The sequence below is a fragment of the Macaca nemestrina genome, chromosome 1 (genome assembly GCF_043159975.1).
Source record: "Macaca nemestrina isolate mMacNem1 chromosome 1, mMacNem.hap1, whole genome shotgun sequence".
In the NCBI taxonomy this organism is placed as follows: Eukaryota; Metazoa; Chordata; class Mammalia; order Primates; family Cercopithecidae; genus Macaca; species Macaca nemestrina.
In genome coordinates, this window is record NC_092125.1 from 202,140,029 (window position 1) to 202,210,339 (window position 70,311).

At 48.1% G+C, this 70,311-nt stretch overlaps 1 protein-coding gene across 4 annotated transcripts; it reads left to right on the forward strand.

Moving 5' to 3' along the window:
• The first annotated feature begins 31,653 nt into the window (after positions 1-31,653).
• On the forward strand, positions 31,654-60,230 carry LOC105494620 (SPOC domain containing 1). 4 transcript variants are annotated; one of them, XM_011763199.3, is made up of 15 exons: positions 32,034-34,395; positions 48,893-48,934; positions 49,977-50,153; positions 50,454-50,576; positions 50,730-50,784; positions 51,107-51,191; positions 51,996-52,155; positions 52,273-52,389; positions 53,875-54,000; positions 56,379-56,490; positions 56,717-56,867; positions 57,176-57,326; positions 57,904-57,993; positions 58,279-58,465; positions 59,403-60,230. In XM_011763199.3, the coding sequence occupies exons 1-15, from the start codon at positions 33,022-33,024 to the stop codon at positions 60,050-60,052; spliced, it is 3,600 nt and encodes a 1,199-aa protein (XP_011761501.2). In that variant the 5' UTR covers positions 32,034-33,021; the 3' UTR covers positions 60,053-60,230. The 4 variants fall into 4 exon arrangements, with proteins under 4 accessions (XP_070953074.1, XP_011761501.2, XP_011761502.2 ...); XM_011763201.3 differs by lacking the exon at positions 32,034-34,395 and adding an exon at positions 35,054-35,100; XM_011763200.3 differs by lacking the exon at positions 48,893-48,934 and having other exon boundaries at positions 32,035-34,395.
• Positions 60,231-70,311: the final 10,081 nt, after the last annotated feature.

The following is a 70,311-nucleotide window of genomic DNA, read 5'->3' on the forward strand; positions in this document are numbered from 1 at the left end:
CTTAAGTTGCATATTTATAATTAATTTATTTTCAGTTTTTGTTTTTGTTTTTTGTTTTGTTTTGTTTTGTTTACTTTTGTTTTTGAGATGGAGTTTCACTCTTGTCACCCAGGCTGGAGTGCAGTGGTGCAATCTCGGCTCACTGCAACCTCTGCCTCCCAGGTTCAAGTGATTCTCCTGCCTCAGCCTCCTGAGTAGCTGGGATTATAGGCATCTGCCACCACGCCCAGTTAATTTTTTTATTTTTAGTAGAGACAGGGTTTTGCCATGTTGGCCAGGCTGGTCTTGAACTCCTGACCTCAGGTGATCCACCCGCCTCGGCCTCCCAAAGTGCTGGGATTACAGTCATGAGCCACTGCGCCCGGTCATATTTTCAGTTTTTTTAAGCAACAAAATTATTTAAAGTTATAAATTATCTTTGGACTACTGGTCACTACCCTATAGGTTTTGTTTTAAAGGGTTTCTCTTTTAACTAATTTGATTATTGTAATTTCTGGTTGGATTTCCTCTTTGACCTCAGGTATTTCCCCTCACTCACTTTTCCTGGCTAATTCTTATTTGTTCATCAGATTTCAGCTTAGTCTTTATTCCTCAGGAAGGTCTTCTTGATCCCCAAATTGAGTTAAGGCTCCTTATTGTAAACTCTTATAAAATCGGCCCTTCTTTCCTTCTTTCCTTCCTTCCTTCCTTCCTTCTTTCCTTCCTTCCTTCCTTCCTTCTTTCCTTCCTTCCTCCCTTCCCCTTTTCCTTCCTTCCTTCCTTCCTTCCTTCCTTCCTTCCTTCCTTCCTTCCTCTCCCTCCTTCCTTCCTCCCTCCCTCCTTCCCTGCTTCCTTCCTCTCCCTCCCTCCCTCTCTCTCTCTCTCTTTCTTTTCTTTCTCCTCCCCCTTCCCTCCCTTCCCTTCTCTTCCCTTCTTCTTTTCTTTTCTTTTTTTCTTTTCTTTCTTCTTATGTTTGAGACAGACTTTCACTGTTGCCCAGGGTGAAAGGCACTGGTGTGATTATAGCGCACTGTAGCCTCCAACTCAAGGGCTCAGGCAATCCCCCTGGCTCAGCCTCTGGAATAGCTAGGACCACAGGAGTGCACCACCACTCCCAGCTAATTTTTTGTTGTTTGTAGATATGAGGTCTAGTTATGTTGCTGATCTCAAATTCCTGACCTCAAGTGATCCTCCTGCTTCGGCCCCTCAAGTAGCTGAGATTACAGGCGTCAGCCATCGCCAATAGCCTCTTCTTCTTAATACATATCATAAGTGATTATTTGTGGGGTTATCTGTTTACCCTCTGCTTCCTCACCAGACTAGAAGCTCCTGAGTGCAGGGGGCCGTGTGTCTCTTTCTCTGCTGTATGCATCCTCGGCAAACCAGCCAGTGCCTGACACATAGTGCTATACAACATGTGTTTATTGAATGAAAAATGGTTGGTAATGGGAATGCAAAACAGAACAACTCTTTTGGAGGGAAACTTGGCTACACCTTAAAAAATACATGATTACGGCCAGGCACAGTGGCTCCCGCCTGTAATCCCGGGACTTTTGGAGGCCGAGGCAGGTGGATCACGAAGTCAGGAGATTGAGATCATCCTGGCTAACACAGAGAAACCCTGTCTCTATTAAAAATACCAAAAAAAAAAAAAAAAATTATCCAGGCGTGGTGGCACGCACCTGTAGTCCCAGCTACTCAGGAGGCTGAGGCAGGAGATTCGCTTGAACCCAGGAGATGGAGGCTGCAGTGAGCGGAGATTGCACCACTTCTCTCCAGCCTGGGCGACAGAGTGAGACTCTGTCTCAAAAATAAATAAATAAATAAATAATTACTTGTATATTAATATATTAATATTTACCTTTTGGCACAGTAATCCCGCTTCTCGAGTTCTAACCTAAAGGTACACAGATAAAAATACCAAAATGACTTATGCACATTGTGGCATTATTTGAAATTTTGGAAACAATCCAAATGTTCATCAGTAAGAGACGAACTGGGCTGGGCATGGTGGCACATGCCTGTAATCCCAGCACTTTGGGAGGCCGAGGCGGGCGGATCACATGAGGCCCGGAGTTTGAGACCAGCCTGGCCAACATGGTGAAACCCCATCTCTACAAAAAATACAAAAATTAGCCAGGTGTGGCAGCAAGCACCTGTATTCCCAGCTACTAGGGAGGCTGAGGTGGGAGGATGGCTGAAGCCCAGGAGGTTGAGGCTGAGAGCCCTCATGTCTTAATTACCTCCTGGAGGTCTTAATAGTTCATCTTCATCTGGAAATCTTGTTGTTAATAAAAATACTGGCATTATTTTTGAAACTATTTTATAAAAATTATAGGATAATGCAAATAAGCAATTGTTAGTGCTAGAATCTAAAATCTTCAGTGTATGAGAAAAAAGATATGAAGGTAAGACCAAAGAGATTAAATAAATACCCTGAAACGTTAGATTGGAATTGCAACTATCAGGAGAAACTCTTAATCCTTTCATTTTTCCTGTTCAAAAGTATGTATTTCCTAGCTCTGTCCACTGAAAAGGTTTAGAAACAATAATAACCAGGCAGCAATGTGTGCACTTGTGCCCAGATTGTGTTCACCATCTACCAAGAACCAGGGCTCCTTGGAGGCATGGTAGATTCCAGGTCTGGTAATCTGCCAGACAGCCTGCTTCTTTTGAAGCAGACACATGGCCGGGCACGGTGGCTCACACCTGTAATCCCAGCACTTTGGGAGGCCAAGGCGGGTGGATCATGAGGTCAGGAGTTCAAGACCAGCCTGGCCAATATGGTGAAACCCCGTCTTTGCTAAAAATGCAAAAATTAGCTGGGCGTGGTGGCATGCGCCTGTAGTCCCAGATACTCAGGAGGCCGAGGCAGAAGAATCACTTGAACTTGGAAGGCAGAGGTTGCAGTGAGCTGAGATTGTGCCATTATACTCCAGCCTGAGCATCAGTGGGAGACTGTTTCAAAAAAAAAAAACAAAAAAACAAAAAAACAGCATACAGCCTGGGACATCCTGTTGGGCCAGAAAGCAAGGACATCGTAAAAGAGTAATGGGATCACATCCAAAAGGCATAGGGGTAAACAAGAAGGGACACTCACTGGCTAAAGATGGGACAATTTATCATCAGAAAGAATAATGACTGAAATTGATTGAAACATACTATGTAAACACTCATTTGCTCATACTGATAGAGAGAAAGCCCTAAATCAAACACGTATCATTAAACGCCACTGGAGATAACCAGGGTGCAATTCCTTGTCCTGAGAATTAGCAATGGAAAGAAAGAATTAGGCCCTCATCCTGTCATTTTTCTACTATTGCATCTCAATTTAAAAGCCCTAGTTTATGAGGGAAAGTTCTTTATTTAAAAATTCCAGATAATAAATGTGAAAGGATTGGTAGGATTAGAAAACCATCTTTTTTACAACTCCTAATAAAATGATGGATTCAGGCAATAATCCCCTATGGATGAAATTATTAATATGAAAGGTTGACGGAGAATTTCATAATGGAGGGATCAGATTGTCACACCTGAGCCCATGGGCCCACCCTAGCACTGCTCTTGTATCTCCTGACATGAAGCCACGTGCTGTATACAGCCCCATGCAGAGAACAGGCTGCCTTAGTTTGGATTTCCCAAAAAAGCAGACTCTATCTAGGAAAAGGATCGGGGTGCAGGTGATTTATTTGGAAGATGATCCCAGAAAGCATCCATCTTTAAGGGAATAGGGAAGTGAGGCAGGGAAAGGCAGAAAGCCAATAAAAAGTGAATTAATGAGTGGGTCTCTACTCCGGGAACTGGAGCTCCGTTCCTCTGGGGGCCCTCTGAAAGGCTATACAGAATATGTTGGAAACCTTCCCTAGAGAGGTGAGGAGCTGCGCTATTTAGCCACCAATCTCCACCCAACGCTGATCAAAGGCTGCTTGGGGATGTTAACTCCCTGGCTCTTCTCAGGAGCAGAAAATGCCCTCGGGTTGCAAGACCCAGAAGGTCTGCAGGTGGCCTCCAGCACTGACCCACGGAACATGGTGGGACACCAACAGTGCCTGCTCTGGCGCCTTGCCAGAAGAGTTGGATCTGAGGCCGGACTTCTATCTACAGGAAATACAAGGGATAGAGAAGCAAGTAAATGATACCACAAGGAGGCAAGTAGATGCACCCAGGCCGTGGGGCTCCACAGGACCAATGATTCCTTCCACGAGGGTGTTCTCTGAGCTGGTTTCCACTGTAGGCAACTGGGCATATCCTGCTGGGGCCCCTTGGAGAAACCATGAGGAATACCCTCAGAATTGTTCCACAGAAGGTCGGAAAGCTGACGCATTTATCCATGATTCCAGTCCCTCATTGTCCCAGGGTTGCCCCAGGGACATCAACTTCCTGAACTTTTAAGCTGTGTCTGCTGGAGGGTTGAGTGGCCTTCTGCAGCTAAGGAGAAAGCCCAGAGGCAGAAAAGCTGAGGGAAGCTGCAGGGTGCATTTGAAATGAGATTCAAGCAGGGTGCACACAACGGTCCCCCTGAATGCCCTGAGTCAAGTGGGCCAAGCAGGTGTGAGGAGCGCCCCACCAAGGTCTGTACGGTGTCTCAGCAGATGAGTTCCTGCTGCAGATGCACTTACGGCCTTGCTAGGTGCCTCCAGCAGATGTGAGAGCTCTGGCCCTCACCACATACCAGAATTTCTCTGTGTGGGCTGTAACAGATATGTAGGCTCCCCATGGTGTGTGGGCGTGTGTGTGCGCACGCGTGTGTGTGTGTGCGTGTGATATGAAAGTGCTTTGTAGCCCTGCCTTGCTCTTAGAAGTACCCAATATTTCTCAGAGTAGTTTTCCTGGACCCAACCCATTTCTTCCTTGCAGACAGGGGCTCTGTGACACTCGAGCTTGGTCATGCCACTTCCCTGCTTAAGGTCATCCAAGTGGCACTGATGGCTTCTGAGTTCCCAGACCCTGAGATGCTGGAGTAGGGCTGGAGGATGGGCCATTCCTGGGCTGCCTGAGTCAAGCACCTGGGCCCGTGGGTCTTACAGGGGTCTCGAGAGGTTGATGGGGTGTTGAGGTCCTGAAGGGAGTACCATGGAGCTGGCCTCCTTCACGGGCCCCTACCCCTGTCCTTGTCTCTGTCTCTCTCTATCTCTCACCTCTGCTTCTCTTGGTCTCACTTTTCCCATCTCTTTGTCTGCCTCAGTGTCCTCTTCTCTCCCTCCCATCACTCCTCTGTATCAGTTTCCCTACCCCTGGCCCCTCTTCTTTCTTGGTCCTGGCCCTGCCCTCCACCCGCCTCTAACTCCATAGCTCTTTGCACCCCTCCTCCTCCCTCACAATAGGTTTTTTTTTTTGTTTTTTTTGTTTTTTTGTTTTTGATGGAGTCTCCCTCTGTCACCCAGGCTGGAGTGCAGTGGCGGAATCTTGGCTCACTGCAACCTCCGCCTTCCGGGTTCAAGCAGGTCTCCTGTCTTAGCCTCCTGAGTAGATGGGATTACAGGTGTGCACCACCATGCCTGGCTAAATTTTGTATTTTTAGTAGAGATGGGGTTTCACCAAGTTGGCCAGGCTGGTTTCAAACTCCTGACCTCAAGTGATCTGCTTGCCTCGGCCTCCCAAAGTGCTGGGATTACAGGCGTGAGCCACTGTGCCTGACCCCTCATAATAGTTTTCTGCCTTCCTATCGAGAGTCAGTTTTCAAGACAAAACAAAACAAAACAAAACACACCACAACCTAAAAAACTCTTAGAAACATATTTTAATCACAAACATGCAACACAGAAGCATTAAAAGTTGGATAGAGGAAAAAATTCATAATCCCTTTACCCTAACTCGGCAGCTGTGGTCAATTTTGATGATTCCCTTTCAACCTTTTAAAATGACTTTTTCAATATAGCATCCTATACTTTGATTTTACATTCTGCTTTTTTAATCTTAATAATAAATCCCTTCAGTGGCTTCCAGTTTCTGAGCCAAACCAAAGAGCCTTTATGATGACCGGCAAGGCCCTGAGTGATGGCCTACTGGTTCCACCTTCCCTCTGGGGATCTCCCTGGCGTGCCCTCCTCTCAGACCCCCTCCCTCCTCCCTGCCACTCTGCTCCAGCTACAGTGGCATCACTTTCTCAAACATGCTAAGCATGGGCTCCCACCTCCCCCCAGGGCCTTCACACTGGCTATTCCCTGTTCCTGGAGTGTCTTACCCCCAGAATATGCATGGGCCACTTCTCACTTCTTTCATGGGTCACTCAAGGATCGTGCTCTCAGTCCAGCCTATCATGATTCCCACCTCAACGGCAACATTCCCAACTTTACTCCCAATCCAGTTTTTCATAACAATGATGTTGCAAAACCATTCTACACACACATGTCGGACAGGCCCCTTTGCTCATGACTTTCTCAACCATCCCCTGGTTGGACATTTTGGTTGAAGTGGAATTGCTGGGTTTAAAAGTGTACACATTTAAAATTTCAATAGAATTACCAAATTGCCCTTTCCTAAGCCTTCACCCATGGATAATTCCACCAATGGCAAAGGAGGGTGCTGTTTTCCCTTTTCTGCCTTTTAAATTTTTGCCAGTTTGCTAAGCAAAATGTATCTTATTGTTGTTTTAACTTGCATTTTTCTAATTAGAACAGTCACCGAACATCTTTTCATATACTTACTAGACATCTGTATTTCTTCTGTGAATTCTCTTTTCCATATCTTTTGCCAATTTAGTTATTAGGTTGTTGGCCTCTTTTTGTTGATTTATAGGAGCTCTTTATATATTGTGAATCACTTTAGCCTGGGTAGATTATACCATTATCTAGTTCTACCCAAGGACAGCTTGCAGGCGGTCTTCACTCCATATTACTGCCTCCTCTGTGGGTATCAAAGATCCCACCCTTGGTTTGGGAGGCTGGTGAATGTCCTGAGCCATGTGAAAAGGGAAGGCATTACTAGGGATAAGTGTGGGTGGGGGTCCTCAGCAAAGTATCAGGACATGGGTAGGTATCACGCCTGCTGAGCACTCCAGACAGCTGTCAATGAAGGCCCTCATCAGACAGTGCAGAGCTGAATGGCTGATATGGTTTGGATTTGTGTCCCCGCCTAAATCTCATGTTAAATTGTAATCCCCAGTGTTGAAGGAGGGGTCTGGTGGAAGGTGATTGGATCATGGGAGTGGACATCCCCTTTGCTGTTCTCGTGATAGTGAGTTCTCATGAGATCTGGTTGTTTAAAAGTGTGTAGCACCTCCCCTTCACTCTCTTCCTTCTTTTCTGACCATGTAAGATGTGCTTGCTTCCCCTTACCTTCTGCCATGATTTTAAGTTTCCTGAGGCCTCCCCAGCCATGCTTCCTGTACAGCCTTCAGAGCCATGAGTCAATTAAACCTCTTTTCTTTATAAATTACCCAATCTCAGGTAGTTCTTTACAGCAATGAGAGAATGGATTAACACAATGACTAATGTGGCTCTTCAGCCAAGGTGGCCTGTCATATCCAGTTGAGTGGCCACAGAAGGGTTGCTGGTGATGGCCCAGTCCCCAGGAAGCTCTTCAGTAGTGGTGACAGAGTGGGCTTAGCTGTCTCTGGGCACTGACTCCACTCCTCTCCGTAGGTCCCACAGGTCCAGTTCCCCATCCTGGATCCCCCTGACCTCTTCCAAGGTCATCTCACTCCTACTGTCTTTCTCTTTCCCAGCTCAGTGACCCCATTTACTTCCCTCAGGGAAACACAACCTAGGTCTTCTCCATTCCCTCTTAATCCACCGTTAAGGCATAAATTTTATCTTCAGCTTCCTCTAAGACCTTCCCTTTTGATTTTCAAGAGCATTTTCTTCTCTCAGCAAAAGCAGCCTCTAGCAAATCAAAAGACTTTGCTTTTCAAAAGTGTGATTTCTGATGTGGGCTTCAGTAGACTATCCGGAAATTTAAAAAAACAATGACATCTAAACACTGACTGTTTCTCTCTCTTTATATTCCCGCTATAAAAGCACAAATTCTCCTGGAGGTAATTTTAAATTTCTGATTGATGTGAGGAAGTGGGAAAAATAAAAGCAAAATTGTTATTATTTCGAGATATGTTTTTGTTGCATTTCTGCATGTCTATGGTGGGTTTGTTTTCCCCGCCTGTTATTTGTCTTTTAACTTTGCTCATCGAGTCCTTCTGTTATTCAGAAGTTAAATGTTTTTATGTAGTCAAATCTGCCCATCTTTCTTACTTTTCTTCTAATGATTTTATGGGCTTTTTTATATTGAGTTCTTTAAATTCAAGGGACTTTGTGTGTGTGTCTGGTGGAGGTAGAGTTCAAATTTTCTGTTTTTAAAATTGCAGAGCCATTTGTCCTAACACCATTTATTAAATAGTTTATCTTTTCCTCATGGATTTGAAATGCTACATTTATGATTGATAGATAGAATTTATCTTGTTTTGTAAGGTGTCTTTATTTCTGGCTTGACGGTTTTCTCATTTTTATTCATTAAAATTTTTTTCTTGTGGGGAAGGGAGAATGGGGAGTTGGTGTTTATGGGTACAGAGTTTCAGTTGGGAAGATGGAAAGTTCTGGAGATGGATGGCGGTGATGTGGTTACACATCAGTGTAAAGGTACTGAATGCCATTGAACTGTGCACTTAAACATGGTTTAAATGATAAATATTATGTGATACATATTTTACCACAATGAAAACTACTGAAAATTTTTTCTTGGATATTCTATTCTTGTGTATTTTCTTTGTATTTTTTTCCTTCTGGATTAACCTGAAAATCAGCTTGTCAAATTCCATTTAAAATGCCTTTATTTTTTATTTTTTTAGAGACAGGATCTTGCTCTGTCTCTCCCAGGCTGGAATGTATGGTGTGATCAGGGCTCACTGCAGCCTTGAACTCCTGGGCTCAAGGGATCCTCTTGCCTCAGCGTCCTGAGTAGCTGAGAACTACAGGCTCCTGCCACCATGCCCAGTTATTTTTATTTTATTTATTTATTTTTTTTGAGACGGAGTTTCGCTTCACTCTTCTTGCCCAAGCTAGAATGCAATGGTGCAATCTCGGCTCACTGCAACCTCCGCCTCCCGGGTTCAAGCGATTTTGCCTCAGCCTCCCGAGTAGCTGGGATTACAGGTGCATGCCACCACACCCAGCTAATTTTTTGTATTTTTAGTAGAAATGGGGTTTCACCATGTTAGCCAGGCTGGTCTTGAACTTCTGACCTCAGGTGATCCACCTGCCTCAGCCTCCCAAAGTGCTGGGATTACAGGCGTGAGCCACCAGGCCTGGCCCATGCCCAGTTAATTAATTTTTTTTTTTTTTTTTTTTAGAGACAGGGTCTTGCTATGTTGCCCAGGCTGGTCTCAAATTCCTGGCCTCAAGTGGTCCTCCCACCTTGGCCTCTGGAAGCATTGGGATTACAGGTGTGAGCCACCATGCCTGGCCAAAAATTGCCTTTGCTATTTTGATTGGAATCACATTAAATTTGTAGATTACTCTGAAGAGAAATGACATCTTTACAGCACTTTTTCCACCCAGGAGCATGGCATGTCTCTCCGTTGATTCAGATCTCCTTTTATGACCTTCAATAAAGCTTCATAATTTTATTCATGTCAGCTTATTCCTAGATTTGTGATGGCTTGTGTTGCCACTGGGAACGGAATTCTGAGTATGACCCAGGGACTGTTGCTCAGTTCTGTCCCCAGCCCAGCCTCTGGGATGCATGACTGGCTCCAAAAGACACCTGAGACAGGAAGTACCAGCTGCAAGAGTCATTCACTGTTGCAAGCCTCGGCAACAGGAAGCAGGTGGATCCAAGCTAGAGGCTTGGCAGCCAGAGGGAGGAGAGAGGCTGGGATAAGCTGAAAGAGCTGGCAAGGTCAAGAGGAGGGACCTTCAGGATCAGGGGAACCAGAGCTTATAATTAAGCGGGTCAGAAAGAGGGAGAATCTGAAATGCTGGAGATCGGGGCTGGTGCTCAGAATGAATGCTGATGTAGCTCAAATGCCTCCTTCGTGCTGCAGCACAGATTGTGGCTTTGGAGCCAGGAGACCAGAGTTTGAACCCTGACCCTGTCACTCACTGTCTAAGTCACTTAGTTTCTAGGAAACCCAGTCTCCTCACCAGCAAAGTAAGGGTGATTTCTAATCATATGTTTAATTGTTTAATTATGTGTCTGTCTTGCACTGGACTGGAGCTCCACAAGGGCAGGGACCATGTGGGTTTAATTCATTAATGTGCAGGGCTGCAGCCAGCCCATGCAGTGCTTTTGAGGGAATTAGAAAAAGGAATCCTTTGGGGCAGATGCTGCTCTCTGAGCCCACGGCTTGGCAAACGGTCCCTGGGCTGGATCTCAGCCCTACTTGCCCCTGGGCTGTGTGCCCTTGTGCCAGGAACAGCCTGCCCTGGTGTTCAGTGCTTAGCACAGGCTGGCACCGGGGAAGTGCTCATGCAATATATTGAGTAAATAGATGATTAGATGTGGCGGTTTAGAGAGAGAGACAGAGAGAGAGAGAGAGAGGGAAGCCAGGTATTTCTGGGAGCCCTTGAGGGGGTCTCACTTGTGCTCCTCTCCTTCCAGGTGCTGTTTAACATGGAATTTTCCAAGTGCTTCATTTCATGTATTTCTGCAAGGGCCAGAGATGGTGTCCACAAGTCCCAAGGCTGCAACAGGAATGGGCTAGTCTGATGACCTGATGCGATAGACCCCCATTTGCACAAGGCCTGGGGAGCTTCCATGAAGCATTCTGCCTAGGGAAGGTGGGACCCTGACTTGGTAACAAAGCCTTGAGCAACCCAAGGAAGTGCTACCCAAGTGCCAACCAAAGGAAGAGCAGAGAAGAACATTCTAGGCAAGGGGATAAAGATCCAAAAACCCTGGTGCTGCACAGAGGTGGCTCAGCCCTTCAGAGAGCTGAACACTGGGCAGCATGGCTGGGCCTCTGCACATCACTTCATAGGACCTTCTTTCATTTGGTGCCCTCTGGGATTTCCCGCAACTGTCCTCTTCTTTGTGAACTTTATGAAGTTTGGATAACTGAGACATACCCACTGCACCTCTGTATCTGCCAACGCATACTACAGCTCTTTGTATGGGGCCAGCCCAGGGGTTGATAGAGTCATCCCACGAAATAGATAAGAATCCCAGCTCCACTGGGTATTTCCTGTGGACTTTGCCAATTCCTCTGAGCCTCCTCTATCTGTAGAAAGGAAATAGGAATATCCACCTTTCCAATTTGTTGGGAAGTTTCTGCCCTCAGTAATAAAGACAGATAGTGTAAGAACAAAAGAAAGGCAATTTAAAACTCCAGGAAAAACATAAAGATGAAGAAAGAGGGAAATATACAAGCACCTTCCTTGACTCAGCAATAAAACATATGTAGATGGTCACAGGTCTTTTTTTTCTCTCCTGGTCTTTCTTTTTCTGTGCTAGTAGGACTCTTCAATACAATGCTGAACAAAAGCAGCAATAGTAGGCAAGCTTGCCTTGTTCCTGACTGCAGGAAATGATTCTAGTGTGCACCATTAGGTATGACTGCTATAAGCAATTGTGGGAATGGCTGCATTCTCACAAAATCTCTGAACCTTTTCTCATTGCGAAGGTTTCAAGATATCTCCTCGTCTCCTTGAATTTTCCTGCTTCACTCATTCTGTGGCTCCACATTGCCTGCGGGATAAAGTTTGAGCCTTTTTTTTTTTCCCCTAGATTGAGTCTCGCTCTATTGCCCAGGCAGGAGTAAGTTCAGTGGCGCAATCTCAGCTCACTACAACCTCTACCTCCCAGGTTCAAGCAATTCTTGTGTCTCAGCCTCCCGAGTAGCTGGATTACAGGTGTGTGCCATTAAGCTCAGCTAATTTTTGTATTTTTAGTAGAGACAGGGTTTTACCATGTTGGCCAGACTGGTGTCAAACTCCTGGTCTCAAGTGATCTGTCTGCCTCAGCCTTCCAAATTGCTGGGATTACAGGCATGAGCTACCGCATCCAGCCAAGTTGAAGCCTCTTGAAAGCCCAGTGTCCAGGCTCTCTCCCTCTTTCCCAACCATGAGCCTTCAGGGTTTACCCATTTCTCCCATTCCAAACACCTGGACATTCCAGGTCCCATCCATGATGACAGCTTGGCCTCTGCCTTAGAATATCTGCTCCGTGCCTCCATGCCCACTGCATGGAAAGGGCATGAAAAGAGGGCACTGCTCATGCCCCTTTCTTTTCTTTTCTTTTTTTTGTTGAGACAGAGTCTGCTCTGTTGCCAGACTGGAGTGCAGTCGTGCGATCTCAGTTCACTGCAACCTCTGCCTCCCGGGTTCAAGCAATTCCCTTGCCTTAGCCTCCTGAGTAGCTGGAATTACAGGCGTGTGCCACCACGCCTGGCTACTTTTTTGTATTTTAGTAGACACAGGGTTTCGTCATGTTGGCCAGGATGGTCTTGATCTCCTGATGTTGTGAACCGCCCACCTCGGCCTCCCAAAGTGCTAGGATTACAGGTGTGAGCCACCGCGCCCAGCTGCTCATGCCCTTTTCTTTGCCTGGGATCCCCTTCCTGTCAGTTACTCTGACTCACCTTCAAAGGCCAACTGACCTCTGCAAAGACACTTCTCCCTCACCCTTCTTAGCATTTGGTATAAGACAGTTCTGGACACAGGGCCCAACACTTTCTTGAGTCTTTAAGAATCTATTTAAGCCAGGCATGGTGGCCCACACCTGTAATCCCAACACTTTGGGAGGCTGAGGCAGGAAGATCACTTGAGTGGGGAGTTGAAGACCAGCATGGGCAAACTAGGGAGACCCCATCTCTACAAAAAAAATTAAAAAATAAAAAAAAATTAGCCCGGCGTGGTGGCACACACCTGTGGTCCCAGCTACTCGGGGTGGGGGAATGAGGTGGGAGGATCGCTTGAGGCCAGAAGGTCCAGGCTGCTGTGAGCCGTGATCACGTCATTGCACTCCAGCCTGGGCAACAGAACAAGACCCTGTTTCAAAAGAGAGAGAGAGAAAAAAAAAAATCTGTTGGATAAATGTGTAAATGAACCCCTAAGTAAAACTCTGGGTCACCATAAGCAAAAAAATCCTATTCTTCCAACAAATCCAGACTGTGTGGCTGCCTCAGCCTCCAAACTTCCCACACACGTTCAAAAATTTTGTCTTTTGCTTTTCTCCTTCAACAACAGTTTGGCTGAAAATAAAATTCTTGAGTCACAATTTCTCTCCTTGATGACTTTGTAGGTATCTCTCTATTGTATGCTAATGCTGGATATTGCTGTGAAGAAGCCAGAGGCCAGCTGGGATTTTCAAGTGACTTGTTCCTTTATGTTTAGATTCTCAAAGGAATCTTTCTTAACTTTAAAATCTAATAATTTTTAAATAGCATATATATTTATATAGTGTGTGTGTGTATGTGTGTGAGAGACAGAGTCTTGCTCTGTTGCCCAGGCTGGAGTGCAGTGGTGCAATCTCGGCTCACCGCAACCTTTGCTTCCTGGGTTCAAGCGATTCTCATGCCTCAGCCTCCCGAGGAGCTGGGACAACAGGTGCCTGCCACCACGCCCAGCTAATTTTTTGTATTTTTAGTGGATACAGGGTTTCTCCATGTTGGCCAGGCTGCTCTTGAACTTCTGACCTCAGGTGATCCAGCCACTTCAGCCTCCCAAAGTGCTGGGATTACAGGAATGAGCCATTGTGCCTGGCCAATATAACATATTTTGATGTTGATCATTATATAATAGAATATTGTTTTGATACCATTATTTGAGTTTCCTTCTTCAGCGACTCTGATATGTGTATATGGTTTTTTAGGGTCATTGTATTTTTAGTAGAGATGGGGTTTCACCATGCTGGCCAGGCTGGTCTTGAACTCCTGACCTCAAATGATCTGCCCGCCTCGGCCTCCCAAAGTGCTGGGATTACAGGCGTGAGCCTCCACACCCGGTCCATAGTGCGTCTTTCATTTCATTTCCTTGAAAGCTCCACATCTTTCCCGCCTCAGGGCTTTTTTTTTGAGACGGAGTTTTGCTCTTGTTGCCCAGGCTGGAGTGCAGTGGCGCAATCTCAGCTCACCACAACTTCTGCCTTCCAGGTTCAAGCGATTCTCCTGCCTCAGTCTCCTGAGTAGCTGGGATTACAGGCATGTGCCACCACGCCTGGCTAATTTTGTATTTTTAGTAGAGACGAGGTTTCTCCGTGTTGGTCAGGCTGGTCTTGAACTCCCGACCTCAGGTGATCCACCCGCCTCTGCCTCCCAAAGTACTGGGATTACAGGCGTGAGCCACCGTGCTCAGCCCATTTTGTTGTTTTTAGAGACAGGGTCTCACATTTTTTCTCTTATCATGTAAACTTTAAAATTTTTTTCTCATTTAATTTTTCTTTCTTCATTTCTATCTTACGTGTTGCATCAGTGTGTTCTCCTTTGTGTTACTTTTGCTTTGACTTCAAGGTCATGGTGAGCTATGCTTGTGCCACTGAACTTCAACCTGGACAACAGAGTGAGCCTCTTTCTTCTGTTCTTTGCCCTCCAGATCTCAGCTGGAAAAGTCCACTCTCCAGGGAGACCTCCCTGACTCCCTCAAACTCAGCAACCTGGGATTCTGTACCTTTTCTCCCGGTGCACAGGATCAGGACATATTTTCATCCAAGGACGGACACTAAGGGCACTTCATCAGCCCACAAGGCCTTGTTATGATGAAAGCACAATTTCCATTTGGCTTTTTGAAATACTGACAATAGTACTGGGGTCCCCATGACAGGGTAACCAGAGTTCCTAGTCACCTTCAAATGAAAGGAGAGTCTTGGTGAGAGGGGTGGAGGAAATGCCAGATGCCTCCCATGTGCTTTAAATCCAATGAAGAGGGACAGAAAATTCAGCAGGGCTGTGTCCTGGGATTGTTTGGGCAAAACCCAGGGCGTCGGCCAGGAGAGGGTGGGGTTCTGGTCCACGGAGCTCTCTGGAGGAACAGGGACTAAACTGCCTTCCCGAGACAGCTTTGGTTTTTCTTTTAATTGTGTTTTAATTGCGCAAGTGACATTTAAACAGCACTAAAGGCAATGTTTAAAGAGAAATAAAAGCTATTGGATCACATCCATCTTACACATCTGATGAGTTGGAAAGAGCACCGAACTTGGAGTCTAACACACCAGGGTTGGCACGCCTCTCTGCTAATTACTGCCTGCACCTCCTCAGGCAGGTTTTCTTGCCCTTCTCTTTGCCTTAGCTGCCTTACCTGTAAAGGGGAATGACTCTTAGCTCACAGGGCGCTGGGGAGAACTGGAGGATTCAGTGAGACCATATGTGTGGAAGCCCTGGGCATGGAGTCTGGCCTATGGGGGCACTCAGTAAAGTTTCCCTTTTTTATCAAGGCAACTGTGTTCATTTTCTTATATTCTCTGCCAAGCTTTTATCAAGTCCAGATGAACATTTCGCACACGGTGATCATGCTTTAAGTTTAATTTTGCAATCTGCTTGCAAACTTTCTATGTCATAAACACTTGTTTCAACATTTTCATAATTATTTTATGGCGGAACACCATGCCATTGAGCCAATATATCATTATTTATGTAACCATTCTTCTGCCATTGGACATTTCTCAGTTATGGATAGTTCTATATTTAATTCTGCATTCTATAATACTGTTGCTATAATTTGTAGCTCATTTGTGGAAGACCGACTATTCTTCCATATTTTACTTACTACTTCTATTTCCTTACTTAAATTGCCTGCTCATGACCTTTGTACCCATCTGTCTTAGCAACTCAGATATTTTTTATTGATGTGTGTAAAATCTTTACATCATGTAGCTATTAGTCATTTTCCATTTTCCCCACTCCCAGGTGACATTTTAGTTTTAGTTATTTTTCTATTATACAAACTCTAAACGTTTTATCTTTCCATCTTTGCATTTGTGATTTCTTTGATTGAGTTTATACAACAAACATTAAGTGAACATCCGATCTGGAAGCCAGGTGCATGAAGAGGTATGGGAGTAAAGGACACCCCAGTTCCTGACTCCAGAAGGCCTCAGTTAAGTTGGGAATACAAACTGGAAAGCAATTACAATATTGTCCTGCTAAGTTCTAAAGCAGTAAAGAATTGCAACAGCAGCAGAGGTTGATTGCATGCTCCCTCTCTCTCTGTACCAGGCCCCATTCTAAGAACTTGCATATACTGTCTCATTTAAAACTCACAACAATCCTGAGACTTAGCTACTATTTTTATCCCCATTTTACAGATGAGGAGAATGAGCCTCAGAATGGCCACACGACTTACCTAAGCCCCAACAACCAATAAGAGCTGAAGCCAGTATTTGAAATCAAGCAGTTGGACTTCAGAGCTTGCCTTCTTAACTGCTGCACAAAACTAGCTCTTAGGGCAAGGATGTGGTGGTGATGCCAACAGAGGTCATAGGCATGGAGATGTACATCAAGGAAACCCTCCGGGAGGAGGTGAGTCAAAGCTGAGAACAGAAAGACAAAGACAACTTCACCATTCATGGAGGAATGGACATTCCATGAATAAGGAGGAGCTTTTCCAAAGGTTTGGAGACATAGCCCCTTCGGAGACTGTAAGTTGGCCAGAAGCCTCAAAGTTGAGGTGGTTCTATTATTATTCACATTTCCTTTATCTGTTTCATTATCACAGGCTCCATGTTAGGTGCTGGAGATACAGTGATGAACAAGATATTCAAGGTACCTGACTACCTGGAGTTTACAGTCTAATTGAGGGACACAGGAAGGAAGCTGTACTGACCATTTATCTTTCACTGCTGCTCAACAGTTTAAAAAATTCCTCTCTGTGAGACTCTGTCTCAAAAATGAATAAATAAAATTAAAAGAAAGAATACGTGTAAAACGCTTAGCACATAATATACACACAAGTATTGGTGCCCTTTCCTTTCCTCCTGTTTTCTGGAGGATTTTTACTTATTGTAGAAAAGAAAGCAATCCTTTCAGCATTTCCTTTGTGTGTGTGTGTGTGTGTGTGTGTGTGTTGTTTTTGTTTTTAGAGAGGTCTTGCTCTGTTGCCCAGACTGGAGTGCAGTGGCACGATCATAGCTCACTGCAGCCTTGATTGAATTCTTGGACTCAAACGATCCTCCCAGTAGCTGGGAATACAGGCCTTTAAACATTTCTGATGCAGCAGGACAGCTTGCCTGAACTTACAGTTGATTGGTTGTCTATTGGTGAAGAACTACTTCTAATGAAATTCTCCGGATTTTTTCTTCTTTAAAATAACTTGTTTTTAGCTTAAAATTTCCAACTTCTTTTGCATTTGAACTACTTACTAGGGACCCAAGAAAGCAATCAAGTGGAAAAAATTGAAGTAGGATTCCTGATATCTTGAGTTCCTCCTCAGAGCCAAGGGAGCCTCCCTTGCAGCTAGGGTGCAGGCATGTGACCTCAGTTCCTCCAATCACACTTGCCCACCTGAGACGCCACCTGAGAGATGAGTTATGTATGGGAACAGCTGTGTGCAGGGCATCCTTTTTCTGCTAGCCTGGTGGCAGCTAAAGCAGTGTGGCCTGGAGTCAGTGACAGCGGCAGCAGGTCCCCCATGAGTCTGATTCTGCGGTGCGCTTCTTGGAGAGGCTCCTGAAGCTGCATGCAGGTCCTGTTTCTCTAACATCCCTAAATAAATTTCCCTTCTACGGAAACTAGCCAGAGTGGACTCTGTTGTCTACAAGCAAGAATACTAATAGACATGCAAATAAACAAATAAATATGCAGCTGACCCTTGAACAACACAGGTTTGAATGGTGTGGTCCACTCTCATGCAGATTTCCTTCTGCCTCTGTCATCCCCTGAGACAGCAGGACCAAGCCCTCCTCTTCCTCCTCTTCAGCCTACTCAGCATGAAGATGACGAGGTTGTGGAAACCTTTACGATGATCTATGATCCATTTCCACGTAAGGAGTAGTAAATGTATCTTCTCTTCCTTGTGATTTTCTTAATAACATTTGCTTTTCTCTAGCTTACTTTGTGGTATGAATACAGCATATAATATATACAAAACACACAAGATATGTGTTGATCAACTGTTTATGTTATTGGTAAGACTTCCAGTCCACAGTAGGCTGTTAGTGGTTAAGTTTTGGGGGAGTCAAAAGTTATTCACATACGTGGATTTTCAACTATGCAAGGGTCAGTGCCCCCATGTTATTCAACGGGTAACTGCACACACTGAGGAACTAACGGTTTGAGAGGTTAAGAGTGTGGCCTAGAGTCACCGAAGCTATAGCTGAGACTGAAACCCAAGAGAATGAGAATCTAGAGCTTGGACTTTTATAGGATGCTGTCAGATCAACGCCCCCACCTGGTGAGAACAGTCCTATAGGGGTTGCTCATAGCCTCAGGTGATCATCCTTGCTCAGCCTAGACAAAACACGAGTTTCGTCTCTGCTTGTTAGGTGCAGAGGTTGCAGGTGGCAGGGAAGAGAGCTTTTGCATGTAGTGCCTTGGCCCAAGGCTCCTGAGCTCTGGCAGAAATCTCCCTTGAGGACTGCAATGTGATGGGATTGTGTATTTATTTATTTAATTTATTTAGGGAGAGTTTCGCTCTGTTGCCCAGGCTGGAGTGCAGTGGCATGATCTCGGCTCACTGCAACCTCTGCCTCCTGGATTCAAGCAATTCTCATGCCTCAGCCACCAAGTATCTGGAATTACAAGTGTGCACCACCATGCCCGATTAGTTTTTGTATTTTTATTTTTATGTATTTATTTATTTTTTGAGACGGAGTTTCACTCTTGTTACCCAGGCTGGAGTGCAGTGGCACCATCTTGGCTCACTGCAACCTCCACCTCCTGGGTTCAAGCGATTCTCCTGCCTCAGCCTCCTGAGAAGCTGGGATTACAGGCATGTGCCACCACGCCAAGCTAATTTTGTATTTTTAGTAGAGATGGGGTTTCTCCACGCTGGTCAGGCTGGTCTCGAACTCCCGACCTCAGGTGATTCGCCCGCCTCGGCCTCCCAAAGTGCTGAAATTACAGGCATGAGCCACCGCGCCCGGCCAATTTTTGTATTTTTATTAGAGACGGGATTTCTGTGTTGGCCAGACTGGTCTCGAACTCCTGACCTCAAGTGATCTGCCCACCTTGGCCTCCCAAAATCCTGGGATTATAGGCATGAGCCACCATGTTCCTTTGTCCTGCCAAAGGAAGAGTTTTAAAAATGAACTGAGGGTTCAGGTCAAGAAAGATTTAAAATAACAATGGTAGGCCAGATGCAGTGGCTCATAGCTATAATCCCAGAGCTGGGACTGTGTAAGCCCGTGCCTGGCCAGGACTGTGTATTTTTATTAATGTTATTGTCATGAAATTCCGTATCCATCTCAGGGTCAGAAATGAGTGAGGGACAGGGTTTTGGAGCCTGATAGACCCCTCCCAGGAAGGGAAGGGGAGAAACAACCCAGGACTGTGGCCCTGAAGTCATGGAGCATCCAGCCCTTGCGTATCTGCTTGAAGGAGGCTGGCTCAGTGGCCCTGGAAGTCAGATTTATGCCCTTTGACATCACTGCTAAGACTCCCTGCAGAAGGGAAAGTGGGGGCTCCTGCCCACAAATCAGGATCTGGTTTAATTAAACCAGTGTCTTATCCTGGGTGACAAAACAAGTTGCCAAGAGTGCTGAGCTGATGGCAGGGGAAGTCAATCACACAGAAGTGGTTTACCCACTGGGAGGACCAGCCTGTTAGCAACTCAAGATGTGAAGGGTTTTTCTGTTGATGCATTTCTTTGCATTTTCCAAGGCTGGTGGATCAATAGTTACAAACAGCGAAAATAAATGTGTCTCCCCATACCCTCAGACTGGAAGATAGACTATTAGATAACTCAGGTGCCCATCAGGTGTTACCGCTGTCAGCAGCTGCTGTCCATGACCTTGCTGCATCCTCACAATAGCTTTGTAGGTCAGGGCTGCTGTGTCTGTTTCAGAGATATGGAAACTGAGGCTCAGAGAGGGGACACCATTACCCTGAGTCCCAGAGCTGGTTGTTCATCGACCTCAAGGTCTCTGTTTGCTTTTTTATTTATATATATATATATATATATATATATGTGTGTGTGTGTGTGTGTTTTTTATATATATATATCACATGTATGTAATATATACACGTAATATATATGTTATATACATATGTAATATATATAAAAAATCAATGTTGTTAACATTGTCAGTTTCCCTGATGATCCTCTGAGAGGAAACACTGCTTGCCCAAGGTCACACAGCCAACTGAATGGCAGGGCTAGGGTGAGAAGACAGCGCGTTTGATCGCAGAGCTTCTGCTCTGAGCTTGCCAGCCGAGCAGTCTGGCCTCTGCATGCCTGCCCTGGAAATCAATGAGAGAAAGGCCAGAGGCATCAAGATTTGTGTTTCTCTGAGAGGCCCCTGAAGGGAGGGGCAGGCTCCTTCCCTATTCACAGCCCCAAAGGTGTCAATTCCCAGCTCTGAAGGACCTACTCCCCAAGGCTGCCGCTCTATTTTTAACCTTGAATCCATCAATAAACGGAGCCTGGCAGAGCAGCCTGCCTGATATTAAGAAGAGAGGAAGGGACCATTTATTAAGCACTTTCTGTGTGCTGGGTGTTATGTGAAATGCTTGACATGGATTATCTACTTAAATGTCCACAGCATTCCTATAAAATAACTACTGTCATCACAATTTTATAAATAAGGAAAAGGAAGCTCAAAGAGGTTAGGGGACTTGCTGAGGCCAAGCAGCTGAGGTGCAGAGCCACAGTCCCAATGCAGATCACACTCAAGTGTGATGTCCAAGTCCAAGTCCATGCCCCTTCTTCCTAACCCCCGGCTCTAATGCAGCCTGACTCTGACCATTGGGCAGCCTGTTTGGAGGTGGGGTGGGATGGAGCAGAGAGTCAGCAAATCATTGCTCGAATTACTAGGGAGGTGCAGGCAGGCAGGAAGGAACCACTCACTCCAGCCGCTTGGTTGGGAAAGGTTTCATGGAGAGTGAAACCCAGACCTTGGAGTCCCCAGATGGAGGAAGGAAGGGCCTGGCAGATAGAGGATATTAGGTACTTTTCAGAAGTTATTGCCTGATATCGATAATGGTGATCAATCACTGTGAGCTATTTGGAGGCTATTACTGCCCCTTTTTTACAGATGCCTAAAAGTGAGGCTTTGAGGGATCAACTGACTGCCTAGGGTCACTAGATTGGAATCAGAGTCTGGGGGATTCCAGAGAACATGACACTACCCTGGCCAATGAGAGGGTGTGTGATAAAAACAGTTGCAGGCAAATGGACATTTATCTAAAGTGTGGGAGTGGAGAAGATAAGGTAGGTTTGAAAGGCAATAGAGAGGCAGGCCTTTTTGTTTTGTTTTGTCCTTTAAGTACATTTGTTCATATACACTGTAGTTGGCAGCTTTGGCACTAAAGTGATATAAAGCTTTTTGGAGGCTGGAACTGGAGGACAGACAGACTCAACCAGGGGAAAGGGCATTGTTTGTGCGTGGCAGTGGCTGGGCAGGGGGAAGGGCAAGGTTCAAAGTTCAGTGTGTCCAGCAGCTCTGAGATCCCCAGGACCAGAGGCCCAGCCAGGGCTCAGGGTCCAGAGTAGCAAGTGGCAGGGGTGAGTGAAGGAGGGATGAATTGGAGTCTCAACGGCATTTGATGTGTGTCATCAGGGGAGTAGAAAGTCTTCAAGGAGGTAGGAAACATATCCCACCCCGTAATACTGGGGGCACAACAAAATGTTAAAGAGACACAGAGCCCCCAACAGCCAAAACAGGAACAGTTTGAGCAACAAACCAAATAAAGTAGCAATGGATTACAACCCAAAATATAATCAATACCCGTGAGTCCAGAGTGATATAAATAAGTGATTGAACAAATGATATAAATAAATGAATGAGAAGAGACAGATCTCCCATGCAGATTCCAAATAATTTATGTAGATAGTCCACCCTCAAGGAGGTGGCACATGAGCCCCCACTGCTTAAGTGTGGGCTGTGCATAATGACTTCCTTCCTAAGGGTAAGTATGGAAGGGAGCGTGGACGGGAGAAGAGTCACCTCAGTGGAGAAACTTGACAAACCCTACCCGGACCAGGTGACCCAGGTCGCCATCTGTAGTATAAGGCTTGTTGATCCAAGTGTGTCCCTCAGCAGCCTGGGTCAGGCTGCCAGCAGCACCTGGCAGCCTCAGAAAAGGGCCACTTTTCATGAGCACAAACACATGCACCCGCAGCAGCCAGTGCTCCGGTTTCCTCCTGGCTGTGTCTGTTCACGTGCCCTCGGGACAAGGATCAGGAGCCTTGGAGCATCTGACTGTGTCTATAGCAGCTAGCAGCTCAGAGGCACAGGAAATCCAGCCACCTTGGCTGTAGCCCAGGACTTAGAGGTGCAACCAGTTTGAGTGGTGTCTGCATAGAGCACTGTCGGAGGCACAAACAATGCCCATCACACTCGCCAGTGACCCGCAGCTACAGTTAGCAGTGTCCAGGGGCAGCAGGCATGACCTTCGGTGCAAGAAGAGCAAGGGCCTTGGGAGGAGGCCCCAAGGGGCAGGGGCAGCTGGCAGCTTCAGAGGGTCCTGGTGCTGGTGGCCCTAGGGGGCAGTGGTGTCCATCTCTAGGCAGGAACTGAGCCTCAGGACACAGAGTTGCAAGCTCTGTAACACTGAGCCTCTTGCTTGAGGCCCTGAGGATCTGCTCCGGTTTTCCAGTTCATAAGATAGACAACCATGAACATGTCCTTTAGCAAATCAGAGAACCTGGGAGGCGGGGTGACAAAGTGAGCTACGGCATGTTGGGCTGGGTCAGTGGAGCTGTGGACAGCAGTGGTGACTGCTGGCTGAGTGGCCCCACTGCCTTCTGCTGAAGGGCCTGAAAGGGCCTGGCATGCACAGTGCAAAGCAGTGGTGCCTGCTGCTTGCTGGCCGAGACTAGGCAGGCACAGGATGGGCAGGTTAGGGAGTGCCCCGGCTTAACGTGATTTGCAGAGACTGCTCTCTCTCCAGAGTTCACCTCCCGGCTGCTCAGTGTGGTCCAGATCCGCCCCCCCTTCCCTCCTTCCCACAGCTCATGAAGCCAGGTTGAGGGATGTGCACAAAGGCATCCATGGAAAATGAAATTTTGCCCTCCCCATCCTTCCCCAGCAGCTTGAGAAGCCAGTTCCCAAATATCAGTGCATCTCAGGAAGGCGAGACTGAGAGTTTCCCTCAGCTGGATCCATGATGGTGGATCCTTTTGGGAGCCAGAGGGAGCCAGTGAAGCCCCCAGCCTCCTGCGCAACGGTGGAAGGGAGTCCCGCCAGATGAGAGCTGCCTGGAGCTGCCCGAAGGCGCCCCAGGCCCAGGAACCTCCTGGAAAAAGCAGAGTGAGGCTGAGTCCGTACCCTAGATGGCTGCTGAGTTGGGGAGGCAAGGCTGACACCCAGATTTCTGGCTGGGAGAACACAGTGGAAGGACCCTAGGACCTGAGATGGAGCAACTGCAAGTGCTGCTGGAAGAAGACCCCATATCAAAAAATAAAATAAAAGGCCAGCGTGGTGGCTCACACCTGTAATCCCAGCACTTTGGGAGGCCAAGGAGAGTGGATCACCTGAGGTCAGGAGTTTGAGACCAGCCTGGCCAACATGGTGAAACCCTGTCTCTACTAAAAATATAAAAATTAGCCCCATGTGGTGGTGGGCACCTGCAATCCCAGCTACTTGGGAAGCTGAGGCAGGAGAATCGCTTGAACCCGGGAGACAGAGGTTGCAGTGACCTGAGATCACACCACTGCGCTCCAGCCTGGGCGACAGAGCGAGACTACATCTACAAAAAAAAAAAAAAAAAAAAAAAAAAAAGCAGCAGCAGCAGCAGCAGCAGCAGCCTGACAGTACCAGGTGTCAGAGAGGATGTGGGTTCACTGGGTTGCTCAGAGGCTGCAGATGGGAGTGTAAATTGGCACAAGTGCTCGGGAAGACAGTTTGGCATGAGTCTGTAAAGTGGGACATTCTCTTATCCTCTCTGGCAGCTGTCTCTGGTGCCAGCATCACCTCTCCTCCACTCACCTCTAATTTGTCTCTGAAAACAAAACTCCACTGCCAAATTACTACTTTAAGAATTTTAAAGGCTGGACACTGTGGCTCACACCTATAATCCCAACACTTTGGGAGGCTGAGGCGGGCAGATCATTTGAGGTCAGGAGTTCGAGACCAGCCTGGCCAACATGGCAAAACCCCATCTCTACTAAAAATACAAAAATTAGCTGGGCATGTTGCCGGGCACCTGTAGTCCCAGCTTGTCGGGAGGCTGATGCAAGAGAATCGCTTGAACCCAGGAGGTGGAGGTTGCAGTGAGCTGAGATTACACCACTGCCTTCCAGCCTGGCCCAAGAGTTAGAGGCTGCAGTGAGCTGTAATTGTGTCACTGCACTTAAGCTGGGTGACACAGCATGACCTTGTCTCTGAAACAAAAACAAAAACAAACCCACAAAACTGTATCAGCTAAATACTGACTACAAGGAAGCAGTGTACCAATATTAATATCAGAAAACTGAATTAAAGCAGAACAACATTAATAGGAAGAAAAGGTACATTTGGCACTGATGAAAGTTATAATCTCCCAAAAAGATGTAAACATTTATGAATTTGCATGCTCCTAAAAAAGTGTTTTTAAATACATATAAAGCAGGAACTCACAGAGGTAAAGGAAAAAATTGACAAGTCCGTAATAATTATGTGAGATTAAAAATATTTTTTTTTCTTTTTTGAGATGGAGTCTCGCTCTGTTGCCCAGGCTGGAGTGCAGTGGTACAACCTCGGTTCACGGCAGCCTCTGCCTCCCAAGTTTAAGCGATTCTCCTGCCTCAGCCTCCCGAGTAGCTGCGATTACAGGCAACCGCCCCCAAGCCCAGCTAATTTTTGTATTTTTAGTAGAGATGGGGTTTCGCCATGTTAGCCAGGATGGCCTCGAACTCCTGACCTCAAGTGATCTGCCCGCCTTGGCCTACCAAAGTGCTGGGATTATAGGCATGAGCCACTGCGCCCAGCCGATTTTTAAAAAATTTTATTTAAAAGTTTTTTTTTAGAGACAGGGCCTCATTGTTACCCAGGTTGGAGTGCAGTGGTGCTATCATAGCTCATGGAAGCCTTGAACTCCGGGGCTCAAGCCATCCTCCACATCCTAGTATGCCTGCCTGTAGAGGACAGAAAGCCAAAAGCTCTTTCCCAGATTCCCTTACAATGAGTGTGTCAGATGTGAATTATTTTCCACCACTTAGTGCTATTGTGCAAAATCTGAAAAGCAGATGAGAGGCCAAGACCACTGTCCTTTTCCGTGGGCTGTTACTGCTTCCAAGCACAACTGTGGCACTGTCGAGTTTGCCCACATCGATGTCTGGCCCCTAGTGTTGTACATGTGGGCAGTAGAAGCAGCAGTGGCGGTGCCTGTTATTAGATCTTTGTATTGTTACCCTAGCAGTGTATTTATAAATACAGTTCTAACGTGTGTTCTAGGCCCAGCCTCGGGTCCACTCCTACAGCCTCCCAATGACTTTTTTTTTTTTTTTTTAAGATAGGGTCTGGCGCTGTTGCCCAGGCTGGAGTACAGTGGTGCGATCTCGGCTCTCTACAACCTCTGCCTCCTGGGCTCAAGCCATCCTCCTACATCAGCCTCGTAAGTAGCTAGGACTACAGGGACGCGCCACCACATCTGGCTAATTTTTGTACTTTTTGTAGAGACAGGGTTTTGCCATGTTGCCGGGGCTGGTCTTGAACTCCTCTAAGTTCAAGCAGTCCATCTGCCTTGACCTCCCAAAGTGCTGGGATTACAGACGTGAGCCACTGCGCCTGACCTCCCAATGACTTTTGAAGTACCCAGTGTATTAAACCTCATTCTGCTTAAAATACCTACGGTAGTTTTGTTTTCTGCATTGAACACTGATTTCTATAGATTCAAGTTACGATAGATTAGATTACTATGGATTTGAAAAACATGAGTAAAAAGCTTGAGGTAAGAAAAGCTTAAACGGTTGGCTGGGTGTGGTGGCTCACACCTGTAATCCCAGCACTTTGGGAGGCTGAGACTAGTGGATCATGAGGTCAGGGATTCGAGACCATCCTGGCCAAAATGGTGAAACCCTCATCTCTACTAAAAATACAAAAATTAGCTGGGCGCAGTGGCGGGTGCCTGTAATCCCAGCTACTCGGGAGGCTGAGGCAGGAGAATTGCTTGAACCAGGAGGCAGAGGTTGCAGTGAGCTGAGATCGCACCACTGTACTCCAGCCTGGGTAACAGAGCAAGACTCTATCTCAAAAAAAAAAAAAAAAAAAAAAAAATCAACATTATATAGACAATTTTAACTGATCACAATGCAGTAAAAGTATATTTTCATTTTCTTTTCAATAGAGAGAGGGTCTCGCTATGTTGCCTAGGCTAGTCTCAAACTCCTGAGCTCAAGGGATCCTCCCACCTCAGCCACCAGAGTAGCTGGGATTACACACGTTCACCATCATGCCTGGCTGAAACATTTATTTATGTATGATTTATTTATTTTTATTTAGAGATGGGGGTCTCACTATGTTGCAGGCTGGTCTTGGACTCCTGGCCTCAAGTGATCCTCCTATCTTGGCTTCCCAAAGTGCTGGGATTACAAGCATGAGCCACCATGTCTGGCCTGAAACTACATTTATTTTTAATAATAACAGGTAGCCACCAGGTGTGGTGGCTTATGCTTCTAATCCCAGTGCTTTGGGAGGCTGAGGCAGGAGGATTGCTTGGGCCCTGGAATTTAAGACCAGCCCAGGCAGCATGGAGAGACTTCATCTTCACAAAATAGAAATGTTAGGCACTAATACTCTGTTTCCCTAGACACCCTGTCTCTAGCTGGGACTACAGGCATGCACCACCATGCCTGGCTAATTTTGGTATTTTTTATAGAGACAAGGTCTCTATGTTGTCTAGCTTGTCTCAAACTCCTGGATGCAAGTGATCCTTCCACCTTGGCCTCCCAAAGTGTTGGGAGTGGGTTACTTTGGGCCACAAGTTTGAGACCAGCCTGGACAACATAGTGAGACTCTATCTCTCCAAAATAATTTAAAATAATTTAGAAAATTAGCTTGAGGCCAATTAGTAGGCATTTAAGGCTGCAGTGAGCTATGATCACACCATTGCACTCCAGCCTGGACAACAGAGCAAGACCCTGTCTCTTAAAAAAAAAATGAAAGAACAAGAGTAAACCAAAGGAAGTAGAAGAAAGTAAATAAGAAAGGTAAAACCAGAAGATAGTGAAATAGAAAATATAATAACAACATCATAAAAAAACAGAGATAAAAAGGCAAAAATCTGATTTAACAAAAAACCCTAGGATGACTGAGAGAGAGAAAGAGAGACAGCAAGCCCAAATAAATAGTATTAGGAATTAAAAGGGGACTGTAACCGATACAATAGAGATTTTTGAATCATGAGAATACTACAAATATCTTTATGACATTAATTTTTATTTTATTTAATTTATTTTTTTGCAACAGGGTCTCACTCTGTCACTTAGGCGGGAGTGCGGTGGCACAATCTCAGCTCACTGCAGCCTCAATCTCCTGGGCTCAAGCCATCCTCCCACCTTAGCCTCCCGATAACTGGGACTACAGGGAGTATAGGATATGCCGCCACTCCTGGATAATTTTGCAGTTTTTGTAGAGACAGGGCTTCACCATGTTGCCCAGACTGGCTCCAATTCCTGAGCTTAAGTGATCTGTTGCCCGCGCCTCCCAAAGTGTTGGGATTACAGGAGTGAGTCACCGTGCCCAGCATGGTGGCTCATGTCTGCAGTCCCAGCACTTTGGGAGGCTGAGGTGGGAGGATTGCTTGAGCCTAGGAGTTCAAGACCAGCCTGAGCAACATAGCAAGATGCCGTTTCTACAAAAAACCAAAAATTTAGTCAGGCATGGTGGTAGGCGCCTGTAGTCTCAGCTACTCAGGAGGCTCAAGTGGGAGAACCATCTGAGCCCAGGTGATCGTACTACTGCACTTCAGCCTGTACACAGAGTGAGACCTTATCTCAAAAAAAAGAAAAAAGAAAATGCAATAAAAATATTAAAGAATAGAATAATTTAATTAAAATGTATAATATTTTGATGAAGAAAAATCACAAAAATGAATTGAAGGCCTGAAAGAATGGAAATAAGGTACATTTATGGATGAGAAGACTTAGTATTACTCAATTTTATCCCTAATCTGTAAATTTGATGAAATTCCAATTTAAATCCTAACAGAATTCTGCAAGGATCTTGACAAAATGATTCTACAGCTCATATGGAAGAATAAAGGTATATAGTTAGCTAAGACGATAACAAAAAATAGAAACCAAGTTGGGGGGGGTGGAGCTTGCTCCCCAGTTAGCAATATTTATCACAAAACCATAGAACTAAAACAATATTGATCAAGAATAAACAAATCGATCAATGGAAAAGAAAAGAAAGCCAATAAATAGGCCAGGTGTGGTGGTTCACACCCGTAATCCCAGCATTTTGGAAGGCCGAGGCAGGTGGATCACCTGAGGTCAGGAGTTCGAGACCAGTCTGGCCAACATGGTGAAACCTCATCTCTACTAATAATACAAAAATTAGCTGGGCATGGTGGTGGACACCTGTAATCCCAGCTACTTGGGAGGTTGAGGCAGGGGAATCATTTGAACCCAGGAGGCAAAGGTTGCAGTGAACCAAGATCCCACCACTGCACGCTAGCCTGGGCAATGAGAGCAAAACTCCATTTAAAAAAGAAAAGAAAGCCAAGAAATAAATCGCATTCATTCATGGGAACCAGGTATATCGCAGAGGTGCTGTCATGACTCAATGGAGCAAACAGCTAATGATGGGGTAAATGGCATTAGGCCAAAACCTGGGCAAAACCTTACTTTATTTTTTTATGACAATGAGACATTTTAGAATACCAGGAGATAGGCCGGGCCCAGTGGCTTACACCTGTAATCTCAATACTTTGAGAGGCCGAGACGGGCAGATTACTTGAGGTCAGGAGTTTGAGGCCAGGCTGGTCAACATAGTGAAACCTCATCTCTACCTAAAACACAAAAATTGGCCGGGCGCGGTGGCTCAAGCCTGTAATCCCAGCACTTTGGGAGGCCGAGACGGGCGGATCACGAGGTCAGGAGATCGAGACCATCCTGGCTAACCCGGTGAAACCCCGTCTCTACTAAAAAAAGTACAAAAAACCAGCCGGGCGAGGTGGCGGGCGCCTGTAGTCCCAGCTACTCGGGAGGCTGAGGCAGGAGAATGGCGTAAACCCGGGAGGCGGAGCTTGTAGTGAGCTGAGATCTGGCCACTGCACTCCAGCCTGGGTGACAGAGCGAGACTCCCTCTCAAAAAAAAAAAAAAAAAAAAAAACACAAAAATTAGCTGGGTGTGGCACGTGCCTGTAATCCCAGCTACTCCGGAGGCTGAGGTAGAAGAATGGCTTGCACCCGGGAGGTGGAGGTTGCAGTGAGTCGAGATCATGCCACTGCACTCCAGTCTGGGTGATAGAGTGAGACTGTCTCAAAAAAAAAAAAAAAAATAGTATAAAAAATAGAATACCAGGATATAGAGAAACTGGCCAGAGACTGGCTGGTTTCTAAAACCAGTACTTGCTAACCTTGAGCAAATTACTAATCTCTTTTTGCCTATTTCCTCATCTGTCAAATAAGGATAATAACAGTTCTTACCTCACAGACTTGGTGTAAGGATTAATATAGGTAACTTAATATAAGCAAATACAGGATTAATACGGGTAAAGCATTTAGACCAGTCCCTGGCTCAAAACAGCACTACATGTTAGCCGTTCTTTATCTCTATACCATGTGGTACTGACAACATCTCCACTCCCCCTTTCTCTGCCTAATGTGGGAGACTTCCACTATCCAAACGCACCAGAATGGCTTAGTTCACTTGTCTTAGGGAACCCGGTCAACTCTGCCATCATGACCAAGACATTCCTCAGAGGGAGGGCTTCTTACTTACAAAACTTATTTCCTTAGAGCAGTAATTTTGGTCATCGGTGACATCCAGTCTTTCCTCTTACCTCATCTGTGCTCCGACGCCATATCATGACAGTGTTCAATATGGATTATCCAATAGCTTGGTTTGTTTTTTGTAACAAACCTTGTTTTTTAGAATAGTTTTAGATCTACAGAAAAATCTGAAGATTAGTACAGGGAGTTCCCATGTACTCCAGACTCGATTTCCCTTGTTATTCATATTATGTTGTTTTTAAAATTCCACATGATGTCATTGAGATACATTCATGTTGATATATAGATCTAATTTATTTAGTCTAACTGTGGTTTAGTATTCCATTGGCCTGAAAGGTTCTCACAGTCTCACATGGCACAGGTTTAGTGCCAGGGAATTCCATCTCCCTTGCAATCAGATTTATCAAATCTCTGGTTGTGGCTGGGTGTGGTGGCTCACGCCTGTAATCCCAGGCCAAGATGGGAGGATCGCTTGAACTCAGGAGTTCGAGACCAGTCTGGGCTACAAAGTGAGACATGGTCTCTACCAAAAATTAAAAAAAAAATTAGCTGGGCATGGTGGTGCATGCCTGTAGTACCAGCTACTCAGGAGGCTGAGATGGGAATATCACTTGAGCCCGGGAGTTCGAGGTTGCAGTGAGCTACGATTACACTACCACAACCCAGCCTGAGTGACAGAGCCAGAGCCTATCTCAAAAAAAGCCAAACACCCGTTTCTGCAGTAAAAGTATTTACATAATCATAACATTATAAATGTCATTTAGTTTTCAATGTTGAGAATCATTGAGAATCAATCTACAGGTAAACAACGGTAAACTGAATTATCTTTACCGAATGGAACGTAAATGCTATAAACCTCAGTGACACAAAAGTAAAAGCTTAGTTCATGGATGAAGGCAGAAGCAGGGAGGGGACATCAAGGAAAATTATCCATTTCACACGGAGAAGAGTCAAGAGATACAATATACAGAAGAAACAGACATTTAAGACTATTATTCAAAGTGATAATAGAAACCAATAGTAAAACTTAAAATATAAATATAAAAAAGAAGGCCAGGCATGGTGGCTAATGCCTGTAATCCCAGCACTTTGGGAGGCTGAGGTGGGTGGATCACAAGGTCAGGAGTTCAAGACTAGCCTGGCCAGCATGGTGAAACCCCATCTCTACTAAAAATACAAAAATTAGCAGGGCATGGTGGTGCATGCCCATAATCCCAGCTACTCAGGAGGCTGAGGTAGGAGAATCATTTGACCCTGGGAGGCAGAGGTTGCAGTGAGCTGAGATCATGCCACTGCACTCCAGCCTGGGTGACAGAGAGAGACTCTGTCTCAAAAAAAAAAAAAGAAAAAAGATATATATATATATGAGAAAAACGGAAGAGAAAGGGGGAAAGGGTGGTTAATAAAATCACCACAGCAGGAAGTCAACAGATAGATACAACAGACATAGTTAACTAATAAATCAAGTAATAGAGGTATGAGTATATTATTCACAGTTATGAAATTAAAAATACTAACATGACAACAAACATGGTTAAAAACAAACAAAAAAACCATAGTTGTTTCCAGGAGTTGGGGGATTGGCAAATGATAGATAGCTTTAAACTTTTTATTTCTAACCTTCTACTGGGCTTGAATCTGCATTTCCATCTACATTAATTATATCTGAGATAATTTTTTTAAAATTAGGCAAGCACTATTCACAATAGCAAAGACATGGAATCAACCTAAATGCCCATCAATGGCAGATTGGCTAAATAAAATGTGGTACATATACACAATGGAATACTATGCAGCCATAAAGAAGAACAAGCTCATGTCCTTTGCAGGAACATGGATGGAGCTGGAGGCCATTATCCTTAGCAAACTAATGTAGGAATGGAAAAACCAAATATTGCATGTTCTCACTTATAAGTGGGAGCTAAATGATGAGAACACGTGGACAGAAAGAGAGAAAAAACAGACCACGGAGCCTACTTGAGGGTGGAGGGTGGGAGGAAGTAGAGGATAAGAAAAAATAAACATAAACATTAGGTACTAGGCTTAACAACTGGGTGATGAAATAATCTGTACAACAATCCCCGTGACACAAATTCACCTATATTAAAAACCTGCATATGGACCTCTGACCCTAAAATAAAAGTTTAAAAATAAAACAAAATAAAATTAGGCAAATAATCTAGATAAGTCTGACATTACCCCACTGGCTCAGGGACTATTGCGGTAGGATCAAGTTAAACTCTCAGGCAGGCAGCCAAAGCTCCTCGCTGCCACTTGCACCCACTTACCTCTGCTTGGGAGCCACAAGCATTGGCACCTCCTCCGGGAAGCCCTCAGGAGGAAGAGGGCGCCCTCTGCCGGGGTAGGAACGCCAGCACGCCTGGGGAGCCGCCCTTTGCGCACCATCAGGCACTCCGCCCCTATCCCTCAGCGAGGGCCTTCCTCCCCCGCGTCACGTGATCCCAGCTCCTTTTCAGCTAGTGGGTGGAACCTCAGGAGGGAAAACCCGGGGAAGCCCAGGTGAGAGCAACGGGACCGATGGGGCCCGGGTTTCCTGGATGCTGGGGGACTGTCCCAGTAAGGCTTGGGAACCTGGGTGGGGCGCCTTTCAGAACGGGACCGATGGGAGAGAGACGGGAAGGGTTCTGGGCACGAACCCCGTTCAGTATCTGCTCCTTGCGGAGTGTGAGAACTGGGAGAGAGACTCCTGGCCTTTCCACTTCCTGTGCGCCCTTGGGTGAGCGTCTTAACGTCTCAGAATCTCTGTCCTCACCTGTGGCTGCCAGTATGCAATGAAATAAGCACATAAGTCATAAATAAATGGTATCTTAGTCGGTCCCGTTTGAGCGAATTCGTGAACTTTCAGAGACAAGAAGACCCTGGAGGCCACTGTAGCTCGGCCCTGTTTGGAGGCAGGCCTCTCCACCCTCACTCAGGACACCAGCTCCTGCTGGGTGCTCCCCTGCCTGGAGTGCTCACCCCTAGGCCTCAGGGGTGGAAGGGTCTGGGAGCGCTGGCTGGAAGAGGGGCTTCTCCCAGCTCCCACTGAACGGGCTGACAAGTCGGACTCTACGTAACAAAGTCCCCTCTTTCTGTCTCCACACAGGGCCCTTGTTGTGCTTTTGGCCCAGGTAGGTGGACAGACATGTCCCAGGCGGGGGACGTAGAAGGCCCCGGCACAGGAGACCCCGTGTTGAGTCTCCAACACAACTGTGAGCTTTTAGAGAACATGGAAGGAGCCAGCTCCACGCCAGGCCTGGCACCACATGGGCCAGGAGCAAGCTCTGGGCCCCGAGTCAGGGCTGGCAGCAGAAGGAAGATCCCCAGGAAGGAGGCCTGTCGAGGTGCCAGCTCGCAGGCTGCGGGTGCGGCTGGGGTCTGCCCAGGGCTCATGGAGCTGCTAGCTGTGGGACAGAGCCCGGGCTCGATGCCAGGTCCTGAGCTCCACTTGCAGCCGCCCTCGGTGCCTGCTCAGGGGAGAGCTCTCACCTCCAAGAGGCTCCAGGTTTCTCTGTGTGACATCTTAGATGACAGTTGCCCCAGGAAACTTTGTAGCAGGTCTGCTGGTTTCCCAGAGAGAGCTCTGGTCTGCAGGGAGAGGCTTGCAGGGCTGGAGGAGGTGAGCTGCCCCAGGCCTAGGGAGGCCAGAGACGGTGGAATGAGTTCTCCAGGGTGTGACAGAAGAAGCCCCACACTCAGCAAAGAGGAGCCCCCTGGAAGGCCCCTGACATCCTCACCAGGCCCAGTCCCTGTGAGGGTAAGAAAGAAATGGAGGAAGCAAGGGACTAGTTCAGAGTGCGGGGAAGGGGCTGGTGGTTTCCTGTGGCTTGATCAGAGCCCTCGTGGGGACAACCTCCTCTCTGTGGGAGACCCTCCCCAAAGTGCTGACCTGGAGTCCTTGGGAGGCCCCTGCAGACCTCCTTCTCCAAAAGACACTGGGTCTGGGCCTGGAGAGCCAGGTGGAAGTGGGGCAGGATGTGCCTCAGAGACTGAGAAATTTGGATATTTGCTCGCTACAGGGGGTGGGGCCCAGCCAGGCAGCCCCTGTGGCCGTGTCTGGTTCCCAGTGCTCAGTAGAGGGGAGTCCCTCAGTTCAGCTGCACAGGCTCCTCCACAGAGCGCAGCGCTGTGCCTGGGGGCGTCAGCACAGGCCTCTGCAGAGCAGCAAGAAGCTCTGTGTGTCATGCGGGCTGGCAGCGATGAAGGCCGGCCTCCAGCACAGGACCAGGAGGAGCTGGAGGCCAAGGCTCAGCCAGCATCCAGAGGAAGGCTGGAGCAAAGACTCGCTGACACCTGTGCCAGCTCCTGGGAGCACTTGGGCGGCCTCAGCTCCTCCCTGGACCCTGAAGCCAGCAGGGCCTGCTCAGGCCCACTCATGGAGCAGAGAAGATCCAAGGGCACTAAGAACCTGAAGAAAAGTCCAGTGCCCTGTGCCCAAGACCAGGGCACAGACAGAAGCTCAGACAACTCCCACCAGGACAGGCCAGAGGAACCCAGCCTAGGAGGCTGCCCCAGACTGGTGAGCTGAGTCTGAGAGTTTGGGATAGGAAGGGCCTGGCCATGTTTCTCAATACCATGCTTGGTGGTAGAATTTAATAAAGCTAAGCGAGATGGGCTCTTTGTGAACCTTCTCTCTCTCATCCCTATTAACCAAACTGGGTAAAATGAGGCCCACAAGCCTAGAAAGAGAAAGTAAACTACATTCACTGAATCCTTGTGAGGGGTCATTATCTTTTGGAGTCAGTGAGTCCTGGATTGGAATCTTGCCTCTGCCCACTTCCTAGCTGAGTGACTGTGGGATGTTTTTTTAACCTCTCTAGGTTTCCTCTTTGTAAAAAAATGATACTAATTTCAGCTTCATGGGTTTGTTTCAAGGATTAATGAGATTATGGTATAAAATAATGTACCTAGGCCTACTGCAGTGGCTCACGTCTGTAATCCCAGCACTTTGGGAGGCGGAGGCAGGCAGATCATGAGGTCAAGAGATTGAGACCATCCTGGCCAACATGGTGAAACCCTGTCTCCACTAAAAATACAATAATTAGCTGGGCATGGTGGCGCATGCCTGTTCCAGCTACTCTGGAGGCTGAGGCAGGAGAATCGCTTGAACCTGGGAAGCAGAGGTTGCAGTGAGCTGAGATCATGCCACTGTACTCCAGCCTGGCAACAGAGCAGGACTCTGTCTTAAAGAAACAAAGGTGCCTAGCACAGCACAAGGCACAAGGTAAATTGCTTAATGCGTGTTAAATTTGCTTTTCTTTTAGTGTTCACAGTTACCCTGTAAGATAGGCGTTAGCCCCATACAACCAGATGGGGAAACTGAGGCTCGGAGGGTTAACAATATTCTCCAGGCTCACACAGCTAGGGAGTCAGTGCCCAGCTATGTTCCCTATATCACCACTTCCCTTTCCTTTGTTCTTTTCCTTATCGTCATCATCATTTTATTAATAATCATAGCTAACATTTATACACCAAAGGCAGAATAAGACTCTACTTGTTTTTGGTGCGTATTTCTCACATAGTTGAATTTTCATCACGTTTATTGAATGTGCATGATGTGCTAGGTGTTTTTGATTTAATCTTCACATGACGTCCACGGAGGTGAGGTAACAGACCCAGCTGGTGAATGGGAGCAAGGGTACAAGCCCAGGCGGTCTGTCTTGAGATCTCACTGCACTGCCTTCTCTGTGTATCTTCTGTGTTATCGGCACAGTTGTAACAGCATCTGGCTTAGCATGTGCTGGATATTGTGCTAAGCCCTTTATATATCTGCAATCTTTGTAACAATCCTATGAGGTAGACACTATTGACATATACCCATTTTACTGATCTGAACACTGAGACTCTGAGAGGTGACATGAGTACTCAAGGCCAAACAGCCAATTAGTAAAATAGAACCAGTGAGCTGTTTTCCACTATGCATCAAGTCTTTTTATCTATAAATAGGTTCCTGTTATGCCTTATTGTTCCAGGACTTTGCTTGGTTTTGTAAGTTCTGTAGTATTTGAAGATCTTTCCCAGTGGGTTCACCTTGTTCTGCCGAATTTGATCTTTTCCTGAGCCCTGCGTCATAAGTGTCTATGGATGTATTTGTCACAGCCACAGGTGCTGTCAGGATGAGGGCTGGGACTTCCTCTTCTCATTTCTAACCACTGTAGTCTAGTTAGGAGCATGAGCCCTGGAGGCCAATAGGCTAACATTCAGTCCTGACTTTGCCGCTGTCTGAACAACCGAGGTGAGTGGCTTCACCTTTTCAAGTATAATTCTCTCATCTGCAAAATGTGGGTATGAAGAGTACTTACCTCCTAGGGAGGTGGTGAGGATGAAATGAGATGACACATGTTTGACATTTAACACAGTGCTTGGTGCAAGAAAAATACCCAAATGGGTTACCTGTTAGCGACATAAGCAATTTCGTCCTGCTGTAAGTAATGCAGAGGTGACCATCCTTGTGCATCTGGCTTCTCCCTTCTTCACATGATTTATTTGGACCAGATGCCCAGAATTGGGATTCCTGGGTCTGCAGCCTTTGAGGGGGCTGGTTTGAGTGCGGTGGTGGAGCCAGCTTCCTGCCTGGCTTGACTGGAAGCAGCCCACGACTGCTGGCTCCTCCAGGCTCCATCCTTGACTCTGCGGCACAGCCCATCATCCTACAGCTTTCCAAACAACTCGTTGCCATGACAACCAGTACCAGCTGAGGGAGAAGAATTGAGTCTGGGCTGTGACAGGGACGGGCGGGTGGTTGCAGACAGGGCTGAGTGGGGCCTGGGCAATGGGGGGCACAGTGCCGGCTGGTCTGGAGCCCCATTTAGGGCCTTAGCACCTTCCCCTGGAGATAGCCTGGCTTGTAGCAGGGGCAGACAGAGAGGTTCAAGGTCAAGCTCTGCCTCTTATTCCAGGGTGACTTTAGACCTGTCTTTAGACATTTAGATGAATTTAACTTTTTTTTTTTTTTTTTTTTTTTTTTTTACTTTTCTTAAGCTCAGTGGCAAGAAGACTTTATTACTATTTTTTTTAATTTACTTTTTTTTTTTTTTTAAAGGTGGAGTCTCGCCCTGTCACCCAGGCTGGTGTGCAGTGGAACAATCTTGACTCACTGCAACCTTCGCCTCCTGGTTTCAAGGGATTCTCCTGCCTCAACCTCCCGAGTAGCTGGGACTACAGATGTGGGCCATCATGCCCGGCTAATTTTTGTATTTTTAGTAGGGACAGGATTTCATTATGTTGCCCAGGCTGGTCTCGAACTCCTGACCTCAGGTGATCCACCGCCTCGGCCTCCCAAAGTGCTGGAATTACAGGCGTGAGCCACCGCACCTGGCTGCAAGAAGACTTTAGACATTTAGAAATGTCCCTTCTCTGAATCTGAGTTGCCTCCTCTATGAAGTGGGGAGAATGAACTGGGCCCCAGAACTGCCAGGAGTCTGATATCAGAGGCTGGCCATGTTATATTCTTCTGGCATGAACCAGAGACTCTTGGAGGAGAGATGGGAGGGGGACTGCCATCCTCTTGTCCATCCTGGGTCCCACAGTGGCCAGTGAGGTTTAGAGCTGCTCCGTGGGTAGGAGAGCAGTGGGTGTGGGGAGGGCAGCTCTGTCAGTGACCCTGTGCTGCTTGCAGTCCGCCCGTCATCACCAGGGAGGCACACAGCTCCTCTGGCCTGACCCAGAGTCCCTGGTTCAAGGTATGCTGTCTGCAGCTGTGAGGTGTCAGGAGATGAGTAAAGGAGGAGCGTGTCTTCCCAACAGATGAGCAGCCTAAGAGGAGCTCGTTTCATTAGTGTGCTTACTATAGACTGAGAGCTTCATGTATGTCATCTCATTTAATCCTCACATTAACCATTAAAGGTCAATGTCGGCCGGGCATGGTGGCTCACACCTGTAATCCCAGCACTTTGGGAGGCCAAGGTGGATGGATTGCTTAAGCTCAGGAGACCATCCTGGGCAATGTGGCAAAACCCTGTCTCTACAAAAAATATAAAAATTAGCTGGGCACGGTGGCGTGTGCTTGTAGTTCCAGCTACCCGGGAGGCTGAGGTGAGAGGATCACCTGATTCCAGGAGGTCAAGGCTGTGGTAAGCTGTGCTGGTGCTGCTGCCTTCCAGCCTGGGCAACAGAGCGAGACCCTGTCTTAAAAAAAGAAAAAAAAAAAAAGTCAGCATTAATATCCCCATTTTACTGAGTAAGAAAACTGGGATTCCGAGAAGTTAAGTGACTCACTCAGGGCACATACCGAGTAAGTGGCCGAGCCAGGATTTGACTCCAGTCCTGCATAACTTGGGTGTTTATGGGGCTTTATTATAATTTGTTGAACAAGGAGGGGGTCTCGTCCAGGGATCTTACAGTCTAGTGGGAGGAGAAAGCCACTAACCAGAGAATTGAAATACAGACTGAAGCCCAGTGGACCACGGATATCCAGAGGGGAGGGGAGGGCAGAGGAGGGGGCTGTCTGAACTGGGTCTGGGCGAGGGAAGTAGGTGTTCAGCAGGTGAGAAAGTAGGAGAGGTTTGCTAGGAAGAGGTCAGTGCTCTGCAGGGCTGCATTGCAGGAGGCAGCTTGGAGTGTTGCAGGAGCGGAGAGGTAGGTGGGGGTTACAGGTGGGACAGGAACCAGGTGGGAGAGACCAGCAAGGGCAACATTGCTTGAATGGAAATGGAGAGCCTGCAGGATGGTCGAGTGTCAGGATGGCCTTTCTCCAGGGCAGGGACCAAGGAACTTTATCAACACCAGCATTTACAGAGAGAGCTTGTTCTGTTCCAGGCACTGTTCTAAAAGTCTCGAATAATGATAATGATCCTTGCCCCAACACCATGAGGTAAATACTGGTATTATCCTCTTGTTACTGATGAGAAAACTGAGGCACAGAGAGATTAAGTAACTTTCCCAAGATCACACAGTTCCTAAGTGTTGGCACCAAGTATCCCCACTGCATGAATATGCCCCAATTTATTTGTTGACTCCGTGTGGGCATTTGTTTTTTGTTTTTTTTTTTGTTTTTTTTTTTGCTACATTTGGTGCTGCAGTTATAGTTTTGTATGGGTTTTGGAACATATGGGCAAGAGTATCTCCAGGGAATATTTTCCGGGGTGGAATTGCTAGGTTATAGGGTGCACACATCTTCAACTTAAACAGTGCCAGATGTTTTCTAAAGTGGTTGAAACAGTGTACACCCCCGTCAGCAGTGTATGAATGTTCCAGTGACTTCTCATCTTCGCCAACTCTTGATAGTTATCAGACTTGGGATTTTTGTTGAAATGGAGATATGCTGCAGTGTCTTAACGTTGTTTTAATTTTCACTGCCCTCTTACTAAGGAGCATCTTTTCATGAATTTTGATTATTCTTGTTAAGTCTTTTCCTTAAAAAGTTTTTGTTGTTTAACTTTTCCTTATTGATTTGTAGGAGGAGAATTTTTTTTTTTTTTTTTTTTTTTTGAGACAGAGTCTCCGTCTGTTGCCCAGGCTGGGGTACAGTGGCATGATCTCAGCTCACTGCAACCTCCACCTGCCAGGTTCAAGTGATTTTCCTGCCTCAGCCTCCTGAGTAACTGGGATTATAGGCGCCCGCCACCACGCCTGGCTAATTTTTATATTTTTAGTAGAGAAGGGGTTTCATCATGTTGGTCAGGCTGGTCTCAAACTCCTGACCTCGTGATCTGCCCGCCTTGGTCTCCCAAAGTGCTGGGATTACAGGCGTGAGCCACCGCGCCCAGCCATTTTTTAATTGTTGAGACAGGGTCTTGCTCTGTCACCCGGGCTGGAGTGCAGTGGTAAGATCATAGTTCACTGCAGCTTTGAACTCCTAGGGCTCCAGAAATCCTCCTGCCTCAGACTCCCAAGTAGCTGGGACTACAGGTAAGTGCCACCATGCATGTCCAGCTAATTTAAAATTTTTCTCTTTTTTTTTTGAGATGGAGTCTCGCTCCCTTACCAGGCTGGAGTGCAGTGGTGCGACCTCAGCTAACTGCAACCTTTGCCTCCCGGGTTCAAGTGATTCTCCTACCTTAGCCTCCTGAGTAGCTGGGATTAGAGGTACCCGCCACCACGCTTGGCTAAATTTTTTTTGTATTTTTAGTAGAGACGGGGTTTCACCATGTTGGCCAGGCTGGTTTTGAACTCTTGACCTCAGGTGATCCACCTGCCTCAGCCTCCGAAAGTGCTGGAATTACCCCCTGGAATGAACCCTTTTGTACTCACACTTAACCCTAGCCACCATGTGTTATCTTGCCTGAAAATCAGCAAATATTCACTTAATATCCAAATTTGCAATAGTTTCATAAAGATGACAAATTTTTAAAAAATTAATTAATTAATTTTTTTTGAGACAGAGTTTTGCTCTATTTCCCAGGCTGTAGTAGCATGATCTCAGCTTACTGCAGCCTCCACCTCCTGGGCTCAAGCGATCCTTCTGTCTCAGGCTCCTGAGTAGCTGGGACCACAGGCATGTGCCACCACGCTCAGCCAATTTTTGTATTTTTTGTAGAGATGGGATTTTGCCATGTTTTCCAGGCTGGTCTCAAACTCCTGAGCTCAAGCAGTCCGACCACCTTGGCTGCTCAGAGAGTTGGGATTACAGGCGTGAGCCACCGCACCTGGCCAACAACTTATTTTTATAACTTGTCTTTTTAAAGTCAGGATAGTAATAAGGTCCACACTTTGGGATTGGTTGATGTTTCTTTTAAGCCTTTTAAACTATAGGTTCTCCCTCCATATCTTGTTTTTTCTTGCAGTCTTTTTTTTGTGTGTGTGAAGAAATTAGATTGTCCTAATTTCTTATTTTTGCATCACTGTAATTTTTGCATCGCTGTAGTATAGTTAAACATGTTCCTCTGTCTTCGCTTTAAGCTGTGAACTGGTGGTTGAATGTAGAGGTTTGATTAGAATTGGATGCAGTTTTTAGCCCGAACTACTTCATAGGTTGGTGGGGTGTTCTTTCCATCAGAAGGTACATGTCTCCTTGTACTACTTTATATTTATTGATGCTATTTTATATATATGTGTGTGTATATGTGTGTATATGTGTATAGATATATATTTTATATATATGTGTATATATTTTTTATATATATATATGTATTTTTTTTTTGAGACGAAGTCTTGCTCTGTCACCCAGGTTAGAGTGCAGTGGTGTGATCTCAGCTCACTGCAACCTCTACCTCCTGGGTTCAAGCAATTCTCCTGTCTCAGCCTCCTAAGTAGCTGAGACTACAGGCACCCACCACCATACCCGGCTAATTTGTGTATTTTTAGTAGACATGGGGTTTCACCATATTGGTCAGGCTGGTCTTGAACTCCTGACCTCAGGTGATCCACCCGCCTCGGCCTCTCAAAGTGCTGGGATTACAGGCATGAGCCACTAGGCTCGGTCTGTTTTGTGCTTTGCATATGTTTTGCATTTCTACACTTTCTCCCATGCAAAAACACAATTGAGTTTTGTTTATTGTTTTTGCATCCAGAAATCTTGCTTTTATTAATCTATATAATTTATCTATTTAGATTTTGTTTGTTTTCTGTGTAGACAATCGTATGTAGACAAATGACAGTTTTTGTTATTTCCTTTCCAATTCTTTACATCTCTCTTCCCTTCTCTTTCCTTATTGTGCTAGCTAAGACTGTTAGTATAATGTTGCATAGAAGTGGTGATAGCAAGGAACCCATGACTTGTTCTGGATTTTAAAGGAAATGTGGTCATCATTTCACCTTAAGTATGACACTTGCTATGTTTTTTATATAGATGCTCTTTATCAGGTAAAGGAAACTCCCTTTCTTCCTGGTTTGCTAATTATTTACAATTATTATTATAATTTTTACAATTACAATATTTACAATTATTATTGCACAGTGCATTTAATCAAATATGTTTTTTCCATTTCTGAGATAATAATATGTTTATCCTTGAATTTATTAACATTAATTTAAGGAGTTAGTGGGGTTTTTTTAAATATTAAGCTTTTTTGAATGTTAAGTTCTTGCCTTGCTGGAACAAACCCAATTTGGTAATGCTATATCTTTTCCATATTTTGTGAATTCAATTTCATGTTTTGTTTGGGGTTTTCAGTGGGTGAATTCACTGGCCTGAAATGATTTGTTCTCCTACTACCCTTCTGGGATTTTGGTATCAGGGTTTTGCTAGCTTCATAGAATGAATTGTGGATTATCTTTTTGTTTCCTATTCTTTGGGATAGTGTAATTAAGATCGGAATTATTTGTTCTTTGGACATTTTGGTAGAATGGCTGGTTAAAAAAAAGTATGGACTGATGTTCTCTTTAAGTAAGGTGTTTCCTTCTGTATGAATTCAATTTATCTTGTGGCTATAGGTTTATCCAGTGTTGTTTTTCTCTTGAATCAATTTTGGTAAGTTATACTTTTCTAGATGTCTATTTGTTTCATCTGAGTTTTTAAATTTATTGGCACGTTGGCATACAGTATTTCACAATAGCCTCTTTAAGGACTGTGCATTTGTAATTATACATTCCAAATATTAGCTAGTTATACCTCCTCTCTGTTCCTTAATCAATCTTGTCAGAGAATTGTCAGTTTTTTCAAAGAACCGATTTTTGGTTTGTTCATCCTCTCCATTGTATGTTGTCAATGTCGCCTTCCTTTCAGTTTATGCTACTATTTATAAAGTCTTAAAAATTATGCTTAGTTCATTAGTTTTCTGCCTTTTTTCCTTTGTAATAAGTCATTTAAAGCTGTAAAGGAACCTTTTAATTATCGCTTTTGCTGCATTCATAGAATTTACATACAGTCTTATTATCATTCAATCTCAATATTTTATCATTTTTAATCACAATTTTTCTTTGACCTGTGTGTTCTTTAAAAGTTTGTTTATTTCTTTTTTTTTTTTTTTTTTTTCTTTTGGAGACAGAGTCTAGCTCTATCCCCCAGGCTAGAGTGCAGTTGTGCTATCTTGGCTTACTGCAGCCTCCACCTCCCAGCTTCAAGCAGTTCTCATGCCTCAGCCTCCCGAGTAGGTGAGATAACAGTTGCCACCACGTCTGGCTAATTTTTGTATTTTTAGTAGAGATGGAGTTTCGCCATATTGGCCAGGCTGGTCTCAAACTCCTGACCCTAGGTGATCCGCCCACCTGGCCTCCCAAAGTGCTGGGATTACAGGCATGAGACACCATGCCCGGCTAAAAGTGTATTTCTTAATTTCCAAACTAATCTTTTGTTGCTTTTGCCTTTATTGCCTTCTAACTTAGTAATATTGTGGTCTGAGAAGTTGGTCTTTATCTGAGTTATCCAGTCTGATAGCCGCTGGCCACTTGTATCTATTAAGCACTTGAAATCTGGTTAGACCAAATTGAGATGTACTATAAGTGTAAAATATACACTGAATTTCAAAGACTTAGTACAAAAAAATGCAAACATTTCATTAAGAGTTGTTTATGTCTGGACGAGGTGCCTCAACGCCTGTAATCCCAGCACTTTCGGAGCCCGAGGCAGGCGGATAATAAGGTCAAGAGTTTGAGAGCAGCCTAGCCAACATAGTGAAACCCTGTATCTACTGAAAACAAACAAACAAACAAACAAATTAGCCAGGTGTGGTGGTGGGCACCTGTAATACAAGCTGCTCAGGAGGCTGAGGCAGGAGAATTGCTTGAACCTGGGGAGCGGCGATTGCAGTGAGCCGAGATCACACCACTGCACTCCAACCCTAGGCAACAATGTGAGACTCCGTCTCAAAAAAAAAAAAAAGTTCTCCTATCAATTACATGTTGAAATGATAATATATTGGACATAGTGAATTAAATAAAATACAAAATTAATTTTGCTTTTTAAAATGTGGCTACCAGAATATTTAAAAGTATACATGTGGCTTCTGTTTCTGTTGGGCAGTGCTAAGCTAAAAGAGTCTTTTGAAATGTGTTAATATTTGCTTTTTGGCCCAGGCTTTGCTCAATTTTTATATATATATGTTACATATACTGGAAGAGAATATGTATTATCTAGTTATTAGGATTAATATTCAGTGTATATTTATAAATATGTACAGATTAAGCTTGTTGATTTCATTAATTATTTTTTATTCCTACTGATTATTTTGTTAGCTTTATTTATCAATAGTTAGAGAGATACATGAAATTTTTGTGCTATCATGGTGGATTTGTCTTTTTGCTTATAGTTCTACCATTTTTTGCTTTATAGTTTTTGAGCTTATGCTATTAGATGCTTATAAGTTTAGAGTTGTTATAGCTTCCTGGTAAAACTACATATCATTATGTAGTCAAGTCTTTGCCTCTAATGATTTTTTGCCTTAAAGTCTGTTTTATCTGATTGTTAATATAGCTACAAAGCTTTATTTTGGTTGGTGATTTGCCTGTCCATATATTATTCCATTTTGTTATTTTAACCTTTTTGCATCATTATGTCTTAGAAATGGGTCTCATGAAGATTTTATAATTGTATTTTCTTTCCTTAAAGGTCTGATAATTTTTGTATTTTTCTAAAGTATTAGTTCATTTACATTTGTTATGGTTACTGATTTATTTACATCTACTCCTACCATTTTATTTTGTGCTTTTTTTTGAGACACAGTCTCACTCTGTTGCTGTTGCTCAGGCTAGAGTGTAGTGGCGTGATCATAGCTCACTGCAGCTTTGATCTCCTGGGCTCACATTTCTCCCACCTCAGCCTCCCAAGTAGCTGAGAATACAGGTGCATGCCACTGTGCCTGGCTCTTGAAAAAAAAATTTTTTTAGTAGGGCCAGTGTCTGGCTATGTTGGCCAGGCTGGTCGCGAATTCCTGAGCTCAAGCAATCCTCCCGCCTCAGCCTCCCAAGGTGCTGGGATTACAGGCATGAGCCACCGCACCCGGCCTATTTTGTGCTTTGCGTATGTTTTGCATTTTGGCGCTTTCTCCCTTTCATTGCCTCCTTTTGGATTATTTTTTCTTACTCCTTTTTATCCCTCAGTAGTTTAGATGTTTCCTATCCTCAGTTTATATTTTTTTGGTGGTTCTCTTAGAAATTTGAGTACAGGCCAGGCTTGGTGGCTCACACCTGTGATCCCAGCACTTTGGGAGGCTGAGGCCGGCAGATCACAAGGTCAGGAGATTGAGACCATCCTGGCTAACACAGTGAAACCCTGTCTCTAATAAAAATACAAAAAAAAAAAAAAAGCCGGATGTGGTGGCGGGCGCCTGTAGTGCCAGCTACTTGGAAGACCTAGGCAGGAGAATCGCTTGAACCCGGGAGGTGGAGGTTGCAGTGAACTGAGATCATGCCACTGCATTCCAGGCTGGGCGACAGAGCGAGACTCCATCTCAAAAAAAAAGAGAAAGAAAGAAAGAAGGAAAGAAGGAAAGAAGGAAGGAAGGAAGGAAGGAAGGGAAAAGAAAGAAAAAGAAAAGAAAGAAAAGAAAGAAAGAAATTTGAGCACAAATAGCTAACTTATCAAAGTATAAAGGTAGTTACAATGTTTATCTTCCTCCAAAATGATATAGGGATCTTGGAATGCTCTACTTCCAAGTGTGTACCTTTCCAATTTGTATGTTGTTGTTATCCAGTAAATTGGTCCTATCTCTTTTTTTTTTTTTTTGAGACGGAGTCTTGCTCTGTCACCCAGGCTGGAATGCAGTGGCACGATCTCGGCTCACCGCAAGCTCCGCATCCTGGGTTCACGCCATTCTTCTGCCTCAGCCTCCTGAAGCTGGGACTACAGACACCCGCCACCACGCCCAGCTATTTTTTGTATTTTTAGTAGAGACGCGGTTTCACTGTGTTAGCCAGGATGGTCTCAATCTCCTGACCTCATGATCCGCCCGCCTTGGCCTCCCAAAGTGCTGGGATTACAGGCGTGAGCCACGGCGCCCAGCTCTTTTTTTTTAAATCCCCAAATTACACACTGTTATTATAGTTTCATACAATCAGTGTTTGTTTGGATTTAACAACATCTTCATCATTTTCTTTGCTCAAAATTCTTCCTTTTGTCTCAGCTTTTCTATCTGGGATTGTTTTTCCTTCCTTCTGCCTCAGGTTTATCTTTTAGCATTTTGTTTATTGAGCAAAACAAAATTATCAAGAAAAATAACAGCTCTCGATTTTTTTCTATATCTTTATTTCTTTCTTATTCTTGAAAAGTATTTTGTCTGGGTGCACAATTGATAGTTATTTTCTTTAAGCACATTGAAAATACTATTTTTCTATGTTTTGCTTTTCATTATTACTATTGAGAAAGTAGCTGTTAGTCTAATTGCCATTCCTTTATAGGTAAGATGTATTTTGGTGAATGGGATCATAGAACAGTAGTCGAAGGTATGGCCTCTAGAATCAGACTGCCTGGATTTAAATCCCAGCCCTTTGGTTTTCTAGCTGTGTGACATTGGGCAAGGTGATTAACCTCCCTGCGCCTCTGTGTGCCTTAGTTTCCTCTTTTGTAAAATGGGGGAGATAATGGTACTAGTACCTCATAAGATTGTGGTGAGGATTAAGTTAACTAATATGTAAAGCACTTGCCACAGACAAAGCACATTTTAAGTGCTATTCAAGTGTTAGGTATTATTTTTTCTCTTTATGCGTGTAAGGATCTCCTTATCATGAGTGTTGATGTGTCTAGGTATGAATTTCCTTTTATTTATTCTGTTTGAGATTCACTGAGCTTTTTGAATGTGTAAATTTTTGTCTTTTATCAATTTTGAAAAATTCTTAGCCCTATTTCTTTAAACACTGCTTCTACCCATTCTCTTTCCTCTCTGCTTCTGGAACTTTAGTCCGTCCTTCCTTCCCTTCCTCCCTCCCTCCCTCCCTCCCTCCCTCCCTCCCTCCCTCCCTCCCTCCCTCCCTCCCTCCCTTCCTTCCTTCCTTCCTTCCTTCCTTCCTTCCTTCCTTCCTTCCTTCCCTCCTTCCCTCCTTCCCTCCTTCCCTCCTTCCCTCCTTCCCTCCCTCCTTCCCTCTCTCTCTTTCTTTCCCCCGCTCCTCCTCCTTCCTTCTCTCCCCTCCCTTCCCCTCCCCTCTCCTTTCCTTTATTTTGAGACAGCGTCTTGCTGTGTCACCCAGACTAGAGTGCAGTGGTATGATCACTGCTCACTGCAGCCTTGACTTCTAGGGCTCAAACAATGTTGCCATCTCAGCCCCCTGAGTAGTTGGGACTACAGGTACACAACACCACGCCTGGCTGGTTTTTTTTTTCCTTGTTTTTGTAGAGACAGTCTCGCTGTGTTTCCCAGGCTGCTGTCGAACTTCTGGCCTCAAGCAATCCTCCTGTCTCGGCCTCCCAAAGTGCTGAGATTACAGGCGTGATGTGTCCCTTAGTGCTTCACAGTGTCTGTGTGAAGATTCTGGATAATTTATTTAAATGTGTTGTCCAGTTAGCTAATTTTTTCAGCTGCATCTAATATGCTAGTAAACCTATATATTGAGTTTTTAAATTTTAATTAGGATTGTTACATTTTTCATTCCCAGAAGTTGTGTTTGGTTCCTGATCAAATCTGCCTGGTTGTTTTTTGTAGTTTTTTTTGTCCTTCACTCATGTGTTCGTGTCCTCCTTTTATTTCTTCAAACTTACTATACATACGTAGTTTGTATTCTGGTCTGATAATCCTTCGCTCGCCTCATTCTCCTGCCTGTTGTTTTGGAGCCTCACAACGTGGACGTTAGGACCCCTGAGACGGGCCAGCCAGAAGGCTTTGAACTGTGAAGGGCTGGTCCTGATATTTTTCCTGTTGCTCTTCTTCACACACCCCTGTTTTCTTTGTTTTTTCTCCCTCTTTCTCAGTTTACTTTTTTGAAAGGCTGATTCATTTCCATGGTTCAAAAAAACAAAAAAAGTGAAACTCATCTTTCCCGGCACCCAGTCGCTTCCCTACTGGCAGCCTGGGTTATATAGGTTTTTGCAGATACTTCCTGTGATATTTTATGCGTATTCAAGCAAATACAAATTTTAAAATTCATTCTGCCTGTAACACGAATGATAGCATACCACACGTATTGTTCTTAACTTGTTTTTAATAAAAAATATGTTTCTGGTTGTAAAAGAAATACATGCTCATTTTGAATAACATGAATACCCAAGTGTCTACAAGTAGAAAGTCAAAGTCTCCCTGGAATTTCATTCCCCAGAGATAACCTCTATTATGTATCTATAGATATATATGTACATAAATGGGTTTATGCAACAGATATTGTTCTGTAACCTGTTTTTTCTTTTTCTCCCAATAATACTTCATGACATCTTTCCATGAATCTTTCCATGTCTCCATATAGCCCCACAGCTAAGTGCTTGGGCTTTGGAGTCAGACAGAGCTAGGTTCTAATACTAGCTCTGTAGCTTAGCAGCTATAGGACTTTTCACATCCTCTCGGAGCCTCAGTTTCTTCATCTGTAAAATGGGGATACAAATAGTATATACCTCATGGTGTCGTTCTGAGACCTTAATAGCATGAATGATGTGCTTCCTGTGGGGTCAGATACTTCACAAGCCCTCAACAAGTGGTAATTTTTATGATGACTTCCTTACCCTTTATAAGCCACATAGAATTCGTAGTGCGAAGTGTCACCATTTATTAACCATTTCCCTTTGATGGGCTTTTTTTTTTTTTTTTTTTTTTTTTTTTGAGACGGAGTCTCACTCTGTTGCTTAGGCTGGAGTGCAGTGGTGCAATCTTGGCTCACTGCAACCTCCGCCTCCTGGGTTCAAGTGATTCTCCTGCCTCAGCCTCCCGAGTAGCTGGGATTACAGGTGCCTGCCACCATGCTTGGCTAATTTTTGTATTTTTAGTAGAGATGGGGTTTCACCATGTTGGCCAGGATGGTCTTGAACTCCTGATCTCAGGTGATCCACCCACCTCGGACTCTCAAAGTGCTGGGATTACATGCGTGAGCCACCACACCCAGCCTGATGGACTTTTTTTAATTAACCATTTTCCCTTTGATGGACAACTTTTTTGCTATAAGTACAACTCAGTGAACACTGAACACATACCCTTTCAACAAGAATGTCTTCTTTTTGTGAATTCCCTGCCATGGCGTGGCTGGGTCCTGTGGATTCTAATCTCTGCATCCTCTTTCTCTCCAAGGAGGAAGTGAAAATACCCCATGGAGTGAAGCTTGTGTGTTACGTAGGTTTTTACGTTTTATTACTGCTTTCTTCCTCCGTTTCCTCAGGTGGGGTGGAGTGGCAGGGCTCCTCCACAGTAGATGTGGAGATCCTACCCCCACCCAGCCTGCCCTGCCCCAGTGGATCCTAGTGGTCCTCTCCCTCTATAATGTTGTAATGTTGGATCTTAGACTTTTAGTTTCCTGCAGACCTTGGAACCTGACCATTTCATGATCATTCATTCAAGGATTATTAGTCTTCAGACTCACCTACTTTTAAAACAATCCCCTATGGTTTGCAATAAGTGAAAAGAATTGAAACACACTTAAAATGGGCTAAAAGCCTAAAGAAAGCAAGAAAAGAGGAAGGAGAAGGGGGATCTTGTTACAATAACACCTTACTCTCTACCAATCCTGTAAAGGTACACCTGCCAGGCTCAAAGTTAACACTGAGCTTCCTGGCAGCCATAGCAAAAAGGGGAGCAGGATAGACTCCATAGTTCATTAGAAGAACAAAATCTGTGCACCTTGAAATGGTCATGAAAGGATTTCTTTAATCAGCAATAGAGGAGTGATCAGCAGCCTTACAGAGTGTAAGCCTTACAGATGACTACATTTGGCTGCTTCAAGGGAGAGGCAGACAAGTCAGTGACCCCTGAAAGGGTCACGACAGAGCTTTGAACAGGAGGAGGTGGAGTCAGAACAAGGCGTGTCCCTTCTGATGAGATGCATCTGTGGTCAGAAGGAGGGTGAGAGGGTCCTGGCACAGAGTCCAGCTAACTGTGAATGTGACTGGGGGTTAAGGGGGAAGTTGAGAAAGGATGGGGATGGAGACAGGCTCCTCTCTTGGGACAGAGGCTAGCCAGGTCGCAAGCATTCACTGAACACTATGTGCCAGGCCTTTTCCAAGCATTGGGAATTCAGGGGGAACCAAGACAGGCGTATTCTCTATCCTCAAGGAGCTTATAGCCCAGTGGGATATTACAATTACAGGTGAGGTGAGCACTCTGAAGGCGGGGACAGTGGCTGGCCCTGCTTGCTTCTGAAGTGCGATCTCCCTCGTAGCGGGGTTCCGGGCCAGTGATCCAGCTCCTGGGGGCCGTCAGCCACGGCCAGGCAGGGGGGCAGCTGCCGCCAAAGCTGGAGGTTCTGGAGGACCTGATGGAGGTCAGCTCACCCTCACCTGCCCAGAGGCTCAGAAGAAAGAAGAGGCCCATGGCGCAGGGCCCCGCTGGGTGCCAGGTACGGAACGAGCGATGCCATTTAATCCTGCTGGGAGAGGCACCTTCACACCTGATTCACAGAGATGTCCCTGAGGCTTAGTCAGAGGGTGCCACTTGCTTGCGGTCATTCAGAATAGCCAGAGGCAGGGTTAGACCCCAGCCTGCATGCCTGGCCTGGGCTCCATGTGTACTTCCTTCTGCAGCTCTGAATTCAGGGTGGACTGGCGGAGGGAGGGGCTGGGCCTCCAGTGCATCTGGGGAGGGAACAGTCCCTGGCCTCCATTTCCAGCTAACTAGCTTGTCTGCTCCCTGCCCCAAGGTTTTCCAGCCTCCTCCAGGAGGCACAGCAGGGGACCCTGGTGGCCTCTCTCACCCCTTCTACCCTCCAAGAAGCGGTTCCCTGGCCCTTGGCGACCCCACTTCGGACCCTGCGTGTCCCCAGGTGAGTGCTTCTGCCCTGGCCACGTGCCTCCTTCATTGGAGCATGGGTCAGGGAGGATATGGGAGTGGGGAGGTGACTAGAGGAAGCAGTGTCCCCTGGGCTGGAAGGCTGGGCCCACCAGAACAGCCTCAATTCCTCACACCTCCCCCACAGAGTGGCCCAATGGAGGCTGAAGAGGAGCCTCTGCTGGAGCGGGCAGAGGACTCAGGTGAAGGGCCCTGGAGGGAGCCTCCTCTGCTGGCCCCTGGCTTCCAGAGACTCTTGGGGTCTGGGGAGGACAAGGGCCCAGCTCCTGGCCCCAGCCCCTGCTACGACTCTTCTTTCCCCACATCCCATCAGCCTGTAGCTCCTCTCCAAAGGGGTGGGGGCCACTGGCTGCCTGGTCTTGGCTCCCAGATGGATAGAGGGAGGGGTCTAGGTCTTCGAGGGTGGGACCCCTCTCCGGTCTGCCTAAGCCCGTCAGTCTTGAGTCAGCCCCCTCCCCTTCCCCCTGGGCACCCCTGGGAGCTTGTGACACTCTCTCCCCACAGCTCAGCTCCAACAGGAGAAGCCATCCCTGTATATCGGGGTGCGGGGCACTGTTGTCCATTCCATGGAGGAGGTGCTGTGGACTCGGTGAGACCTTGCTCCCCACTCCCCTGACATCCCAAGGGCCGCCCTCACATGCCCCCATCTCCAGGGCCTTGCCACGTTCTAAGGGCTTCTGGGTGTCTGGCTAACCCTGTTTGGTAGCTGTGCCAGGTCTCTTGCCCACACAAAGAGCCAGTGGAGAGCTGAAATTTGAAGCTGGATCTCTCTGGCTTTAAGGCTGTGCTTCCCCACTCAGCTGCTGCAGTTCTCAGCCTCGGCTCAGGTCCATCCATGTCAATATCACCCGCAGCAAATACTTTCACACAGTGAGAGGTTGTGCTGGGAGCGGCTCAGAGATCTGAGCCCAGAGCTCTCATTTGCTGATGGAGAGACCAAGGCCCAGAGGGGGTCAGACTTTGCAAAGTCCACATAGCAAGTCAATGACAGATGACACCGAGGGCCAGGGCTCCGTTCCCTCCCCCTGACTCCTGCCTTACTCTGACCTGATCCCAGCTTCCTCCCCTCCATGCATCCCGTGGGCCAGAGATGGGTCATGAGCTGGCGAGTCAGACAATCGGGTTTCAAATCTTGCTTTTGCCACTAATTACACGGCTGTGAGTAAGCCCCTTATTTTCTCTGAGCCCCAGTAACCCCATCTGTAAAAGGCGAATGATCCTATTTCCTCCTCACAGAGTAGGGATGAGAATAAGTAGGTTCCTGCAGGGAAACACCCATGACGGGAACAAGTTGGCCCAGACCCTGCTGCCCACCCATTTGCCTCCCTCTGGGATGAAGTGCCTGGAGAGCCTCCTGGGCTCAGTGCCCCCCGCCCTGCCCTGGCCTCTACAGCCTTCAGGAGCTCCCAGACTTGGTGCTGAGTGAGGAGGTGGTGAAGGGCATCGCTGCTGGCATTGAGGCAGCCCTCTGGGACCTGACGCAAGGCACCAACGGCCGGTACAAAACCAAGTACCGCAGCCTGCTGTTCAACCTGCGGGACCCCAGGAACCTGGTGAGCAGGGCTTTGGGCTGGGCCGGGTCCCCTCTCTGAATCTCAGAGCCCCTGCAGGATGCTGGAGTGGGGGAGCTCTTTCAGGGTATGGTGCAGCCTTGCCCCCTACCCCCACAGGACTTGTTTCTCAAAGTGGTTCATGGAGATGTCACCCACTACGACCTGGTACGGATGAGCTCGATGCAGCTGGCCCCCCAGGAGCTGGCCCGCTGGCGGGACCAGGAGGAGAAAAGGGTGAGTGCTAAGCCCAGTCAGGATGGGTGAGGGGATGTGGGGGCAGTGTGGGTGGCCTGAGGTTGGAAGAGGGAGAGACAGAGACAGGGAAGGAGGGAGGAGGAATTCAGAAAGACAGAAACAAGGAAACGGAGAAGGCAGACAGGGAGTCAGAGAGACCCTCCCCACAAGAGAAACAGGAGAAGGGGTGGAAATGAAAGGGACTGGGGATGGAGAGCTTGGTAGAGATGTGACACACTTGGTTTTCAATGGAGCTGGACTGTGGGGTCGGGGGCTGGGGGAGGACTGTGGTGAGACCTGGAGTCTGGAGTCCTGAGGTACCTCTCTTCCTATCCCAGCTTCAGATGCCCTGGAAAAGACTGGAGGTCTTCCTGGTACCCCAGGTTGAGGGAGGGGCCCCATAGCCCCCAGGATTCACAGCTGTGTCCCCATGTACCCTGTGGCCGTGGGTCTTTCCCTGCCTGGGGTCTGCTCTGGGACAGGGAAGCTGTGGCACTGAGCGGGCTTTGGAGAATGCTCACCTCATATTTGTTGGTGGCCCAGTGAGAGAAGAAGGGACTGATTTAGGGGCTGAGGCCACTGGGATGGGGCGAGGCACTCCAGCCCCTGCTCTGGAAGACACCGAACTGATTAGAATGAATAACCAGAGTCCATCAGGTGAATCTGTCCACTAGAGGCTGAGCTTCTGTCCAGGCTTTGTGGGGGCCAGGGATCAGGACCGCCTTTGTAATTTGCGGGAGCCAGTGCAGAATGAAAATGTGGGGCCCTTTGTTCAACAACTGCTGAGAATTTCAAGGTGACAACAGAGTGCTAAACCAAGCGTGGGCCTCCTAAGTGCGGGGCCCTGAGTGATTGCACAGATCTCATGCCCACGAGGCTGATCCCCCCAGAGAGGAGCAGACCCCCTGTCCTCCAGGGGTTGTTAGAAAAGGAGAGACAGGTTTTCGGGAAGCATTGCAGGTAGAGTGACATTGATCGACAGTAAGACTCACAACTAGCATTTACTATGAGCCATGTTCCAGGCTAAGCACTCTATATATGTTGTTTAATATAGTGCTTTTAATTAAATTCCTACAGAACAGATAAACTGAGGCTTAGAGCAGCTAAGTGCTTGCCCCAGGCCATACCATCTTATGAATTTTATTAATGGCCCAGTGGGAACTCCAGAGCCTGCACTCTTTCAGCAACACCACACCCTTCCCAGAAGAGGATGAGGTACAGTCAGAGGTTGAACTGACCTGGGGTGAAAGCAAAATCTAGGAAGGCTTCCTGGAGGAGGCAGGACTTGAAGGGTGAATCAGTGGAATATGGAGAGGTAGCGCTAAGGGTGGAGGGCCTCCCAGGGGAAGGGTATGACGGAAGTAGAAGTGTTGAGGAGAGGGGAACCACAAGAGAGGGGCCTCAAGGGAGGAAAGTGAGCACTTGGGCTTTTGATGGCCAGAGGTCCCCTAATTGGGCTCAGCTTGGGCTGCTCCGCCTCTTCAGGGCCTGAATATCATTGAGCAGCAACAGAAGGAGCCGTGTAGACTTCCAGCCTCCAAAATGACCCACAAGGGCGAAGTGGAGATCCAGCGGGACGTGGACCAGACGCTGACCCTGGAGGATCTGGTGGTAAGTTGGAGCGTGACCTGGTGCTGGGCAGAGCCCATGCCTGGGGGTCCCACGCCTCGCCTCACCAGCGGTGTGGCCTTGGGCATGTCACCTGACTGCTCTGAGGCCCACTTTGTTTGTGATAAAGTAGGGACCGCGATCCTTAATGCATAGGGGAACATGGGGTGGGACAGTGCTGCTGGCACAGGCCTGCCAGTGCCTTGTCACTGTCGGTCCTCCTCCTTTTGGCCTTACCCCAAGGTCCCCACATGAGTGGCATTAAGTCCCATCATCATAGTCATCCCCAACCTCAGGCATTCTGCCCAGACCTCTGCTGGGAAGCAGCTGGCTACGCTGTTCCAGGCAGTGACTTTTTCAGATGGAAGGAATGAAGACCCACTGTATTCAGTGGATTGGTTTAGGGATGCTCCAAGCAGGGAACCACCCGGTGCCCTGGCAGTCTGTCCAGAGGGCCTCCTGGAACTTGTCCTCAGACCTGGAAAGCCAACAGGAGTGACAAGAGTCTAGGGGTCTTGGCGCCGAGGGTCTGCTCCATCCTTATGTCCATCCTGCTCCTTCCTCCCCCTTGGCCCCGGCTTGCACATAGCCTGACATGGTGACTCAGCAGCCCCAGAATCCGTGAAGCCATCATCTCAGACTCCTGCAGTTGATTAGAACTTTCCCTTGGCTCCCTTCGGTCATTCTCAGAAGGCCACTCTGGCTGTAGTTGAGTGTTGTGTGCGTCAGATGTTCACCTGGGTCTCATTAGCTGCGTGTTCAGGAGAGGGGTGCAGGGCAGGTCCCTTGAACTATATTCAGTCAGTCAGTACATTTATGGGCACCTACCAGGTGCCAGGCACGGTTCTAGGCACTGGGGAAGTGACAGTGAACAGACAGAAATCCCTGCTCCCCACTCCTACCACTAATATTCAGGCCGATTGGGAGAACTTCTACCTGTGCCAAGAGGAGCCCCAAGGGGTGTGGCTGCTCCCCAGTCTAAATCAGTTTGTATTCCCTGAACAAACTGAAGGCAATATAGGAGATAAACCTAGATAGCCCCAGAGAGGAAGAGAGAGAGGAGGTGGGAGGGGAGGGGAGGGGAAAATAACACATGATAACAATCTTTACTGTTTATTGAACACCTGCTATGTGCCCCTTTACAAGCAGTGTCTCATTTACATCTCACAATGGCCTAGGAGATCGGTGCTATTCCCTGGCCATTTCTGGGGTGCGGAACCTGACGCCATTTACACAAGGTCACATATGTGTGGTGGGGAAGCTGAGATTTGAACCCATCCTGTCTGACTCCAAAGCCTGTGCTTTGAGACTGTTCTGGAGGTGGTTGATAAGAGTAGAGTTTCAAAATCGTCTTAAATCGTCCTAAAGCAATGATTGTTTTATGTTTAAAGCTATTTCTAGTATGAGGAAAAAAAGTGATTTGGCAATAGACGTCAAGAGTCTTTAAAATGTTCCTTATCCCTGATTCTGTCATCTGCTTCTGAAATCTTATCCTAAGGACATAATTTAAAGTTTAGGAAACTACTTTCTGCACAAAAATGTCCTCACTGCTATTTAGTAATAGTAAAAACCTGGAAATGACCCAAATGCATAGCAACAGAAGTGAGGTGTCCACTCCAGTCTCACCCCATCACAGCAGTGTCTATGGGGACTATATGACGTGACAAACGCCTCTGCTATTATTAGTGGACAAAAAGAGAACACTAAGTTGAATATTTTATCCCAGCTATTTTAGGAAAAGGACCCCCAAGCCCCGTGTATAGAAAATGATTATAAAGGGCAGGGTGCGGTAGCTCACGCCTGTAATCCCAGCACTTGGGGAGGCCGAGACAGGCGGATCATGAGGTCAAGAGATCAAGACCATCTTAGCCAACCAACATAGTGAAACCCTGTCTCTACTAAAAATACAAAAATTAGCTGGGCGTAGTGGTGCACGCCTATAGTCCCAGCTACTCAGGAGGCTGAGGCAGAAGAATCGCTTGAACCTGGGAGGCGGAGGTTGCAGTGAGCCGAGATTGAGCTACTGCACTCCAGCCCGGGCAGCAGAGCGAGACTCCGTCTCAAAAAACAAACAACAACAACAAAAAACCAAAAACCAAAAAAACAAACAAACAAAAAACAATAACAAAAGAAAAAGATTATAAAGGAATACCTAGAATATCAACAGTGGTCTCTGAGTGGTGGGACAAGAAGGGATTTTCTTTTTAATTTTCAAGTTTTGGTGTTTTCCAAATTTTCTTTATGAGTTCACAGTATTTTCGTAATAAAACAACATTTATTATTGAGAAAAATAAACCACATCCTGGGGCCCTCTACCCATGGAGGGCTCCTGGCATCCCCAGCCACCTTCTCAGCCTACCCCTCTGTCTTCTGCCTCCCAGGGACCGCAGGTGTTCATGGACTGCAGCCCACAGGCCCTGCCCATCGCATCAGAGGACACCACGGGGCAGCATGACCACCACTTCCTAGACCCCAACTGCCGCATCTGCATGGGTGGGAGGGGACACGGGAGGGGTGCAGGGGTGGCGGCCAGGCTGGGGCTGAGCATGCAGTTCAGCAGCAACAGGGATTTGTGGCCTGGGGAGAGGGTGGCAGAGCGGGGGTGCCTGTGCCCCAGGTCACCTAGAAAAGCACCTGGTTCAGCCCTGGCTCTAAAGCCCTGGACTGGCTTCAGTGCCACTGCTGCCCTTGTTTCAGCTCCTGCCTCTGCTATTTGTAGACCGGGAGTCCTTGAATGAGCTGCTAGGCTCCTCCAAAGCCGCCAAGAGCTGTGGGGACAATATCTTCCAGAAAGCCCTAAGCCAAACTCCTATGCCTGCTCCAGAGATGCCCAAAGCCAGGGAGATGCCTCCCACAGAACCACAGGACAGGTGTGGGGTTGGGAGCAAGGAGGTGGATAACCCAGCAGGGCTGAGCGGGAGGCCACCAGCTGGGGCAACAGACATAGCACTGGCTTTTTCTGTGTGGCCTTGGGCAAGCCTTCCCTCCCTTGGGAGCCTCATTTTCCCCATCTATGCAATGGAACTAATCATCCCAGCCTCCTGGCTGCCCCCTGCACAAGACCAAGCTTGGGCCAATGTTCCAGTCCCCACAGTGGGGACACAGGATCTGCTCTGAAAAGAAAGGAGGTGCTGGGGAAGTCCTCATGGCCTGCTCTGTCTTCTATCCCTCCCTCTAGGGTTCCTCCATCTGAGCTCCAGGTGTCTGCTGCACCCACAAAGGCCCTGCCCTGCATGCCACCCTGGGAAGGGGTTCTGGACATGTTCTCCATCAAGCGGTTCCGGGCCAGGGCCCAGCTGGTCTCGGGACACAGCTGTCGGCTCGTCCAGGTGCACCTGCCTTCCTCGCCAGGGACTCCCTTACACACTGACCAGCCTAGGCAGCCTCTCTCTTTTGTTTTCCTCTCCTCTCCCCTCCCCTCCCCTCCCCTCCCCTCCCCTCCCCTCCCCCCCCCTCCCCTCCCCTCCCCCTCACATTCTAAAACAAGTCATGGACACTCCTCTCTGTGCCTGGCCCTGTGCGAGGCATGGGAGTAAATGAGATGTTGGTCCCATTCCTACAGAGACAAACAGGGCGAAAGACTCCTTGTCACCCAAAGCACATAGCAAGAAGGGCCCAAAGGAGGGTTTTAAGAGTGATCGTTGAGTGACTTAATGATCAGCTAAAGTGTTGGATGAGGGCAGAGGATAGAGGAGGGAGGGAGGGGCTTCGGAGAAGTTGTAGATTAGCCAGGAGAGGCTGCAGACCTCCATGGGGCAATTAGAGCTTTCTGGGCAGCCACCGAGGGTACTGGAATACTGCCTGCCCATCTTTGCCACAGGCTGCAACCTTCCAGGTGGCTGGGAATGCGTCCACCCCGAGTGGTGGGAAGCTGGGGGGCTGACTGGCCATCCTTCCTGCCCCCAGGCTCTGCCCACCGTGATCCGCTCGGCAGGCTGCATCCCCTCCAACACTGTCTGGGACCTTCTGGCCAGCATCTGCCCAGCCGAGGCCAAGGTAACTGCCCACTCTTGGGCATCCCTTCTTTTCCTAGCACCTTACTCCCACCCTTGTGCCCCCTCCCTCTCCATTTCCGGAGCAGAGGCCTGGCTTGGATATCTGGCTCTAGTTCCCAGAGTGACTGCAGACTCACTGTGTGACCCTGGGCAGGTCCCTCTGTTTCCTCCTCTGGAAGATGGGGACATACTTTCTTATGGGGTTCTCAGATTTCAGGGAGCCCAGGGGTGTTGGCAGGAGCAGAGGATGACTGCACTTACAGCTGCTCTCCTCCTGCCACCTCAGGACGTCTGCGTGATCAGACTGTGCCCACATGGGGCCCGGGACACCCAGAACTGCCGCCTGCTCTACTCGTACCTCAATGACAGGCAGCGCCACGGTCTGGCCTCTGTGGAGCACATGGGGATGGTCCTGCTGCCCTTGCCTGCCTTCCAGCCCCTGCCCACCAGGCTGCGCCCTCTGGGGGGCCCAGGTGAGTGCCCAGTCCCCATACCAGACCCTGCCTCTGCTCATTTGGTGACCAGACCAGGCACGGTTGACACAGTTACCCAGCAGAGGCAGGCACATCTCAGAAGGGAACTCCTTACCCAACCAGGCAAATGTGAGAACAATGACAGCAATAGCTGATGCTTGGATATCATGAACTGCGTGCCAGCCATTGTTCTAAAAGCTTTACCTAGACGAATTCTTGTAGTCTCAAAATCACTCTATGAGAATGGTACTGTTAGACTAGACTCTCCATCTCATAGACGGAGAAACTGAGGGAGGAAGAAGGCAAGTGACTTGTCGAAAGTCACACAGCCAGTCAGTAGCAGAACTGGGCTTCACTCCCAAGCAACATGGCTTCAGAAACCTGGCCCCTAACCACCACACCACACTGCCTCTCAAGGTAGGCACCCTTGAAGAGAAACTCCTGGGACACCCAGGCAGCAGGACAGAGGCAGGACCTACACAAACTTGACTGTAACTGTCACCTCAGAGAGGAGGGAGAGAGGTTTCACCACAGCCGCGGGGGGACCAAGCTCGGCCTCTGTGCACAGACACCCTCCACGGTGTGGCTCCGGAAAGCAGCGAGGGTGGCGGTGGGGCTTTACCCACTCCTGAGCAAAGCGCTTGGCCTTTCGACGCTCCATGTCCTGAGACAATGAGGTAGACTTTGAGTCTGTAGAGTCTTCAGGTCAAACCATCCATATCCCAGCCTCAGCTGGATGAGCCTTAATCCCACAGAGCTCAAATCTTCCAAGACAGTCCCATCTTCCCACTTACTTTTCCCAGCATCTCATGGGCCCCATCTCACTGCGGAGAAGCCCTTCCTGGGATCTAGCCTCCAGATCTGCTGCAGCTAAGCTGAACACAGTTCTCCCTCACAGGCCTTTGGGCTCTTCCTGTCTCCCCTCTTCTTTTCCCAGGTCTGGAGGTCACTCACTCAAGTCTCTTGCTGGCTGTGCTGCTCCCCAAGGAAGGGCTTCCAGACACAGCAGGGTCCAGCCTCTGGCTGGGGAAGGTTCAAAAGATGGTCTCCTTCAACAGTAAGGTGGAGAAGAGATACTACCAGCCAGATGACAGGAGGCCGAATGTGCCCCTGAAGGGCACCCCTCCCCCAGGAGGTGCCTGGCAGCAGAGCCAGGGCAGGGGCAGTATAGCTCCAAGGGGAATCTGTGCTTGGCAGAGGCCCCCCAGAGGCAGGGGGAGGCTCTGGCCAGAGCCTGAAACCTGGCAGGGTCCTGGGCGAGGGCAATGGCCCCCAGAACCAGACTTGCGCCAGTCCCAGCATCCCTATTCAGTAGCACCAGCTGGTCATGGCTTTGGCCGTGGCCAGCACCTCCACAGGGACTCCTGTCCCCACCAAGCCCTGCTCCGGCACCTCGAATCCCTGGTGACTATGAGTCACCAGCTCCAAGCCTTACTGTGCCCCCAGGACAAGAGCTCCATTTCCTGCCCTCTGCAGTGTCTGTCCAGCCCCCTTGCAGCTCCAGAGCCCCCTGGCCCAGCCCCTGACTCCTCTTTGGGGATTACAGATGAAGCTGGCTCTGAGTGTCCCTTCCCTAGAAAGGCCTGACCCTCCTTACCCACCAGAATGGGTTTTGATGCCCTCACTAGTGTTGAAGCCTGTTCCAGAGAGAGACGGGGCTGCAAGGAGAGGATGGTTAGCTCTACCCACCTGCCCTGTTTGAGCTTCTTGTTTGACAGTGTTTGCTGTTGATTTTTTTGTTCAATAAAGAATTTGGCAAAATTGGGATTGCATCTGCTAGCTGGTCAGGAGAGCCCCTGGTCCTGGTCCGATGGTTGGGTGGGTGTGTCAGTGAGTGTCTTGTGCACAAATGTGCAGCCTTGCTCATTGCTGATCTGAGGTCCTGAACCATCACTGTGCCCCAGGGCACAGCTATTGCCACGGTAGTTTCTGGAGGCATTTTGCAAGTATTCTGAACTGGAAGGAAGAGGAAGTGGTGGGAAAGACAGTAGGACCAAGGTTGGGGGTGGAGAGAGAAATGGACAGAGCCTTTTGGAGGATCACAGACATCAAGAGATTGCTAGAGAGAAAAAAAGAGCAAGTTGCAGTGGTTTTTAAATTTTTCAGTTAATACTAAGATCTTTTTCCTTTGACTAGATGGGGAAGGACAGTACATACCTCCACCCTATTCCCTCCGAGTCTCTGTGTCTATGTGCTTCTGGGGGATCTCTGTGCATGGGTGTGCCTGCAAGCATGCGTGAGTATCCGTGTGAGTTTCATGGCCTGCCTGTGTGTAGGTCTCTGTTGAGGAAGTCAGGAGATCCAGATTGAGTGACTCCTCTCTGTATCTCTTGCCAGATCCCAGAGACTGGTATTAGAAAGTGTCAAAGGTCTTAGCCTTGGTGGTGGGCATTCAGGGTGGGGTTGGAGACTGCTATTAGGGTTGGATGGTGCTGCCTTGCCTTGGGGCTAGAATAATCTTCTAACAGCAGCTGTAACTGTCAAGTGTCTCATGTGGGGTGTACGTCGTGAGAACTGAGTCTGCGGACTGATGGGGGAACCAGCTGCCAGGGCCAAACCAACCCAGCGTGGGGAAAGGGGCCTGGCTTCCAGGAGAGAACCTCTAGAACCCCACCCTTCGCCCCGGGCCCAGAAGGGCCCTAACTCCCTCCTTGCCCACCCCTTCGCAACGTCTACCCATGTACAGGCCTCTGCCTGGACCCTGCCGGACTGGGAGGGGTGGGGCGATGTTGGGTTGGGGGAGCCCCTCTTCTCTGCCCCATGAGCTCTGCGGCTGCCCTACCGGCGGAAGACAGCAGAGGGGGCCCTCGGCCTTGGGATGGAGGTCGGGGCTGGCAGGACCGGAGTTAAAGCTGGGGGTGGGGCGAGGTGCGGGAACTCAGCGGAAGGAGTTGGAAGCGGGGGCGGCATGGGATGCGGGGGCGGTGCGGGTGAGGGGCAGGGAGAGGGGGCTGGACAGTTGAACCGGGGGAGGAAGCGGGGCTCCTTCGGGAACTTTTCCGGCTCGGAATGGCCTGGGAGTGCCGCAGCCTCCGCACTATATGCAAATGACGCAAATTACTATGCAAACCTACAGCTCCGTTTTGAGCCCACAGTTTGGGTGGTTTTCCTAATGCAGTTGGTACGGAGGGAGACGACTGTGCACCACCTCCCCTCCAGGCCCAGGGCTTCCTCCAGAGAGCTGCCAGAGCCGCTCTCCTGGAGCACGCAGGGAAGAGCGAGCTCTGTACTCTGGGCAGGGATGTCCTTTGGAGGCTTCAGTTTTCCCCTCTGTAAATGGGGGTGACAACGCGGCTCTGTAACAGCTCGCCAGTGGAAGGGCTGTAGGTGGGCCCCGCAATCCTGCAGCCTGCTAAACGTGACACCCTCCCCCACCCTTGCCACCTTTTGGCCCCAGTCCACGAGCCCCTTGCCTCTCTGTCTTGGCAAAGGCCTGGAGCGAGGATTAGGCATGACGTTGCTAGGGGGCGTGGCTGGTGGTTGCTAGGCTCCAGGGACGTTGCTATGCAACGCTGGGCGGGTCTCGTTGCTAGGCCGGAGCTGGAATCGCCCCGGACCCAGAACGGACACCTTGCGCCCTGGGTTTTAGTGGAAGGCGCCCCAGGCTACCAGGGATCGCGACGCTGCTCTCCCGGTGACTTTCTTCGGGCCTGAGCTTCCCCCAGCTGGACGCAGTTTCTGAGGGTCCTTCCGGTTCACACACACTGTCACTCCGTGAGCCTCTTGGCTCCGGAGTGAAGAACGCTGCGTCTTTGTGCACGTGTCTGTGCGCCTGCCTGTTGTGGGGTGGGGGCGCAGAGCGGGTATCGCTTTTGGATTTCCATAGCAACTGCTCCTGTGTCACCCCATTGCTCCCAAAGGTTTGAGCGGTTGCTTGTACAAATTTACATATATCTGCATGTCATTAACATAGAGGCGGGGCCGGAACTTGTTGGGGCAACTATCCCTGGACGGTTCTCTTTGCTGCTTCCTTATCCCGTCTGATGGGCACGTGGGCTGCGCATGCGTGTTTCGCCTGTCCGTGTTCTCATACGTGGGGTGGATGAGTGAGCTGTGATAGTGACCATCAGTTCCCTTTCCCCACGTCCCCTTATTGAACCCTTAGCATGAATCCATCCAGATATCCCTGACTGAAGACACTCAGCTTCCCAAGCAATGCCAGGCCTTGTTGGCACTCCATTTCTGCCCTTTTCTGGCTGTGTGGCCTTGCACACGTTTCGTTGCCCTCTCTGTGGCTCAGTTTTTTTCTCTGTAAACAGGGATACTAATCCCTAACTTACCAGGTTCCGGGAGGGTTAAACGGGATGCCACTTTTACACACACCAATTGCTGCTTTCTAGCATATAGTGTAGCAGGACGGGCCGCAGACAAAACTCCTCAGACACCGGATTACAGAAGGAAGTGGTTTATTCTGCTGGGAGCGTCCACAGATTCGCATCTTAAAAGCCGAGCTGCCCGAAAAAGAAATTCTTGACCTTTTTAAAGGCTTACAACTTTAAGTGGTCCACGTGAAAGGGTCGTGATAAATCAAGCAAGCATGGGAAACGTGACTGGGGGCTACATGCATCAGCTAACAGAACAGAAAGTTTTATAATGCTTTTTTCATACAGCATCTGGAATTTACAGATAACACAAGTAGTTTAGGTCAGGGGTTGATGTTATTACTATTACTTTTTTTTAACTCCTAGGGCTGGGTGGTGGTGCCAAGGTTGTCTGGCTATTTATCTTACTTTTGTTTTTTTCCAACTTTTTGCTTTCTCTCTTTCCTCCTGTCTTGTGAACTGGGCAAAGTTGGGGGGAGGAGGGCGGCAGTAGTAGTAATGGTCTCATTCCTTAATAGTAGGCACTCAGTGGTACTCCCTTCCTCCTTCCCTGGAGCCTGACTCTTCTCAGAACCCAACCAAAGCAAATCAACTTCCACTGCCGCTTAAGACATGCCAACTAGACACCAGAAGAACTTCCAGATGTCAGGGCAGACTGGATTTGACGCACAGGATGAGGACTATTGGTTTCCCTATTTGTCCTCCTTGGAAGCTGGAGGTCAGGTTGGTGAGCGTGGACCCTCCTCCCGCCTCCCCCTTACAGCCTTGTCTCTCTCAGGGAGCCCACTGGTTTCCAGAAAACTTGCTTTCTTGTTCCAAAGGCCTAGAGCCTGAGACGGCTGCAGCAGTGACAGCTGAGCTTGGGAGGCCCGAAGACCAGGGTGGAGCAGGTGGTGGCTGAGGAAGTACCTTCCAGGGCTGAGGTGTTTGGGATGGAGCAGGACTGGGGTGGAAGGGAGACTGAGAGCAGAAACTGCTTGGAGAGCCACATGTCTGTACCTTTACCAGAGAGGACTGGGGAACCCTGGGGCCACCCCCTTGCCATTTCTGAGCCTGAGTTTCCCTGTTGTAGGCAGTAAGGACTCCTCTGTTGCAACTTGTGTGGGGTGTAAGAAATCAGCTCAATATGGAGAATCCTCTCGTTGCTGCAGCTATGGTAACAGTGCTGTGGAGGGAGTTCCCTGTTCTTTGCGCTGTGCAAGCAGAAGCCAAAAGGGACCCCTAAAGTGTGCTGGATAGGAGCAGCACAACTCCTGGAGGCTCTTGTTCATTTAAAAACTGGGGTTGGCTCCTATCCTAGGTGGAGGAAGATTGTTGGTGATGGACAGGGGTATAAGAACTGGGTTCCAAGGGATTGAGTGGTTTCCTGGAGGAGATAGGACTGTATGGGGCCATACTCTGCAGTTGTCACTCTGACTGCTGTATGCAAAACTGCTGTCTACTGGTGGATGGCCGTGGGCCAGCCACCTGTGCTCCACAGGTGAGGGTTCCAGGGACAGGCTGTGAGCCTGGCAGTGCCCGGCTGGCCCGCCTGTGTCCCACTCTGGGGGCCAATTAAGTCTCCATCCCTAGCCGTGCCGATTAACAGTTAATAAGGCAGCAAACACCTGCAGCTATGGAGGCGAATTAAGAGCAACAGTCGGCATAATACACAACCCAATAAGTGAGCAATTAACAACCGGAGAAAGATTAATAGAAGCAATTACGTCCTACTCGGAGCTCTGTAAATACAACTGTCAACGGCCAGGGTATTCAGTTCAGTCCTGCCTGGCCCCACCCCAGGCCACAGCCTCTGTTGGCAGGGGTGCCCACTGAGCCAGACTGTGGATCCTGGACCGCAGAGGCATGTACACAGGCACAGATATGCAAATGCACACAGAGATAAACACATCCAGACATAATCAGAGAGGTGGCCCACAGAATGCAGTCACAAAGATATAAAAATTCCCCACTGTCTCACATACATTCACACAGTCGAGTACACACAGCACACATAGGGCCTTCCAGAAGCATATACAGAGACACACAGAAAAATACCCACAGTGTCACAAAGATACACTTTCACAGAGCTAGAGCCACACAGACTACCAGTGACATTCACATATACAAACTTAGACGTGTACACACACACAGCTTTCTACTCATAGGGTCACATGTGCATACAACCCTCCTGTGATGCCCTTCAGAGGATTGTCCGTAGTGGGTGAGGGCAGCAGCAGGGCACTGGACTGAGAGAGAACTGGCGTGAACTGGAGAGAATTGGACTGAGAGAGAACTGGAGGGTGGGAGGGGACACAGGAGTGACAGAATGTGTGTGAAAACATGCAAGTGTGTCTGCATGCATGTGACTGTAAGCATGTGCATCTTTACAAGAATGTGTTTCACCCATGTATGGACACATTCCTGTGTGTAAACATGCATGTGTCTATACGTTTGTCTGGCTGCATGAGGTGAGTGTCTGTCGTGATGCCTGGGTATATGTATGTGTGCTGTGCCCAGCAGATCTGTGACTACACTTATGGGTGACTGGATCACATGTAATCATGCTGTGCTAGTGTCCATGTCTGGGTAATTGTGTGCCTGTACTTCCGAGTGGCTTTACACGTATCCTGTTTCTGTGCTGGGGCCGGGGAGGGACGCTTGCCTGGGAAGCCTGGGATGGTGCCTGAAAGCAGTTGTCTCCCCACCGCGCACCACCGGAATGGGGCTCAAGGACAGGCAGGGAAGCTCTCAGGCTGACTTGGCTTCCCACACAGGGACTTCCAGCCCCTTTCAAGAGATAGACATGGGGGTTAATTTCTCCTGCTTGAAAGCTGAGCCAGGAATTCACTGAGCACCTTCCTCTTAAAGTCACAGCTCCAGTCCCCACTGGGCTCAAGCCTTCCCCACCCTTGTCTCCACCCTGAGCTTCACTTGGAAAACCCCCAGACGTGAGACCCATGCACTTTGCTCACGTTCTGGGGCGTACACTGTCATGCACAGAATACAGTCACACAGACACACAAACATGGCCAGTCGTGAATACGAACACATCAAATGCTGCTTATTGTCATACCCCGACCTAGCCACTGTGTGCACTGGCTGGCCACACACACGAAGGCCCACACAGCTGTACCCCCACATGCCCACTCGTCCATCACTCTCTGAGATGAGCCGAGTGCCAAGCCGGGGGGCCCAGAGGGGCATCCTGCGACAGGTCCCCCCACCTTCCCCAGCCTGGCCAGATGGTGGAGGCTGACAGGCCCCAAGGGAGATCTCCATCACCGCTAACCCGCTGGCTGACAGGCGGGCACTGAGGCCTGGCTCTGCCAGAAGCAGGCCGGGGTGTAAATAAGGAAGTAATGAGGCTCATCAGCTTCTCCCCTCAGCCCCCGCTGTCCTAGGCCAGGATAGAGCCTGTCCCAAGGTCTCTCATTCACAGACATCTACAGGACACGGAAGGACTTGGTTGAATGTGGGCATTCTCCCTCTAATGCCACAGGCACGGGGCCCCTTCTGCAGGGTGAGCCACTCACCAGGCCAGAGCTGACCTTGCAGAGAGCCTGCCTCCCCTATCTGCCTCCCACCATCTAATCAAAACAGGCAGAAAACAGTAATGTTCAGGGAAACAGATCTGAGGGCCCCAAAGCCAAATAGTCTGTCTGTCAGTCTCTTCTTCCATCAGTCCGTCCAGCCTTCTGTTTGACTTTTATTCACTCAGTCCTTGTTTTTCATTTATTCACTTGCTCATTCAGTCATTCAGCCAATAAAGACTTTAAACAAATCATGACATTCAGTCCAATGACCTGGCTGTCCTCCTGGCACCCCTGGCCTGGGGGTGCAGGAGCTGGGAAAGGAGAAAAGGGGCCTGGGCTGTGAGGGAGGAGGAAGAGGAAGTGGAGGGGATCCCCTTCCCCTGCTTCTTGCTCAGTCTCTTAAATGAAAGAGAAGGGGCTTCTGCAGCTGGAGAGAAAAAAAAAGCCAAATCCTAGGATAATGGATAATAATAGCTAACGCTTACGCACTGGTACTCTGTGCCAGGCACTGTTCAAATTGCTTTACATGAATTAACTCAGTTCATCCTCATAACAACTCTGAGAGGCAAGTACTATTATTAACCCTACTGGGGGGCACAGGAAGGTTAAGTAACTTGCCCAAGGTCAAACAGCTTGTCAGAGCCACCCCAAGTGTTTAAAGAGCCTAGGGCAACAACACAAAAGGAGGTCCCCAGCCCTCTGCCCACCCCCCTTCTCATCCTACCTTGGGCTCCATCCTGCAGTATAAGGGCCCTTGTATGCATGCCTGTGGGCACCCCAACACTCCAGTCCCTGCTTGGTCCACACTCCTGGCAAACAGCCACCCTTTGGGCTTGAGGAGGAAGGATGCGCATGGGAAAGTGGCTCCATACACCCTGGTTGCTGGCTTAGGCCTCCTTGGGCAGGGAATTCCAGGGTTGCGGGTTGGAATATGGCCTAGAAGGGGACTGGAGCTCCGGGTGGACCCTGAACCTTTGAATTCCTCACCCCCATGCAGAAGAGGGCCAAAGGGTGTCATCTAAAGTGGGACCCCAGGGCATGGACCTTGTTTGCCCAGGTCTGAGAGTCCTGGGGACAGTAAGTGGCAGGTCCCAGATATCCCAGGCATTCCTGCCAGAGAGGCCCTCTCCCGAGACTGGTGGGGGCTGAGGTTTACTTCCTCATCCCAACTCTGACCTTACCAAGTTCAGGCCATTTCCACCAATGGGTACGCACCCCAGCTCCATGCTGGGTGTCAGGGTCTGTTGAGGAGGACTCAAATTGTTTTCTTACTGTAAATTGAGCAGTTATGGTTGTATTTATTTGTGGGGTACGAAGTGGTGTTATGAGTTTTTAATATACTGTGGAATGATTAAATTAAGCTAATCAGCATATCTTGCTTCTCAAATATTTAACTTTTTTTGGTGATGAGAACATTAGAAATTTACTCTGTTAGCGATATGTCACCCCTCCCTCTCCGTTTCCGCCAACATTCCCATCCCTCCTGACCAGGGATTGGGGAAGAAGTGGAGGCTCCTGGGATTGGATGGGGACCTTCCCCATCAACACAGCCAACCCCTGCCTCTGCTTCCCCAGGATTCCTGCTGGGCCTCCAGAGGCTTTTCCACACAATTTACCAGGCCAGGAATTTCGATCTCTGGTGCCAGCCAGGCCCTTGTTATGCAAATATAGGGAAATGAGATGCAAACAGAGCCGTCCCAGATTAACAGAGAAATCCCTGGCAGCTGGAGGAGTCACCTTAAAGTCAGTTCACCCCAGCTTCCCCAGTACCCCTCTCCCAGGCTCTGTCGGGCTGGGCCTGCCTGGCCCCTCCCCCTCCTGGCCACCACTTTTCTACCCCCTCAGAAGCCTGCTCAGACACAGTAAGGGGCTGGACAAGGGGGGCCACCAAGGTTTGTGCAGCAGCTTGAGATCTCTGCCCCCTCCCCTCACTTTAAAGAAATCCAGGCAGGGGTGGAAGTTAGCAGGGGGTGGTGAGTGGAGCTGAGCCAGAGGGAGACCCTCTGTTTTGCCCCATAGAAGAGGGAATTCACACACACACACATGCACACACACATGCACACACACACACAGTTGAGAGTGAGAGCAGCCCCTGCAATACACACATATACACTTACACTGGCAATGACACGTAAGCCTCGCAACACCACCCTACAGGCCTGGCCAAGCTCCCCTTCCCCTGATGCCATCAGTCAAAGCACAGACACTCAGAGGCTGCAGTGCAGAGGACGAACAGGCTGTGTCCCTGGCCTGGGCCCTGGTGGGTGGTGGGTGCTGCTGGTAGGCCACTGGCTGTATTTGAAGACAGAGGAAATGCAAGATCCCACCTGGGGCATGACCCCCAGGAAGGAGGCTGGGAGTGTGTGGAAGAAGCCGCAGCATGGATGCTGCCCACCAGAACCTCTTAGGGTGTTCAGCTGGTGTCTATGCCCTGGGCGTGCCCGGGGGAGCCTGGCCCCTGACCGGCCCAACCAGCCCAGGCCCAACTTCTAAAAATAAGAGCCGAGAATCTCAGCCTCTGGTTGGTTCTGCAGGAGCCTGTTGCCTTGGCAACGCCTTCTCAGAGGCCTCCCTCCTGGCTGGGCTGCCCCGTTGAGCTGCGGGTCCCTGTGCCAGCCCCCTGTGCTGGCCTCTCTGCCAGCCAGCCCTCTGCCCTGTCCTCCTGGAGGAGGGGGGGGGGCAGGGCAGGAGGGAGGACCTTGGGGACTCTGGCTGAGCACAATGGCCTGTATGTGAGACCCAGGCTGGGGTTGGCAGTGTCAGAGGCTGTGTAACTGTGGGGTGGTGACTGTGTGTGTGACAGTCCCGTATCTTACAGCTCCTGTCAGGCTGTGTCCCTGGGTGTACATCAGTGCCTGTGACTTGACTCTCAGAGCCCCGTGGGTGGCTGTGCTCTCTCTCTGAGGATGTGTGTCCCCATGTGTGACAGTGTGTGCCTGTGTCCTGAGGGAGGGACCTTGCCGGGGACTTCCTCACCTTCCTGTGGACTTCCCTTGTCGTTGCCCGCCCTACCTTCCAGGGCTGGCAGTGCAGAGGTGACGAAGGTGCAGGGTGCTCAGGGTGAGTCAGAGGTCAGGCTGGGTGTGGTGGCGGGACCAAGGTCAACTTCTCCCACCATCTGCAGCCTAATATCATAGAAGCCCAGATCTGTCTATCTAGGGGAAATGGAGGAGGAAGCCACTCCTAAAACTGCGATCGAAATCTCTGAGCATGCTATAGTCACTGTCAGCAGCAGAGGCCCCCTCCCGCACTCTGCCGCTACTCTTCAATTAATCACAAGTCCTGTCCAATCTCCTCCTAATCACTGCTTCCAGGGGCCCCTCCTCTCTTGGCCACCACTGCCCAGCCCAGGCCAAACCCTCCCTCCTCCCGACATGCAGCAGCCTCCCCACCGCTGCCCCCTTGGCCCAGGTTCCACATCTGGCCTCTCTCTATCTTCCATGCCCCATCCCCTCACCATTCTGTGTACATGACAATAAAACACAGCTTAGATCCTGTCACCCACCTGCTTAGGACCTGTCAATGCTTCACTTTGTTCCTAGGGCAAAGTGTCAGCTCCTCAGCCTGGTCATCTGGGTCTTCCCTGGTCAGACCTCTGCCCACCCCCAGTGTCTCCCTGTTGTCCCCTCACCTAGCCAGTGACTAAGAGTTTCCAGAAGAGGCCAGGATCTCTCTTGCCTCTGTGCCTGTGCACATACCTGTTCCCCAGCCTAGAACTCGAATCCTCCCTCCGTTGGATAAAGCTTAGTCATCCTGGGACACAGCACAGGCATTACCTCCAACAGGAAGCCTTCCCTGGCTGCCTGCAGGCTGGTTAGGAGCCTCTGTTTTTCATCCTGGGCTACTCCCCCACCTGCACACACACACTGCATATATTTCTAATGGCTTTTATTTCCCCCAAAAATGTATAGAAGATTTGGAAGAAACAGAAAAGTGTAAATTGAAACAAAAAATCACGCAGAATCCTCTCAGATTAACTCTCAGGTTATTTCCTTCCAGACTTCTTCAA

Excerpts from the sequence above, each read along its gene's own strand:
- LOC105494620 (XM_011763199.3), top strand. The coding sequence starts at position 33,022 with ATGTCCCAGGCGGGGGACGTAGAAGGCCCCGGCACAGGAGACCCCGTG. Across the intron at positions 50,577-50,729 it reads CGGACCCTGCGTGTCCCCAG|AGTGGCCCAATGGAGGCTGA; the intron begins GTGAGTGCTTCT and ends CCTCCCCCACAG. Across the intron at positions 51,192-51,995 it reads GAGGAGGTGCTGTGGACTCG|CCTTCAGGAGCTCCCAGACT; the intron begins GTGAGACCTTGC and ends TGGCCTCTACAG.